Source organism: Antedon mediterranea, chromosome 1, assembly GCF_964355755.1.
Source record: "Antedon mediterranea chromosome 1, ecAntMedi1.1, whole genome shotgun sequence".
In the NCBI taxonomy this organism is placed as follows: domain Eukaryota; kingdom Metazoa; phylum Echinodermata; class Crinoidea; order Comatulida; family Antedonidae; genus Antedon; species Antedon mediterranea.
The window spans coordinates 33,774,400-33,835,347 of record NC_092670.1 but is presented as its reverse complement, the minus strand read 5'-3'; the positions used below and the strand labels follow the sequence as shown (position 1 = coordinate 33,835,347).

The window sequence follows — 60,948 nt, the reverse complement described above, 5'->3', positions numbered from 1 at the left end:
CGCTGAAATTATTATGTATTCGAGAACCATCTGTGGGCACGACCTAGATGGTACGCGAGCGAAGCGAGCGTACCATCTAGTAATGACAATTTCTCGTGTTCACAAAAATGAATGTCTGTAATTTAGATTCAACTTCATTTAGTTGTGTTTACACCTTGTTCAATTAATTTCTGTTTCCTGAGCTTTGTAATTGAATTTACAATCTGGTGATATAACAAGAAGTCTGGTTTAAAATTATATTTTTGGTTAAATTCGTCTAGTTCTAATATTTTCCCTTCTTTTTTCACGATATCTTTTACATAGTTTACATTTTTATCCAACCAATTTTTTTTCAACTTTAAATTCTCTTTTATCAAAACATGAGTTGTTCCATAAAGATTGACAGCGTCAGCATCTCATCGTCTTCACCTCGCGCTGTCAACAGACTACTACGCCAATTTTTGGCTAAGTAAAATAATTTTATAACCAGTACATGTGAAAAAGTAAACATACATCTTGTAAATCTTCATAAATGTTTATTAAAGAACGTACATATTAATCAAACTATCATTGATAATATTGTATTATTAGATAAGTTTTGATGGATTCTTAAAACAATAAACAAAGTAAGTTTTACTCTTATCTTATCAGAACGTTTTTGTAATGATGATTATACGCCTAAATGCTTATACAACATAAGATAATAATTATCAATAATATATTTTATGTTTATTGTTCCTATTAGTTTGGTTACTTAAAACAATAAACATCGTAAGTTTTACTCTTATCCTGTGTTCCCAAGCTTCGAACGCCAGGAGGTCCCTCTCCACATCCTACTCGTGGCATTGTGATTGGGTATCGAACGGTGCCATCTGACAACCACCCAAAGTTGCATTGGTCCATTCCAAAAGAATATGCTGCTTGTAACTGATTGACAGTGGCCATTTTTGCACCGTTGTCAATGCATTTTTGTTTCGCTTGTTCAAAATTCAGCGTATACCGTCCATCTGCCGCGTAGAACACCCTAAAGCGCTCTAAATGAATGAAAAAAAGAAAAAAAAACCATCATTATGAATCGAGGAACATGTCGTTATCCAATGAATAATAATAATTATACAGTTTGTAATTGATAGGTAATTGCTTTCTGTTTCTACTGACAAAAACGATCTTGGGAGCACATAGGATTTATACTATCGCCTCACATTTTGCTATCCGGCCTATTGCCACTCGGTATGCTCTCACCCGAACATATCGAAAAATATTTATCTTTTGATACTAAGATGTAAACTGTATTCATAGACTGTTCATTTGTGAAATACTTACTCGAGCAAGAGCATTGCTGGATGTCGTTAATCTTCTCGTCGATTTCATCTAATCTGCCAAGGATTTTGTCTTCATGGCCTTGAAGCTGTTGCCCCATCATGTCAAGCATGGTTTGGAGTACATCTTCTATGCCTTCAGCTAGATGGTCTACTGCATCTTTCAGTGAACTGTCTTTTATAATATCTAAACATGATTTTTAAATAAGAAAAACAACAATTTTGAACCATAACGTTTTTATTCGCGTGCAACGTGACTCCACAGCTCACTATGTTGGTCTGTCGGTCGGTCGGTCAGTCGGTCGGTAAAAACTAACTTCAACATGCAACTGCAGCCATCTATATGGCCTTGTTTAATTATAAATATATTTTCTCCAAAAAATTAAAAAATTAAGATAAATTAAATCCGACTTTGAATAGGTTATTTTGTAGTTTTAATCAAATTAATCACTTCCGTAAGAAAACAAACGTTTTCACTTATAAAATGACTAAATAAATGGTTAAATTCAACCAAAAATCTATTGGCTGGTCCATTTGAATATGTTTTGCTTTAGCCTAAATTACAGTTTTCTATGTGTTCAAGTAAATAATTTAAATAACTTTTCAATCCAATTTTTGGTTAAAAAGTGAATAAATATTATGTGATATTAAAATAGGATATTAAAAAAAATAATGATTTTTTTTTTCAGGGGGACAATACATCTTTAATTTTTAATCTTATTATATACCATTCCATTAAATATCATTATGTTGGAATTTTATCTCCCACGTTGCTTGTGCAATAAGAATTCATACTACATTTTAAGGAGTAATGTCATACTATCTTTCTTTTATCCTTAATTTTAAAAATAAGACCAAATCCTAATTTCTTTACAGCTTCTAACGTTACATTTCTTTCCACTTGGTTAAATGCTTTTGCGAAATCAGTGAAAAGCATCAGGTCTCTTTGTGATATTTATATTATAAGAATATAAATCTTCTACATAGCGAAGTTAACGTCAACGTTGGGCCCGAATGGAATTGGAGACCTTCTGGGAATATCTGGTGTCGTATACATGGAGATGGGGTTCAATTAGGAATTTGAAATCAGCATTGCTGACTCTTACGGTTGCCACTGCATCTAGTATCTGCCTCAGACATATTGGTGTATGCCTCTCTGGTAAGGTTGAGACTGGACGAGAGAAGCCCTTGGTCAATTATAGGACCAACCAATATGCTTAGTTTCATCATCATTTAGATGAATGTAAGACTAATTGACAGATTTATTTGGACTGACTTACTGTTATGTTCTTCTGATGATGAACTTCGGCTTCTTGAAAACGTCTTTGCTGCAATACAAAGTGATAAACATTATTTCAAAACATAAAAGTATACAGAGTTAAATATAATACAAATTATTATCATCCGATGAAGAGAAAGAAACATTTCATTAAGAAAATTCTGTCCAAATTTAGATTGACAGGTCCGAGTAGTATAAGAAATCCGTCTCTAGACATTACTGTTCATTGAGTCAATTCAATTATTCATTTTTTTTTTATATTTCCTTTCGACGTTCAGTTATCCAGAAGTAACGATTTTACATGAAAATGGGTAATCAGGCTTTATTGGATTAGTGAAATTGTAACGGTTCACGTAAAAAGGAGTAACAATTTTCGCTAAAAATCGTTTAACTAACCGCACATTAATTTTAAAATAGGCCTTGCCAGCCCATATTCAAAACTAAATATACCGTAGGCTAAAAAAAAAACTCACCATGTCCTAAGGCAAGAAGAACAAACAACAGACAGATGCATAAGACGGCTGAGTGTGCCATTTTTAGTGTCGATAAGTAACTGGTGAATTGAAGTGAATTTTAGTTGAATGAATGGTGAATTTATATTGTTGGCGAAGGGAAAGGACTTAAGTTATCACATTTAGAGGCCCGATAAGATAATTTTTATACAATACAGAAAGGATGTGATAAAATAAGTTCAAATGTTTTACAATAAAATGGAAATAATATATCAATAATTATGTCAATCAGAAAAAAAAAAAAATACAGTTGTGTATTATCTAAAAGGGTATACTTGTTACATTAGAGCCATTCGGATTGTTTGTAGATTTGTTCGGTTCATTTTGTCTAGTTAATGACGGGAAAGAAAATCTGAAAAAAAAACCACGTGTCATCTTCTTGTGGATGCCCAAAGTCATCATTTTCTCTTGGCCGGCGAGTTTAAAATTTGATAAAATATTTCTATACAAAAGGTAAGCTTAAACCTGTCCCTTGTAACAGCATGCATTAAAGATATATTGTCCCCATAAATTTATTTTTTCAAATGTTTTGTTGAATATTCCATTTAAATGTCACATATATAGTTATTCACTTTGACCAAAAACTTGATAATAATAATAATAATAATAATTATATACATGAACAATGTAATTTAAATACAAAAATACTTACATTTTTAGGCCTATAGTTGAAATAATTATTCATTTTTAGAGGTTTTTATTTTACAGAAGGCAATAACTTTATGAAAACTGCAAAATGGCCTATTTAAAATCTGATTTTATTAATCTTTTTTTTGTTTGTGAGGGACAATACATATTTAAGAAATCACTCTATATACACTGATACAAAGTAAGTTTGTATGCCACTGCGTAATAGTTTGATAACGTGTGTTTCGCGGCTACTTAGTAAGAAACACACGATGTTCATGGCGTGATTTATTAGCTTTATATCTTATCTATCTTTATCAAAAAAAAAATTTAGTTTACAATATGTTTTTGTTTTTATCTCTTGTTGTTCCGCATAGAATTTCAGTGTCATCTACATATCTGAAACACAAATATGGCACCACTTCCGTCAATTCATGAATACGTCAGTAAAGATTACTCACTTATTCCTAAGACTGGATTGTCTTTTATTTTTAGATTTAGATTTTTATACATCTTTAAAATGCATTGTAAATAAAAATCATTTCAGGAGTCCTGGCATGTTATGGTCCTTTCACACATTGACGACTATACATTATTGATTTGGCAAGTGAATCACTGGTTTGATTTGATTTGATGGTGGTATGAACGGGTGTCACAAAACCTAAGACCACGAAAGCTAAGACCCCCTAAGACCTAAGATCACGAAAGCTAAGACCCAAGACTACAATTTACAAATTCTAAGATATACTACAGCTTAAAAACAATACTTGTTTATCCATACATAATTTTAAACACAGTAGGTGTCATTTATTACCATAAATATAATTAAATACTACCGCAAAACATAGATAAACTCACATAATTTTCGCCCGTTGAGTAAATGTATATTTTTTTCTTTACAACAAACAAACTTGACGGGTTGTTTGTTAGTATATATTTACTCCATTGTGTTGGTTCAGAGGACGTTTTTCTTACGCACCTGCCTTTCCTGTATTTTGACTCCAAATTTGTTGACTAACTTTATCCTGAATACAACACTTTAAAATTAGGATTTATAAGTACTTTCAGAAGGAGAAACACATAAAAACAAATAAATAAATATTTTAAATTGATGAATTTACAGACATGTTTCTTTGTATACTCATAGAGATATTATAGTTCAGAGATATTATAGTGAACTATAATATCTCTACCTGTAACTCCTCGAGCTCCCCCCCCTCATGCTCAATGTTTTTGTTTCTATGATGCGCCAAAAGAGCAACAATAATAGTACAAGTATAAAAACAGAAAGAAAACGAAACAAAAAAACTTATTATCATGATTTTTTAATTAAAATTTATTTGCCAGTATTTATTTTTTTGTACTTGCATGATTATACTATTATCATTACAATTTTAATTTTACATTGTTCCATCCACACTGTAGATGGACTCCACAGAGTTTTCAGCCCTCTATATAATTTTTGCTCTTTTGACGTTCCATAGAAACAAAAACATTGAACATGGGGTAGGCCTACTGTACTGTAGGCTAGTCATGCGAAATTCGCAAACAGTTTGTGTGCGAGAAAAACGTCTGTAAAATCATCAATTTAAAATTGTATTTGCTACTTTTTATGTGATTCTTTTTCATTAAAGTGCCAATTCTAAGGTGTGGTATTCAGAATAAAAATTGGGAGTTAAAATACAAGGCAGGTGCGAAAGATAAATATTTGTAATCTTAGGTCTTGGGTCTTAGCTTTCGTGATCTTAGGTCTTAGGGGGGTCTTAGCTTTCGTGGTCTTAGGTTTCGTGACACCCTGGTATGAACGTAAGGAAAACATTTGTTCACATAAGTCAACAGATTTTTTTTTCTCATGTATTCAATAACAAGTGCCATCTTGAGATGAGAGCGCGTCGTATTAATAACTTGTTAGTCAGTTTATTTTCATAAAAATGTATTCGTACTTTTTAATTTTCGAAATAAAATATTGAATTGAATTACTCCGTCCCTAATCCCCATCTCCCCTGGTACTATAGAGTACAAATTAAAATTTCATAATCTATTTGCGTACAATTTGATAACTGGCAAATTCATTCGCCGCCACTCCTTTCGATGGAATTGTTGGATTTAACCATCTTTTATTTGGAAAAATGGAGATGTAGGATAAAAAAAAGAAAGAAAGAAAGTAAAGAGACCTGTTCGAAGACCAACAAAAAGCATGGACTATGTGAGTTTTTGTGTGTGTTTCTGAATGAGGTTTAAACAAAATAAATGTAGGTCACCTTTAACAGACTAGTTGTCAGATAAAGCATTGTATTTGTTGTTGAGCCGATTTTTCACTAGGCGAATTTGTTCGGGCGAATCGAAGGCGTAAAGAGGGATTTTGAAGATGGACACTTGATTACACATGCGTATAAGCTGGTGCTTTCAATTCACGCAAGTGGAAAATCGGCTTTGTGGCTACAAAGAGAGATGTCATTGCTTATCAAGCCTTTTCATTACATAGCACACAGAAACATTCGGCCCCTAAAGAACTTCAATTTTATGTCACATCTGGTATTCGATTTGCAGATGATGGCATGCGTTCCCGTTGGAACGCTTTCCTTCACAAAAATGCTTCACTCTATGAGATCCAAATTGGCAATTGCCGCAACATCCTCACTGAGTTTTAAGTTGATATTCACTCTAGAACTATGAAGTTGAACAGAGAACTTCCTGCATTTATTCAGGCTATTGAGGAGGATGTACAAAACTACGTCCCGAATCCAGAAACGTGACAATCTCTCAAAACAAGAGAGGCAGGCCATTGCCAAATTGCATCAGCGTAATGATATCACCATTAGACCCGCTGATAAAGGTTCTGTCACTGTTGCTATGGACATCAAATTTTATGAAGACAAGCTAAACAATCCTCTTCATTATCGTAAACTTACAACGAACACTCCATCGTTCCTAAGATTGGACCTCATTTTGCACAGGTTAATCATGTTGAAGGCAGATTTTCTTTCCTACCTAAAATCCATAAAGCAGGCAATCCTGGTAGACCCATTATTTCGGGCCATGGCACTGCTAAAGAGAAAATTTCTGAATATGTGGATGATTTACTTAGACCATGATGTGTCTGATCTCTCTTTACATTCAGGACTACACGGACTGTATCCACAAATTTAACCAAATTCAAAATTTACTTAATAATTCTGTTCTGGCTACATTAAATGTTTCATCGTTGTATACTAATATCCCTCAAGAATTTTAATTTACAAACAGATTCCAGGTAAAACGCCTACTAAAGCTTATTTACGAGAACTGGTCATGTTGATTTTAACCAACAACAATTTAATTTTTGTTTTTTTGGAAATGACCATTACCTTTAAATTCATGGAACAGCGATGGGCACAAAAATGGCGTCCTCTTTTGCATATTTGTTTATGGGACAAATTGAGTCCAATTTTCTGTCCCTCCAAACCCAATAAACCGCTAAAGTTGTCCCAATTTGCAAAAAGGGTGATCAAAATCTCTCGTGTAAATACAGACCAATTTTAGTTCTTCCCGTCTTTTCAAAACTATTAGAAAAAATTGTCCACACAAGACTATATAATTTTATTTCTTGTTTTAATTTATTACACAATTCCCAAATTTGGTTTTAGATCTAAACATTCCTCATACATGGCGATTCTTGAAGCCTATAATAAAATTGTGACTGAGTTAGACAAAAAATGCCATACTCTAGGAATTTACCTGGACCTCTCGAAGGCTTTCGACACGATAGACCACGAAATACTTTTACTAAAACTTAAAAATTCCGGGGTTCGTGGGATTGCTTTTGAGTGGTTGAGGAATTATATTACAAACAGAACACAATTTGTTATTTACAATGGTCAGAAATCGTGAAATCGGAATAATTGCATTAGGTGTGCCTCAAGGGTCGATTCTGGGTCCCTTGTTTATTTTATATTTAAATGATATTATACATTCTAGTAACTTCTTTTCATTTATCATTTACGCTGATGATACACATTTATTAGCATCACACTCTAACATTACACATCTCATTCGCACAGTAAATTTTGAAATGACAAAGGTATCAACCTGGCTATTCTGTCTCTCAACTTGGATAAAACCACATACATGCTATTTAAAAATAAACATTATAACCGCACTTATCTTAATGTTGATAATTATTGACAATAACATGTATGTCACCAATCTTGTTTCAAAATATACCGGTATCCTTTTCGAACTAAAATTGACACTAATAACTGAAACCCTATTTATGCTTTATCAAAATCTTGTTTTACCACATATTCAATTTTCCTATATTATATGGGCTGATTTTAATAACTCCCACCTGCATTCACTTCACATCCAAACAAAAGTATGCGTCTTTGTACACACTCGGATTATCTAGCTCCTTCATTTCCTTTATTCCATAAATTAAACAGTCTTAAAGTTTTTGATATCCACAAACTTCAAATTGCAATTTTCATGTATAAATTCCACAATAACTTACTTCTTGACATATTTTCAAATTATTTTATTAAATCATATTGTTTTCGTTCATATGAAAATAGATCATCTAATTTGTATAAAACTCACTTTTTAGTCGCGTGGAAGCGACTCTATAGTTCACTATGTCGGTCGGTTGGTCGGTCTGTCTGTCTGTCTGTCTGTCGGTCTGTCTGTCGGTCTGTCTGTCGGTCTGTCTGTCTGTCTGTCTGTCGGTCTGTCTGTCGGTCCGGTATCACTATGCGTTTTATCGCTTTCTGACCTTATCTTGATATCAGTTTAATCTAGCTAGGTAAATTTTTCACAGTATATTCCTTATGGCCAGGAATCAATGTGGTTATGTTTTCACGGTGCGCAATAACAAATTACGCAGTCTACGCACGATTTAACGAAATCACGTTTGTAATCATAACTTCACAACCATGAATCACAATTAAATACAATTTGGTACTCATAAATTTCAGGGCTTAAATCATCATATGGCAATACAATTACGAGCGTAGCGCATGTAACGCATGCGTACGCGCGCTTAACATTTTCAAAAATTTATTTTCGATGAAATAAGAGTACATTTCAGGCAATTTTAAGCGTTTACAAAATTGCCATGAGTGCGCATATTTTTGCGCGCGCACTGCGCGTTAAATGTTGTTTGCGCACTCTTTTTGCCCGATTTCTGTTTTCTTTACTTACTTTTCAACTCGAAATTACGTTATACGAGCACGTCGAAAGTGTAAATGTGTAAATGTGTAAATTAAAAAAATATAAACGTTTTTAAACATTTCAACATTTTTAAACATGTTCAGTAATTTCGGTCAGTATAGTTCACTATGTCGGTCGGTCGGTCTGTCTGTCTGTCGGTCTGTCGGTCTGTCGGTCTGTCTGTCTGTCTGTCGGTCTGTCTGTCGGTCCGGTATCACTATGCATTGTAGCACGCGACTTAATGGCTGTTGGCCTTGTTTGTTACTTACCTTGCTAGGTCTTCTATCAGAGGACAGGGTCCGAAAATATGGAATAACATTTAACCAAGATATTCGCAATTGTAATTCTTTATATTCTTTAACATTAAATTCAAAGAGTATCTTTTATCTGCATATCTAGTTTAAGCACATGTTTTTTAAATATGATTATTTTTTTACCTATAAGAGAAATACCATTTGATAGGCTATTATTAGTTGATTTTTTTTTCCATTTTTTGTTAGTTTGTTTTTTTCTCACTTTATTTATAAATATGTATACATATGTGATTCGTTTATTTGTTTTTATATGCATGTTTACTTTTATAAGAACCTTCAAGTGTATACTTTACTAATATGTATATGTATAATTGAATATATAGATGTGTGTGTGGTACGGTAACTGAAAATAACAGAAAGTATAATTCCTTGAAATTGATATTCAAATACAGTAGCCGCCTGCTTGATATGCAGATGTCCTAACCATTAGACCACTGGGGCTTTCATGGTATTGTTCAAACTCGATTGGATAGCGACTCTTTAACATTCTCGGCGTGGTACGGCGGAACAGCACTAGTTCTCAGTTGTACGCACGCGCACCAGAGATCAAATTGATACGCCCTCATCTTTCAGTATTTTTATTCACGAGGCGGGATCTCCAAAGAAATACTTTTATATATATAAACACATTAGGCAATGAACATTAATTTGAAACTGCCCGGTGATACACTGAAATTTAATTAATTAATTTGAAACGATATATATATATATACATGTAAGGATGTGGACGACAACACAAAAGGAAAAACACGCCTTTTCTCACTTTTACCACGGTCCGGTGGTGTATTTGGTTTTAATTTGTTTTTAGCATAACAATAGAGATCAGTATGGTCCTGAAAACCACAAAATAAATACAATGAGAAACAAAAGTAAATAATATTCTAAAATACAAGCCAATTCTTAGTAACGACCTCACTTAACAGGCGACTCTAATAAAAAGGATTCTCTCTGAGGACTGCGACTATTACGTCAAACGGCACGTCTACCTAAACAGCCTCTGTATACTTTGTTAGAGTATACAAATACCTAATTAATTACCTACACAATTGCATCATAAGTGCCTGAATATTACTATTATATTACTAGAATAAATGCATGTTGGAATTTACTCACACTATTTGAATACTAAACTTAGTCTATTCATTGAATCAAGGAGTTATAATCTTAGGTTTGTGTAAAATATATAAACAATAACAAATCCATGGGCGCAGCCATTTTGTATGATAAATAGAGGGCGCACTACATGACGATCTATCACGAGCATGGTAGCCTCGTGTGTACAAATTAATCAAGTGTGAACTGTAGGATGAACTATTTTATACAAACTGTTAACTAGAAACTATCTTCTATAAACTAAACATTACTAAATCTATCTAAACATATTTTGTTAATACAAAGAAGGTTTATCACAAAAGTATATATTATAACATTATATGGCATAAAATCCTAGTTCAAAGATTGTAACACAATACTATTCAATAGGCTTCCTAACTGCACATTCCATGAGTCAAGGTTAACCCAAAACAAATGTCTAGGCCTATGAATGCAATCATCTTAAAATACAACATTAATGTTTCTTAAACATAACAGAATCTTATAAATGTATAACAAAGTAATATATGTAAAAAGTAGAGTAATTACCTTTTAATCAGATCTTTAATTAAGTAAGAGACAAAACTATCTGCTTCCTTGACCGGTTCATGAATACAAAAGAAAGCAAATCATTTGAAAAAGACTGTTACAATTATAGGGGGCAGTAACACCTATAGGGGGCAGTATTTAATTATCACATGATTAGATTAATCCCCACACTCCCCTGTTTAAGCCGAGTTTGTCCTCAAACTTAATATTATGAAATAAAATGTAAGATTACACTAAATATGCAGAAACATTTTACATTTGGTACGCACACTTATCAAAATATCATTAATATTAACTAGACGTTGGTTGAGCATATCATTGGATCCATGTACTGATTGACATCTTTGATTAAACTTCTTCCTTAGTCGGATGCTGCGTCGAGGTGTATCGTCTGAACTAACGCCATCAGAATCGGACTGTGAGTTACCGAACACATAGGACATTGGTTATTGATTTTCTTGCTCTGGTTGTTGGTACACCAAAGGACATGGTTTTATTTCGCGACGATGAACAGTTCTCTCTCCACCAGTACCATCTGCACGTTTAACAGTGTAAGAAGTGTTACCTCCAGGTCTGGATATAATTTCAAAAATTGCTGGGTCCCATTCATCAGCAATCTTGTGTCTCCCTAGTGGATGCGACTTGGTAAAGACTTTTGTACCCGTTGCCAACGGTTTCTCTTTAGCTTTCTGGTCGTAGATCTTCTTCCGGTTCTCTGCTTCCTGTTTGAGACGCTCCCCTGCTTTCTCATACGTCATCTTCATGGTTTCCATACTCGAGGCTAACCAATCATTTATCTCTTCAGGTACCGCTACTATTTGTTCTGTGTGGTTATTTAACAGAAAATCGATAGGTAGTTTAGGTTGTCTTCCAAACATCAAGAAGAATGGAGAAAAGCCAGTTGATGAATGTTCAGCTACATTGTAGGCATAAAGTACTTCAGGCAAATGTTCGGACCATCTTCGTTTCTGATTGCTTGGTAGTGATTTCAATAGATCATGCAGAGTTCTGTTGAATCGTTCTTTTTGTCCGTTTCCCTCAGGATGGTACGGTGTTGTTCTTGTCTTGGTTACTCCATACATTGTACAAAGTGAACGAATAAGTGAAGATTCAAAATTCCGTCCCTGGTCGGAGTAGAGTCTTTGAGGAATACCAAACTTGGTGAACCATTCCCTTACCAGTATCTTTGCTGTTGTCTCTGCGGTTTGGTTTTTGGTTGCAACAGCTAATGTGTACTTGGAGAAGACATCGGTGATCACGAGCACGTTTTCTTTTCCGGTAGAGTCCTTCTCAAGTAAAGTAAAGTCAACAGCAACAACTTCATTTGGTTTTGAAGCGACGATACTTCTTAACGGTTCCCGGACTTTAGGACCAACTTTAGCCTTTGAACATCGGTCACACTGTTCACACCATGAAGTTATGTTCTCAAACATCTTCGGCCAGAAACAACGTTTGCGTATTAAACCTAAAGTTCGGTTTGCTCCTTGGTGACCTGTTTGATCATGACAGGCTTTCATGACATCTTCTCTTAATACGTCAGGTAGAATGAATTGCCACTGGTCGCCATCAGCACTCACTCGGTAAAGTAGATCATCTCTGACTTGTATACGATCTAACTGTCGTAGAAGTAGTCGAACTTCCTCGGTTTCATTGCTTCTCTCGTCAGGGTTAGGTTTACGGTTGAGACTAATGTAGTGCCAAAGTCTTGCAATGGATGAATCTTTCCGTTGAAATTCAGCCAGCTGTTGGTTGTCGTAGCCAGGAAATACGGGTACCGCCTTGAGTGCTTGTACATGTGTTTGGATGTTTATAGAACTGGAATTGTGATTAGCTAAACATTCAGGGAGACTGGTCATTCCAGCTGTCTGTCGGAAGTCTTCGGAAGTTATAACGGGGTCTTCTCTGTGAGCTCTTCGAGATAGAGCGTCTGCTGCTTGATTGTTTTTCCCCGGCTTGTAATGAACTTCAAAATTAAAAGATGACAACTCGCTAATCCATCGCTGACTAACTGCATCTAACTTGGCAGAGTTAAGGTGAGCCAACGGATTATTGTCTGTAAACACAATAAATTTGGTTCCTAAAAGATAATCACGAAACTTGTCTGAAATTGCCCACTTCATTCCCAGCATCTCCAGCTTCATACTAGAATACTTTTTCATATTTCGTTCTGCACCTCGTAACGTTCGGCTTGCATATGCGATTACACGTCTTTTCCCATCCTGTACTTGTGACAACACCGCTCCCAACCCAATAAATGATGCATCTATTTCTACTTCGAAAGGCAAGGTAAAATCTGCATAAGCAAGTACTGGTTCTGAACAGAGCTTGGTCTTCAACACCTCAAATGCACTTTGGTGTTTGGGCCTCCATTTAAAATTAACAAATTTCTTCTCCTTAATCTCTTTCAAAGACTCTGCAACTAGGTTGTGTAGAGGTCCAGCTATCTGCGAGAAACCAGGTACAAATCGTCGGTAAAACGAACAAAAACCTAAAAATGAACGCAACTCTTTCACAGTGGAAGGTACAGGCCAATCTTTTACTGCAGTCAGCTTTTCTGGATCTGCTGCAACTCCATCTCTGGTTACAATATGTCCTAGATATTTAACTTTTGGACAAAATAAGTCACATTTACTTGGTTTTATCTTCAGTCCAAATTCTCGTAGTCGATTGAAAACAACATCAAGGTGTTCTAGATGATCCTCAAAACTACTAGAATAAATCAGTATGTCATCTAAATAACACAAAACGGATTTGAAAAATTTATCACGAAGACAGGCTTGCATAAGTCGTTGAAAAGTGCCAGGAGCGTTGCACAGTCCAAATGGCATACGGTTATATTCAAATAATCCAAAAGGAGTAGTGAAACTGGTTTTTATTCTGTCTTTGTCTTCCATTTCTATCTGATGATAACCGGAAATTAAGTCAATTGAAGTGAACCATTTAGCGCCATGAAGAGCATCCAAAGACTCATCAATACGTGGAATGGGATAACTATCTTTGATTGTCTTCTTATTTAACTGGCGATAATCAACGCACAATCTTAATGAACCATCTGGTTTACGAACAAGAACAATTGGCGAGGCAAACGGACTGGTACTCTCTCGAATAACATTTTTCTTCAGCAACTTCCTAATATGCTCTCGTACTTCTTCCAATTGTGATGGTGGTATGCGCCGATATGGCTGTTTGATTGGAGTTTCATCGGAAAGTTGAATGGGGTGCTTTACTTTATCTGTATGGCCAAGGTCTTCATCATTTTCAGCAAATATATCTGCATGCTTTAACAGAAAGGCTTTAGCTGATTTTTCTTCTTCATTGCTTAGTCCATTCCAAAGCTGTTTAAAAACTTGTTCTTTACAGGATGTTTCCAGAGATAGAGAATATACATCATTACTATCCACGCTGATTCTGTCCATACACACACTTCCATCGTCGACCATAACAACAGTTTGAACTTTACCAACAGGTGTTCTCGGTTTCAGCCATATCACCTCATCAGTTACATTTACTACTTGTACATTAAGGCGTCCATTCTTTATACTTGCCAGGGAACAACTGGTGACAAGTCCTTTCGGAGTATTTTCGATTGGTTCTATGAGCACTTCACTCTCGGAGCACATAGGACCAGTTACTGGAACGTAAATAGCGCTTGTAGGTGGAACGACTAGGCTTTTTGGTATATCAACTCGTAATAAGCCTTGAATGGCTTGCGACAGATTGATTGGTGGTTTGGTAAAATTAAGTTGCTTCTCTATGTCAGATGTGAAGTGTTTGATGACATTCATCCCCAATAACATTGGAAACCTAGTTGACGTCTTTACTACTAGTATACCACAGTTCGAAATAACCGCTCCGTTCAACTCGATGTCGGATATGAAATAACCTGCATAGGGTATAGATGACCCATTTGCAGCCCGAATTGTAAGCCAATTTAGCTTTTCCAATGAGATATGGTTGAAATGTTCATGGAAGTAGTCTTCAGACAATGTGGTAACTTGAGAACCGGTGTCTAGTATCGCTTCCACTTGTCTCCCAAATAGTTTGATATTTACAGTTGGACAGGTTCCAATTAAATTAGATACGTTGGGCTCCACTGAGCCATTTTCACTCTCACACTCACCCAGGACACGGCTCTTGTAGCTGGGTGATGTTAGTTTTCCGAACTCGATACTACACATGGACTAGGGCATTCGCTAGCATAATGTCCCATCTGTTTACATCGGTGACACTGAACAGTGGATTTGTCTCGCCTTGTAGATTTTCTCTGTGTTCTTTCTTTGGATTGGTTCTCTAACTTTTCTAGCCGGTTAGTGAATTCTTCCTGTTTATTACGAATGTCTTCTGTAATCTCCGTTTGCATCTTTACTGCCAGCGAGAGATTTTCTAATGTTTTCAAAATCTGATCATCTGCTTCGGTGACGTAAGAATAAGCTTTTACAGGTTTTCGATGAAGGCCATCTTCCTCCTCCATATCCATCGCCCAATCCCTTAACCTAAAGAAAGTAACACCTGGATCGTCCTTTAACATCTTTTTCAGCTCTCTTCGTAACACGCTATCGGCTAAACCCTCACAAAACTGGTCTCGAATTGTTCGTTCAGGATCTGGAGCATTTGGAATTCTACCCAACTTCTCTGAAAATCCTAGCAAAACGAATGCATAATCCGAAATGGATTGTCCTCTCTTCTGAATGGCATTATATATCTGCCTCATAATGGTATTTAGTGACATCCGCTCGCCAAAGGTATCTTGTAAGGTCCTAAGTATTAGCTCCGAGTCATCTGCTACCCGTGGACGATGCCTAATTTCTCTTCGTGCGGCGCCTTCTAGGTGAGAAACAACAAAATCAGCTGCATTCTGTCCTCGCAGTTTTCTGACTTTTATAGCTGCCTTGATGTCTTCAACAAAGGACTCTACACATTCCCCTTCGGCTCCCACAAAGTGTCTCATCTTCTTCTCTGGGAGAACATATACTGTGTTTCCATTCCCATGGGCAGCACGCCTAGTTGCTTCTAGTTCGGCTCTTAGCTCATCAACCGTCCTCTGCACATCTCGCAACGATGCCTTGCTTGCCATCACTGATCTCTAATGTTAAAGCCAAATACGATCCACGATCCCACTTCTGACACCAAATTGTAAGGATGTGGACGACAACACAAAAGGAAAAACACGCCTTTTCTCACTTTTACCACGGTCCGGTGGTGTATTTGGTTTTAATTTGTTTTAGCATAATAGAGATCAGTATGGTCCTGAAAACCACAAAATAAATACAATGAGAAACAAAAGTAAATAATATTCTAAAATACAAGCCAATTCTTAGTAACGACCTCACTTAACAGGCGACTCTAATAAAAAGGATTCTCTCTGAGGACTGCGACTATTACGTCAAACGGCACGTCTACCTAAACAGCCTCTGTATACTTTGTTAGAGTATACAAATACCTAATTAATTACCTACACAATTGCATCATAAGTGCCTGAATATTACTATTATATTACTAGAATAAATGCATGTTGGAATTTACTCACACTATTTGAATACTAAACTTAGTCTATTCATTGAATCAAGGAGTTATAATCTTAGGTTTGTGTAAAATATATAAACAATAACAAATCCATGGGCGCAGCCATTTTGTATGATAAATAGAGGGCGCACTACATGACGATCTATCACGAGCATGGTAGCCTCGTGTGTACAAATTAATCAAGTGTGAACTGTAGGATGAACTATTTTATACAAACTGTTAACTAGAAACTATCTTCTATAAACTAAACATTACTAAATCTATCTAAACATATTTTGTTAATACAAAGAAGGTTTATCACAAAAGTATATATTATAACATTATATGGCATAAAATCCTAGTTCAAAGATTGTAACACAATACTATTCAATAGGCTTCCTAACTGCACATTCCATGAGTCAAGGTTAACCCAAAACAAATGTCTAGGCCTATGAATGCAATCATCTTAAAATACAACATTAATGTTTCTTAAACATAACAGAATCTTATAAATGTATAACAAAGTAATATATGTAAAAAGTAGAGTAATTACCTTTTAATCAGATCTTTAATTAAGTAAGAGACAAAACTATCTGCTTCCTTGACCGGTTCATGAATACAAAAGAAAGCAAATCATTTGAAAAAGACTGTTACAATTATAGGGGGCAGTATTTAATTATCACATGATTAGATTAATCCCCACATACATATATTAGCTTTTAACCAACAACAATTTTTATTTATTACCTCCAAATTCATGGCTCAGCAATGGGCACAAAAATGGCGACATCTTTTGCAAATTTGTTTATGGCACAAAACGTTGATAGCCATATGACACGTAACTACACTTTTACATACTAGATTTATGTTGCTAATGTACTGGAATTTATAGTTTAATTTCCATTTGTTTTCACTTTTTTGGTGATATAGGTTGACGTCTTTTAAAACGTTTGCACCCCGCGCTGTCAACAGATCAGTACGCCAGTTTTTGGCTTAGTAAAATAATTGTATAACTAATAACCAGTACATGTGTCAAATAGTAAACATACATCTTGTAAATCTTTCATAACTGTTTATTAAAGAACGTATATTCATCAAATTAGGCCTATCATTTTTATATTGTGTTTTTAGAGTTTTATTATTATTATTAAAGTTTTGATGGATTCTTAAAAATATAAACATTAAACATTTTAGTCTTAGGTGATATCCCCAGCTTCGAACGCCAGGAAGTCCTTCTTCACATCCCCATTGTGGCATTTTGATCGGGTATCGGACACTGCCGTCTGACAACCACCCGGCGTTGCATTGGTCATAACCAAAGTTTGCGCTGCTTGTAACTGATTAGGAGTGGCGATTACAGCACCGTTTTCAACACATTTTTGTTTGGCTTGTTCGAAATTCAAAAATTCTAAAAGAATGAAAAAAATGTCAATCAATATGAAGAACTTGTTCTTTTCCAATGACTATTAATAATTATAGAGTATCACGGTGTTGACGTCACGACGGTAGGTGGTGCTGCGTGGTTGCTAGCCAACCAAAAAATACGTTCAACCTTGGTTCAACCTGCCTGAGTCACGAATGGTTTGGAATAGGCTTATTGAAGTAGTCATTTTAAAACTTAATAATTTTTAATAAAAACAAATTAAAATTTCAAAACATCACTAATTATTTGTTTTTAAAGATGTATTGTCCCCCTGAAAAAAAACAATATTTTTGTTGAATAGGCCATTTTAATTGCACATAAAAGTTATTCACTTTGACCTCAATTTGGATTGAAAAAAATAATTTGTTACACGGGAAAATCGCAATTTAATGCAAAAATTAACCAACCGGAAGATATTTGTCTGGAAGACAAATGTGTTCTGGTTTAATTTAACCCTTGACCTGAGTTAGCTCATAAATATTCATATTGTATGGATACATCATGTGGATGATGATGCTTTCCAAATCAACAGCCAACAACGATAGCAATGCATGCGTGCGAGAGAGTCGAGTAGTGATGCGAGACGAATCTTGAAGAAGAAAACACGAAGACTATAGCTAGCAGAATGCTAAGTTAGAATTACAGTTGGTAACTTTGATGTTGAATCTTATTCATTTAGGTGAGTTTTTGTTTCGCTAACAGGAGAGACCTAGCTAGGCCCGAATTTGCTGCTACTGTACTACTAGTCTACTACTACAGTACTACTAGCACTACTGACAGTCTCGAGTAGCCTAACTGCTGCCTACTTCTGTCTCTAGAAGTAGAGTGTAGTAGGCCTAGGCAGTACACTGCTAGCTAGGGCTACAGTAGACCACCACCAGAAGGGATGTATTTTTGTTTCTATCATGATGAATTGGTTTAATTTTTAAAGATTTCAACTATCTATTCGGCAGTGAAAATAAAAAAAAAGAAAATCTAAATATTGTTTTGAATGTTTTACTGATGCAATATTTTAAAAATATTTTCTTTATCAAAACAAATGCAATTGGTTCAAATTAACATTCCGCAAATAAACATTTTATGCAGATATTTTGACACAAATTTCTTTTTTTTTAGGTTGATTGATTGAACAATAAGAGCAAGTAGTGAGAAACATAAAATGTATCGTACAGTGGCAACATTCACAATTTATTGAAACGTTTCTTACTATTAAAATGACACTTTGTAATGGATGTGAGCGATCTTAGAAGACTATAGCTGTCGTAATTACTGCCACAATCAACACATTGATAATTAGTAGACAAATTGACACAAAAAACAATACAGGAATTCAATAAGATATACTGTATATATATATTTTATTAATTAAATCCTTTTGCACTGTAATATTTACAGTAAAATTATGAAGTGTAAGTAAATTTAAAGAATTTATCCTGTGTACTGTTGTAGTAGTTTTTTTTATTTATTGAATGTTATGTTTACAAAATAATATACTCTACATATAAAACAAAAAAAATTATACAATATTTTACAAGTTGGACAAGAACATATTGGCCGAATGCAGCAGGAGAGTCAGAAATATTTTTCCTGCAATATCCAATCATATTCCAATACCGAGTCTATCATTGTTGTCTTTGGGTGACCTCTGTTCCAGTCTTCATCAACGTCTTTAAAAAAAGTAAAAGCAAAGTATGAAAATCTGGAAAAAATAGATCATGCATATTTAGTGCAAAATTGGGCTAGTGAAATTGCTTACTTTGACATATTATAGTCAAATAAGTATACTACCTTTCTATGGTAATTAAAACACATTACTTATAATGTTATAACTTATAAAAAGAGAAAATAAATATTTGACTTACTACAGTACAGAGAACATTTGTTTGTGTTGTAAAATGGCTAAGCTGGCTTTTCCCCTCTGTCTACTTGTACAGTGCTGCTGGAAGGTTCTCAATTTCAGGCTTGTATTGCAACCATTTTCCCTGAAAAATGTTTGTTTTATTTTTATCATAAAAATTAGTTAAACAAGCTTCAACTGTAAATATATATGGTACAGCAAGCTGGCTGTATTTTAGGAATGTAGCTAAGATTGATGGCATATAGCCTAGGCCAGTCTATGAAGAGTACAATGTATAGGGCCTAGCTGGGCATCTTCTGCAGGGACCCGATTGTCACAGTCTGCTTGCCACTAGCCTAGTAATAATATGCAGCAGCATGTATTAATTATTCTAGCCCTGAACTGAAAAAATCCCAGGCTAAGTTAATTAATTTACCTTCCTGTTATTATTGCGTTATATATATTATTATATTTAAAATAACCGTCTAGGCCTAGGCCTACTTACCGACAAATTAACAGCTCAGCTTTACATATTATACGATCAGGCCAGGGAAACCCACACACAGTCGAGTCGCGTCAATCTCTGGTGGTGTTGTTGTACATACAACGTGCATCGTCCATTGTTAGATCAGATCTCTGCTGTGTGGATGCTCATTAACATATCATGCATATGTATGAGTTAGCTCTACCGGCCTAATTTCTGAGCCGACGAGTTCGAAAAAATGGTAAACTTATTTTGATTTTTTTATAAGCGAAATCAATATTTTTTTCGGATTTTTTTTCGGTGGAAGTGAATAACTTTATGTTAACTACAAAACGGTCTATTCAAAATTTGATCTTTTTCATCTTTATTTTTCATTTTTTGGGGGACAATACATCTTTAACAATCTATTTTTTCTATAACTATATTTTAAGTAAAAAAAAATCAAGCTAAAGATACATAATTTGATAGAAATACAGATCTATACAGTTTATCAACATAGTAGCGTTAAACCCATTTTTTGGTTGGCTAGCAACCATGAAGCGCCCTTTATCGTTGTGACGTCAAACCGTGATACTCTATACAGCTTATAATTTATAGTAGTGCGGTGGCAGGAGGGGGTGGGGGAGGGGGGGGGGGGGGTTGGAATCACCACCCGAAAGGGGACAAATTTTCATCCAACTTTTCTAGACCCGAATTTTCCGTAGATTACGAATATGGAAGGAAGCATTTTCGAGTTATAAGGGGTCGAAGTTCAAAATTGACCAATTACAACAATGTATTATGTATATGTATATAATTTATTTAAGCACAATTTGGTCTTTTATTACATTTTATGATTATAGGTGTCTATTCAATCACCTTATGAAAAAAATTCCCTTGTGATTAATGGTCAAATGTCAATATTGATCAATCATAGAATGTACCTATAAAACCAAATAAAAACTAATATTTAATAAAAATTGAATGTTTTCTCATCCTGTTAATCAATCATATCAATGTAAAAGATCGAATAAAATATCAATTCATCAGTTGACATAAGGTCAATTTCATCAGTTGACATAAGGTCATCAACATTTTAATATGCGTATTAGTTACCAAATACTGTAAATGCAAATTTGTTCAAACTATGATCGATGGTTTTACAAGTAATCACATTATTTAATCGGTAAAGTTATGTAATTTCGAATAATTATCAATAATATATTTTAAGGTTTTTGTTCCTATTAGTTTAGTTTCTTAAAACAATAAACATCGTAAGTGTGATGCCAGGAAGTCCGTCTCAACATCCCCATCATGGCATTGTGATCAGGTCAGATCAAAAACTGCCGTCTGACAACTAACCAGCTTGGCATCGGTCATAACCATTACATGGGCTTGTGCTGCTTTTAACTGATTGGGAGTGGCGGTTTTTGCACCGTTGTCAATGCATTTTTGTTTCGTTTGTTCAAAATTCAGCGTATAACGTCCAACTGCAACGCGGAACACCCAAAAGCGCTCTAACAATTAATACAATATAATATAAAGGTCTGATTCCATGGTTTCATGAGATACCATTTATTTGTTTTATAAATTGTATTTTTGGTGCTTAACAGATGAAATATAAACAAATTGGGCTCCCGAACAACCATGACAAAATCACCATTCTATCTGTAACTTAGACCTTTCCCGCTTTATACAGATACTTAATTTGAGAAGAATTTACTTACTTGAGCATGTGCATTTTTTAATGTCGTTCACATTCTCTTTGACTTCTTCTATTTCAGACAAAAAGGGAAAAAATCAAGTATCAATTGGGCTTAGAGTGATCAGAACTGATTAATTAGGATATTCTGGCTATGTTGACTGCCTCTAAAATTTCACTCACCCTAATTTGATTTCTAAGCATCTTTTCAGATTTTTCTCCTTGACTAATACTGTGGAATACAATTGACAATATTTAAAAAGTTACACAACAGCAATAGTTCGTTCAGAAAACTCCTGTTAGTATGTAGAAAATCAATTGTAGGCCTATTCAATTGCCGTCTACTTCATATACAACCATGCTATAGACCTATATCGATTTTTTAAAAGATAAAGTTACTTTTTAATTTAATTTTCGGCCATTTTTCCAAATCTGTATTCAACTTAAAAGTAGATAAAGGCACATGAGAAACATTTTTTTTTTACAAATTAGTTTTTTTTTTTTAATTAGTTAGTTTCCATTTTTCGACATTTTTTGGAGAATTAAAAATACGTTTAAAAAGTTTCCCCAAACTGGATTTTGATCGATTTTGGATATGTTATTCTCCATAAAATTTGCGCTTTCATTGTTTTGTAAAGTAGATCCCATGTTCTTGGTTCAACTACCCGAATACCTTATGTCCTCTATGCTAATTATAAATTTATTTTCGTGAATACAGCATAACGCATTGTATACTGTTAAAAAAATATTCATTTTAATATTTAAAATAAGTAATTATTAGTAACACACGAGGACAAATAAAAAGTACCTCATAGAAAACCAACTAATATATTCGTTTTAAATTAACAATATAAATTACAGATGTGCGTGTGAAGATAATTTAATTTGAATAATCAATTTAATCTTTATTTCTAACAAATGAACTTTCATGCCATTTTAGACAATTTCTGGAGAATCAAAAATACGTCTAAAATTTTTCCCTAAACTGGATTTGGTAGATTTTGGATACGGTATGTTATTCTCCATAAAATTGCACTTTCAAAGTTTTTTTTTCTTTTTTTCCCGGGCAGGGCTTATATTTTTGGTTCCAGCAGATTAATACCTTATGTGGTAATTATCAATTTATTTTCGTGAATACTATTCATGTTTTATATATAAAATAAGTAATTATTCGTAGCACACTTGGACAAATAAAAAAGTACCTTATAGAAAACCAATTAATATATTTGTTTTAAATTAGCAATATAAGTACAGATGTCCGTGAGATTTAATTTAAAATAATTCATTTAATTTTTATTTATTGAATTTTTTATTTGTTTTTGTTTTCGTTTTTCGATTATCGCATGATGTAAAACGAAATCCAGTATCAATAATAATCGATCACGTGTGGAATAATGTCATGATAGAAAGAACAACGAATGATTGTCTTTATGTTTGTATAATATAAAAAAATGTTTTTAATACTTGGAATTTGTCTGATGCTTTTGTATTATTTTGTCGAATTGTTTGTATCTTTATATGTTTTTTTTATGTTATAAAAGATTTTTGTATTTTATTCTACATAGATGATGATACTGAGAGCATTGTGTTTACATTTTTCGAATTTTACTGATGCTTTTGTATTATTAGGTCATATTGTCTGTATCTTTAATCTAAGATGTTTTAATTTTATTCTACACAGATGATGATACTGAGAGCATTGTGTTTTAAGTTTTTGAATTGTGCTGATGCTTTTGTTTTCGTTTGTATTGTTTGTATTTTCTATAGTGTTATGCTGAAATAAAAGATTATTGATTGATATTTATACATATAACCTTATACGATCGGTAATAACAAGATGTCACAACAATCCTAGCGATGTTCTGCATTTCGAGATATTTAATGTGTCCGCGTTACCGTTGTCCATGTTGTTGAATTCTGGTAGGAAGTGTTGATGTCCTTCAGATGTCAAGATTTCACCAAATTTGATCGCGAGTGAAGCTCTTCTAGCTTTTAAATTAAGACTAAACTAAGGGTATTACACACGCTGTCGTAGGATGCGCATGCCCGCTTTTTAGTCCTGTGCAAACGCGACTCTACAGCTCACTATGTCGGTCGGTTGGTCGGGAAACACTAACTAAAGTTTGGGCACGCAACTGCAACCATGTACATGACCTTGTTTTCTTTTTATATTAAAAATGCATTGTCCTCTAAAAAAAAATCAATAAAAAGACTAATAAATTGTTATGTCGCAGTTTTAATAAAGTTAAGGGAAAAAAAAGTTTTCACTTATAAAAAGACAAAATAAATGATTAAATTCAACTAAAACCCCATTGAATTCCAGTCAATTTAACTATGTTTTGCTTTAATTACAGTTTTTTAGAACAACTCATGGAATACCTTGGCTTGTTTTACCATGCATATTGGCTGAAAAATTTCGTTGAACAATTGTTATTGTTTAGCTTAAGTAAAAACATAAATTATTATTTAAATTTATCATGTGTTTTCTTAAACATTTTGCAGAAATGTAATGATTCTTCCATGTTTCGATACCCTTTGGTTATTTTTCATTGACGCTATTTTCAGAAATAAGGTTCTCGACGTACGTAAAGTTTTTCGTATTGCTTGCGCACGCGCAGATCGATCTGTTTACAAAATGAGCGGAGATAGTGTTACAGTTAACGTTTACGTTCATGCGAAAACCCCCTATTAACAACCGAAATGTCGTGCAGGGTACCCTTGCAATCATCTTTTGATAGCGTGAGCGTCTCATCTTTTTCACCTCGCGCTGTCAACAGACTACTACGCTAAGGCTAATAACTAAGTAAAATAATTTTATAACCAGTACATATGTCAAAAAGTAAACATACATCTTGTAAATCTTTCATAAATGTTTATTAAAGAACGTATATATTAATCAAAATATCATTGATAATATTGTATTACTAGATAAGTTTTGATGGATTCTTAAAACAATAAACAAAGTAAGTTTTACTCTTATCTTATCAGAACGTTTTTGTAATGATGATTATACGCCTAAATGCTAATACAACATAAGATAATAATTATCAATAATATGTTTATGTTTATTGTTCCTATTAGTTTGGTTACTTAAAACAATAAACATCGTAAGTTTTACTCTTATCCTGTGTTCCCAAGCTTCGAACGCCAGGAGGTCCCTCTCCACATCCTACTCGTGGCATTGTGATTGGGTATCGAACGGTGCCATCTGACAACCACCCAAAGTTGCAATGGTCAAATCCAAAAGAATATGCTGCTTGTAACTGATTGGGAGTGGCAATTACTGCACCGTTCTCAACACATTTTTGTTTCGCTTGTTCAAAATTCAGCGTATACCGTCCATCTGCCGCGTAGAACACCCTAAAGCGCTCTAAATGAATGAAAAAAGAAAAAAAAAACCATCATTATGAATTGAGGAACATGTCGTTATCCAATGAATAGTAATAATTATACAGTTTATAATTGATAGGTAATTGCTTTCTGTTTCTACTGACAAAAACGATCTTGGGAGCACATAGGATTTATACTATCGCCTCACATTTTGCTATCCGGCCTATTGCCACTCGGTATGCTCTCACCCGAACATATCGAAAAATCTTTATCTTTTGATACTAAGATGTAAACTGTATTCATAGACGGTTCATTTGTGAAATACTTACTCGAGCAAGAGCATTGCTGGATGTCGTTAATCTTCTCGTCGATTTCATCTAATCTGCCAAGGATTTTGTCTTCATGGCCTTGAAGCTGTTGCCCCATCATGTCAAGCATGGTTTGGAGTACATCTTCTATGCCTTCAGCTAGATGGTCTACTGCATCTTTCAGTGAACTGTCTTTTATAATATCTAAACATGATTTTTAAATAAGAAAAACAACAATTTTGAACCATAACGTTTTTATTCGCGTGCAACGTGACTCCACAGCTCACTATGTCGGTCTGTCGGTTGGTCGGTCAGTCGGTCGGTAAAAACTAACTTCGGCATGCGACTGCAGCCATCTATATGGCCTTGTTTAATTATAAATATATTTTCCCCAAAGAATTAAAAAATTAAGATAAATTAAATCCGACTTTGAATAGGTTATTTTGTAGTTTTAATCAAATTAATCACTTCCGTAAGAAAACAAATGTTTTCACTTATAAAATGACAAAATAAATTGTGAAATTCAACCATAAATCTATTGTCTGGTCGACAGCCAATTTGGATATGTTTTGCTTTAGCCTAAATTACAGTTTTCTATGTGTTCAAGTAAATAATTTAAATAACTTTTCAATCCAATTTTTGGTTAAAGTGAATAAATATTATGTGATATTAAAATAGGATATTAAAAAAAAATAACAATTTTTTTTCAGGGGGACAATACATCTTTAATTTTTAATCTTATTATATACCATTCCATTAAATATCATTATGTTGGAATTTTATCTCCCACGTTGCTTGTGCTATAAGAATCCATACTACATTTTCAGGAGTAATGTCATACTATCTTTCTTTTATCCTTAATTTTAAAAATAAGACCAAATCCTAATTTCTTTACAGCTTCTAACGTTACATTTCTTTCCACTTGGTTAAATGCTTTTGCGAAATCAGTGAAAAGCATCAGGTCTCTTTGTGATATTTATATTATAAGAATATAAATCTTCTACAAAGCGAAGTTAACGTCAACGTTGGGCCCGAATGAAATTGGAGACCTTCTGGGAATATCTGGTGTCGTATACATGGAGATGGGGTTCAACTAGGCATTTGAAATCAGCATTGCTGACTCTTACGGTTGCCACTGCATCTAGTATCTGCCTCAGACATATTGGTGTATGCCTCTCTGGTAAGGTGGAGACTGGACGAGAGAAGCCCTTGGTCAATTATAGGACCAATCAATATGCTTACGCCCGTATTCTTAAACCGGACTTTAGTCGTAGTTCGAGCTAAAACTAAAAAAATGACGTCATTTTAATTCATAAACCGAACTTCAACTAAATCACCGACTAAATCAGGCCAACCTCGACTAAATCGAGACGGATTTTGATCAATTTTTTTAGTCCTGGAGGGGGCAGACTAAATGGTCGACTAAATGGTTTTTAAACCATGTTTATAAAAAACGTAACAGTCATTGAGTTGTTATATTGGCCAGATATTGAAGAATGAAATATCTATTTTTATATTAGCTTAATTAAATATACATGGTATAAATTATAATAATGAAAATCATCTTTATTTACAACTGTATACAAATTACATTATTTTCTTCGCGCAAGTCCGACTTGAGCTACGTCACGCCATAGCGACAATGGGAGATGCGGCAATTCACCACGCGATGGAATGTTTAGGGGGCCTAGCGCTTTCTTGTCACGCTATGAAGTGCGTGGTTCGTGGCGATCATACTTTGTTGGGGGTCTAGAAAATATAAAAGTTACCGTACCGCCATGGTTCCTAAATATATTTTTAAGATTTTATTTGTTGTTAATCAAATATACTTCACTGTTAAATTAATACTGATATTTTTCTAATAATTAACGATTAAAATTATTTTTCATGTATATAGTCCTGATGCGTAAAAAGTGTTGTAAGAAATGAAAAGTGACATCAATGCGCAACATTTCGTCTGCTCTTCAAATACTCTCTTGTCATTGGCCAATGTATAGCCTTTGTTACCCAGACGTGTGCAACTCGACTAAAAGCTCGACTTCATTAAGTCGAACTGCAAACTTCGACTACTTCGTTTTTGAATCGAATTTTGAAGTAATAGCTCGAACTACGACTTTTCCAAGTCGAACTTCGAACTACGACTAAAGTCCGGTTTAAGAATACGGGCGATAGTTTCATCATCATTTAGATGAATGTAAGACTAATTGACAGATTTATTTGGACTGACTTACTGTTATGTTCTTGTGATGATAAACTTCGGCTTCTTGAAAACGTCTTTGCTGCAATACAAAGTGATAAACATTATTTCAAAATAATACAAACAATATTATAACATAAAAGTATACAGAGTTAAATTTAATGCAAATTATTATCATCCGATGAAGAAAAAGAAACATTGCACTAAGAAAATTCTGTCCAAATTTAGATTGACAGGTCCGAGTAGTATAGGAAATCCGTCTCTAGACATTGATGTTCATTGAGTCAATTCAATTATTCATTTTTTTTCAACGTTCAGTTATCCAGAAGTAACGATTTTACATGAAAATGGGTAATCAGGCTTTAGTGGATTAGTGAAATTGTAACGGTTCACATGAAAAGGAGTAACAATTTTCGCTAAAAATCGTTTAATTAACCGCACATTAATTTGAAAATAGGCCAGCCCATATTCAAAACTAAATATAACGTAGGCTAAAAAAAAACTCACCATGTCCAAAGGCAAGAAGAACAAACAACAGACAGATGCATAAGACGGCTGAGTGTGCCATTTTTAGTGTCGATAAGTAACTGGTGAATTGAAGTGAATTTTAGTTGAACGAATGGTGAATTTATATTGTTGGCGAAGGGGAAGGACTTAAGTTATCACATTTAGAGGCCCGATAAGATAATTTTTATACAATACAAAAAGGATGTGATAAAATAAGTTCAAATGTTTTACAATAAAAGGGAAATATTATATCAATAATTATGTCAATCAGAAAAAAAATACAGTTGTGTATTATCTAAAAGGGTATACTTGTTACATTAGAGCCATTCGGATTGTTTGTAGATTTGTTCGGTTCATTTTGTCTAGTTAATAACGGGAAAGAAAATCTGAAAAAAAAAAAACACGTGTCATCTTCTTGTGGATGCTTAAAGTCATCATTTTCTCTAGGCTGGCGAGTTTAAAATTTGATTATTTCTATACAAAAGTTAAGCTTAAACCTGTCCCTTGTAACAGCATGCATTAAAGATATATTGTCCCCCTAAATTTGTTTTTTCAAATGTTTTGTTGAATATTCCATTTAAATGTCACATAATAGTTATTCACTTTGACCAAAAACTGGATAATAATAATAATAATTATATACATGAAAAATGTAATTTAAATACAAAAATACTTACATTTTTAGGCCTATAGTTGAAATAATTATTCATTTTTAGAGGTTTTTATTTTACAGAAGGGAATAACTTTATGAAAACTGCAAAATGGCCTATTTAAAATCTGATTTATTAATCTTTTTTTATGTTTGTGAGGGACAATACATATTTAAGAAATCACTCTATATACACTGATACAAAGTAAGTTTGTATGCCACTGCGTAATAGTTTGATAACGTGTGTTTCGCGGCTACTTAGTAAGCAACACACGATGTTCATGGCGTGATTTATTAGCTTTATAACTTATCTATCTTTATCAAAATAAAAATTTAGTTTACAATATGTTTTTGTTTTTATCTCTTGTTGTTCCGCATATAATTTCAGTGTCATCTACATATCTGAAACACAAATATGGTACCACTTCCGTCAATTCATGAACACGTCAGTAAAGATTACTCACTTATTCCGAAGACTGGATTGTCTTTTATTTTTAGACTGAAATTCATATCCAATTTATACATCTTTAAAATGCATTGTAAATCAAAATCATTGCAGGAGACCTGGCATGTTATGGTCCTTTCACACATTGACGACTATACATTATTGATTTGGCAAGTGAATCACTGATTTGATTTGATTTGATTTGATGGTGGTATGAACGGGTGTCACGAAACCTAAGACCACGAAAGCTAAGACCCCCTAAGACCTAAGATCACGAAAGCTAAGACCCAAGACTACAATTTACAAATTCTAAGATATACTACAGCTTAAAAACAATACTTGTTTATCCATACATAATTTTAAACACAGTAGGTGTCATTTATTACCATAAATATAATTAAATACTACCGCAAAACATAGATAAACTCACATAATTTTCGCCCGTTGAGTAAATGTATATTTTTTTCTTTACAACAAACAAACTTGACGGGTTGTTTGTTAGTATATATTTACTCCATTGTGCTGGTTCAGAGGACTTTTTTCTTACGCACCTGCCTTTCCTGTATTTTGACTCCCAATTTGTTGACTAACTTTATCCTGAATACCACACTTTAAAATTAGGATTTATAAGTACTTTCAGAAGGAGAAACACATAAAAACAAATAAATAAATCCTTTAAATTGATGAATTTACAGACATGTTTCTTTGTATACTCATAGAGATATTATAGTGAACTATAATATCTCTACCTGTAACTCCTCGAGTTCCTCCCCCCCCCCCTCCCATGCTCAATGTTTTTGTTTCTTTGATGCGCCAAAAGAGCAACAATAATAGTACAAGTATAAAAACAGAAAGAAAACGAAACAAAAAAACTTATTATCATGATTTTTAAATTAAAATTTATTTGCCAGTATTTATTTCTTCGTACTTGCATGATTATACTATTATCATTACAATTTTAATTTTACATTGTTCCATCCACACTGTAGATGGACTCCACATAGAGTTGCCCCAAGTCTGTATTATCTTTTTTTTTAATTTTTTTGTTTTTATTTCGACCGCGATTTTTGTCTGAAAATACAGACTTGTGAAACACGTATAGAAATCGATTTGCAGACCGCAAACATCCGATAAGAATGACGTAGGTTATCATACCGTATTTGGCTATATGGGGCGGGCGGTATGTAAATATGGATTTCGAATCAACCAATGATCATTTTGTTTCAAAATGAAAAAGATCGAGTACGGACAGTGCTGAATGTACGATCGAGACTGTTGAAACATGGAGTTGGTTGAAATATACTAAATCGTAATGCCAAGTTGTTTTGTTTATTAATTGTTTAGTCCTTGGCCTAGGCCTCTTTCGTAGGTCCTACTCAACTCGCACGTATGACCTGCCAAATAAAACGCCAATAAAGTAGGCCTACATACCACCGGCACACAACAGGGCTACACACCACACAGAACAGGACAGGGTCTGGGTGGGAAATCAAAATTATCTCCGCGTAATAAATGATCCATTCAATGTTTGATTTGCGGAGAAGCTAGCCTATCATATCAAGACGAGTTTTCATGTTCTTGGGAAAAATACCATCAAATGTTTACCAGACTACTAGGCATATAAAATAATTTCTAGCCTTCAGAAACTTTCATAAATGTACCCAAAGTCCAAGAACACATTGTCTAAACGTAACATAGCGCATGCGCATCATCTTAGTTGTTGAGTCTTTGAAATTCTGAAATATGAATATTAAAACGGTGTACGAGTGAGTAGCCAATCGCATGCAGCAGAAACTAGTCAACCGGATAATCGTATGCACCAAGAATTCTTGGTGTCAAACCACGTGACTTGTGCGTGTTTCCCCAGACGGAGTATCCAAAATCAAGTAGTATACGTATGAAACGCCATATGTGCCAAAATATTTATCTTTTTACTAATATTAAGACAAAACTCCGTCTGGAACCCAGACTAGACTCCACAGAGTTTTCAGCCCTCTATATAATGTTTGCTCTTTTGAAACAAAAAACATTGAACACGGGGTAGGCCTACTGTACTGTAGGCTAGTCATGCGAAATTCGCAAACAGTTTGTGTGCGAGAAAAACGTCTGTAAAATCATCAATTTAAAATTGTATTTGTTACTTTTTATGTTATTCTTTTTCATAAAAGTGCCAATTCTAAGGTGTGGTATTCAGAATAAATGTTGGGACTTAAAATACAAGGCAGGTGCGAAAGATAAATATTTGTAATCTTAGGTCTTGGGTCTTAGCTTTCGATATCTTAGGTCTTAGGGGGTCTAAGCTTTCGTGGTCTTAGGTTTCGTGACACCCTGGTATGAACGTAAGGAAAACATTTGTTCACATAAGTCAACCGATTTTTTTTTCTCATGTATTCAATAACAAGTGCCATCCTGAGATGAGAGCGCGTCGTATTAGTAACTTGTTAGTCAGTTTATTTTTATAAAAATGTATTCGTACTTTTAATTTTTGAAATAAAACATTGAATTGAATTACTCCGTCTCTAATTCCCATCTCCCCTGGTACTATAGAGTACAAATTGAAATTTCATAATCTATTTCCGTACAATTTGACAACCGGCAAATTCATTCGCGCCGCCACTCCTGTCGATGGAATTGTTGGATTTAACCATCTTTTATTTGGAAAAATGGAGATGTAGGATAAAAAAAAGAAAGAAAGAAAGTAAAGAGACCTGTTTGAAGACCAACAAAAAGTATGGACTATGTGAGTTTTTGTGTGTGTTTCTGAATGAGGTTTAAACAAAATAAATGTAGGCCACCTTTAACAGACTATTTGTCAGATAAAGCATTGTATTTGTTGTTAAGCCGATTTTTTACTAGGCGAATTTGTTCGGGCGAATCGAAGGCGTAAAGAGGGATTTTGAAGATGGACACTTGATTACACATGCGTATAAGCTGATGCTTTCAATCCACGCAAGTGGAAAATCGGCTTTGGGGCTACAAAGAGAGATATCATTGCTTATCAAGCCTTTCCATTACATAGCACACAGATACATTCGGCCCCGAAAGAACTTCAATTTTATGTCACATCTGGTATTCGATTTGCAGATGATGGCATGCGTTCCCGTTGGAACGCTTTCCTTCACAAAAATGCTTCACTCTATGAGATCCAAATTGGCAATTGCCGCAACATCCTCACTGAGTTTTAAGTTGATATTCACTCTAGAACTATGAAGTTGAACAGAGAAATTCCTGCATTTATTCAGGCTATTGAGGAGGATGTACAAAACTACGTCCCGAATCCAGAAACGTGACAATCTCTCAAAACAAGAGAGGCAGGCCATTGCCAAATTGCATCAGCGTAATGATATCACCATTAAACCCGCTGATAAAGGTTCTGCCACTGTTGCTATGGACATCAAATTTTATGAAGGCAAGCTAAACAATCCTCTTCATTATCGTAAAATTGCAACGGATCCCACCAATGCAATTGCGGATAAAAGGTGTTTCTGTGATGGTAAAAAAACACTCCATCGTTCCTAAGATTGGACCTCATTTTGTACAGGTTAATCATGTTGAAGGCAGATTTTATTTCCTACCTAAAATCCATACAGCAGGCAATCCTGGTAGACCCATTATTTCGGGCAATGGCACTGCTAAAGAGCTTGGACCATGATTTGACTGATCTCCCTTTACATTCAGGACTACACGGACTTTATCCTGCCACAAAATTAACCAAATTCAAAATTTACTTAATAATTCTGTTCTGGCTACATTAAATGTTTCATCGTTGTATACTAATATCCCTCAAGAATTTTAATTTACAAACAGATTCCAGGTAAAACGCCTACTAAAGCTCATTTACGAGAACTGGTCATGTTGATTTTAACCAACAACAATTAATTTTTTTTTTTTTGGAAATGACCATTACCTTTAAATTCATGGAAGAGCGATGGGCACAAAAATGGCGTCCTCTTTTGCATATTTGTTTATGGGACAAATTGAGTCCAATTTCTGTCCCTCCAAACCCAATAAACCGCTAAAGTTGTCCCAATTTACAAAAAGAGTGATCAAAATCTCTCGTGTAATTACAGACTCAATTTTAGTTCTTCCCGTCTTTTCAAAACTATTAGAAAAAATTGTCCACACAAGACTAGGCCTATATAATTTTATTTCTTGTTTTAATTTATTACACAATTCCCAAATTTGGTTTTAGATCTAAACATTCCTCATACATGGCGATACTTGAAGCCTATAATAAAATTGTGACTGAGTTAGACCAAAAATGCCATACTCTAGGAATTTTCCTGGACCTCTCCAAGGCTTTCGAAACGATAGACCACGAAATACTTTTACTAAAACTAAAAAATTCCGGGGTTCGTGGGATTGCCTTTGAGTGGTTGAGGAATTATATTACAAACAGAACACAATTTGTTATTTACAATGGTCAGAAATCGTGAAATCGGAATAATTGCATACGGTGTGCCTCAAGGGTCGATTCTGGGTCCCTTGTTGTTTATTTTATATTTAAATGATAATAATTATACATTCTAGTAACTTCTTTTCATTTATCATTTACGCTGATGATACACATTTATTAGCATCACACTCTAACATTACACATCTCATTCGCACAGTAAATTTTGAAATGACAAAGGTATCAACCTGGCTAAAAGCTAATATTCTGTCTCTCAACTTGTATAAAACCACATACATGCTATTTAAAAATAAACATTATAACCGCACTTATCTTAATGTTGATAATTATTGACAATAACATGTATGTCACCAATCTTGTTTCACTTTGTTCTTGTGAACAAAGTGTCTAAGAACCTTGGGATCATTTCTAGGCTTTCTTCCTTCCTCCCAACTAATATTCTCAGGACCCTTTATTGCACACTCATCCTTCCTTATTTGAGCTATGGTAACATTGTCTGGGCCAACACTTACCCTTCAAACATCATTAAACTCTCTATCCTACAAAAAAAAGCTATCAGGACTATATCTGGCGCTCATCCACTGTCACATTCCTCCCACTTATTCTCCAAACTCAAACTTCTCAAACTCTCGGATATTAACCTATCCCAGCAAGGTGTCTTTGTTTTTTTGGCCACTCACTCACTTCTCCCTTGCCATCTTAACGACCTTTTCGCTCCTAATAATACCGTTCATAAATATTATACTAGAACAAGAAATAACATATATATCCCTAACCATAACACCAATTATTTTCAACATAGCATTAGATATTCTGGACCTCTATTGTTTAACAATTTACCCCCCTCAATTTCCTGTGCTGCTAACCGCTATTCATTCAATAATAACATAAAAAATTACCTTTTGTCTCATTACTGATCGATCTGTTTGATATGGTCGTTGTTTCCATGTTCCGTGACTTGCTATCTTTATTATTCATTTGTCATCATATTCGCTATATGCCATGCAGCTGTACTTTTTTCTGTTCTTTTTTTATTTTTTATTCCAACTTTTATCTACTGGTTTTATATATATTTTGTATTTCTTTATTGTTTAATTAATTTATTTTCTTTATTTATATTTTTTTTTTCTTCTCTTAATTTAAATATTTTGTAAAGGCAATCCCGTCACAAGATTGTAATCTTTTTGAGATTTGCCTTCGTCCATTTTCTTGTTTTATCTCTTGCCATTTTGTTTTTGTTACTTTTGTCTTTTGGACGTGAATAAATGTTCCTTGAATTGAATTGAAAAATATACCGGTATCCTTTTCGAACTAAAATTGACACTAATAACTGAAACCCTATTTATGCTTTATCAAAATCTTGTTTTACCACATATTCATTTTTCCTATATTATATGGGCTGATTTTAATAACTGCCACCTGCATTCACTTCACATACAAAAAAAAAGTATGCGTCTTTGTACACACTCGCATTACCTAGCTCCTTCATTTCCTTTATTCCATAAATTAAACAGTCTTAAAGTTTTTGATATCCACAAACTTCAAATTGCAATTTTCATGTATAAATTCCACAATAACTTACTTCTTGACATATTTTCTAATTATTTTATTAAATCATATTGTTTTCATTCATATGAAAATAGATCATCTAATTTGTATAGAACCCACTTTTTTGTTACTGACCTTGCTAGGTCTTCTATCAGAGGACAGGGTCAGAAAATATGGAATAAAATTTAACCAAGATATTCGCAATTGCAATTCTTTATATTCTTTAAAATTAAATTCAAAGAGTATCTTTTATCTGCAAATTTAGTTTACGCACATGTTTTTTACATTTGATTATTTTTTACCTATAAGAGAAATACCATTTGATAGGCTATTATTAGTTGATTTTTGCCATGTTTGTTAGTTTGTTTTTTTCTCACTTTATTTATAAATATGTATACATATGTGATTCGTTTATTTGTTTTTATATGCATGTTTACTTTTATAAGAACCTTCAAGTGTATACTTTACTAATATGTATATGTATAATTGAATATATAGATGTGTGTGTGGTACGGTAACTGAAAATAACAGAAAGTATAATTCCTTGAAATTGATATTCAAATATAGTAGCCGCCTGCTTGATATGCAGATGTCCTAACCATTAGACCACTGGGGCTTTCATGGTATTGTTCAAACTCGATTGGATAGCGACTCTTTAACATTCTCGGCGTGGTACGGCGGAACAGCACTAGTCCTCAGTTGTACGCACGCGCACCAGAGATCAAATTGATACGCCCTCATCTTTCAGTATTTTTATTCACGAGGCGGGATCTCCAAAGAAATACTTTTATATATATAAACACATTAGGCAATGAACATTAATTTGAAACTGCCCGGTGATACACTGAAATTTAATTAATTAATTTGAAACGATATATATATATATATTAGCTTTTAACCAACAACAATTTTTATTTATTACCTCCAAATTCATGGCTCAGCAATGGGCACAAAAATGGCGACATCTTTTGCAAATTTGTTTATGGCACAAAACGTTGATAGCCATATGACACGTAACTACAGTTTTACATACTAGATTTATGTTGCTAATGTACTGGAATTTATAGTTTAATTTCCATTTGTTTTCACTTTTTTGGTGATAGGTTGACGTCTTTTAAAACGTTTGCACCCCGTGCTGTCAACAGATCAGTACGCCAGTTTTTGGCTTAGTGAAATAATTGTATAACCAATAACCAGTACATGTGTCAAAAAGTAAACATACATCTTGTAAATCTTTCATAACTGTTTATTAAAGAACGTATATATTCATCAAATTAGGCCTATCATTTTTATATTGTGTTTTTAGAGTTTTATTATTATTATTAAAGTTTTGATGGATTCTTAAAAATATAAACATCAAACATTTTAGTCTTAGGTGATATCCCCAGCTTCGAACGCCAGGAGGTCCTTCTTCACATCCCCATCGTGGCATTTTGATCAGGTATCGGACACTGCCGTCTGACAACCACCCGGCGTTGCATTGGTCATAACCAAAGTTTGCGCTGCTTGTAACTGATTAGGAGTGGCGATTACAGCACCGTTTTCAACACATTTTTGTTTGGCTTGTTCGAAATTCAAAAATTCGGGGGGGGCGTTGGTTGGAATCACCACCCGAAAGGAGACAAATTTCCATCCAACTTTTCTAGACCCGAATTTTCCGTAGATTACGAATATGGAAGGAAGCATTTTCGAGTTATAAGGGGTCGAAGTTCAAAATTGACCAATTACAACAATGTATTATGTATATGTATATAATTTATTTAAGCACAATTTGGTCTTTTATTACATTTTATGATTATAGGTGTCTATTCAATCACCTTATGAAAAAAATTCCCTTGTGATTAATGGTCAAATGTCAATATTGACCAATCATAGAATGTACCTATAAAACCAAATAAAAACTAATATTTAATAAAAATTGAATGTTTTCTCATCCCTAAACTGGATTTGGTAGATTTTGGATACGGTATGTTATTCTCCATAAAATTGTACTTTCAATGTTTTTTTTTTTCCTTTTTTTCCCGGGCAGGGCTTATATTTTTGGTTCCAGCAGATTAATACCTTATGTGGTAATTATCAATTTATTTTCGTGAATACTATTCATGTTTTATATAAAAAATAAGTAATTATTCTTAGTACACTTGGACAAATAAAAAAGTACCTTATAAAAAACCAATTAATATATTTGTTTTAAATTAGCAATATAAGTACATATGTCCGTGAGATTTAATTTAAAATAATTCATTTAATTTTTATTTATTGAATTTTTTATTTGTTTTTGTTTTCGTTTTTCGATTATCGCATGATGTAAAACGAAATCCAGTATCAATAATAATCGATCACGTGTGGAATAATGTCATGATAGAAAGAACAACGAATGATTGTCTTTATGTTCGTATAATATAAAAAAATGTTTTTAATACTTGGAATTTGTCTGATGCTTTTGTATTATTTTGTCGAATTGTTTGTATCTTTATATGTTTTTTTTTATGTTATAAAAGATTTTTGTATTTTATTCTACATAGATGATGATAGGTGGGGGAGGGGGTGGGGGGGGGGGGGGGAAGGGGGGTTGGAATCACCACCCGAAAGGGGACAAATTTCCATCCAACTTTTCTAGACCCGAATTTTCCGTAGATTACGAATATGGAAGGAAGCATTTTCGAGTTATAAGGGGTCGAAGTTCAAAATTGACCAATTACAACAATGTATTATGTATATGTATATAACAAATTTATTGAAGCACAATTTGGTCTTTTATTACATTTTATGATTATAGGTGTCTATTCAATCACCTTATGAAAAAAATTCCCTTGTGATTAATGGTCAAATGTCAATATTGACCAATCATAGAATGTACCTATAAAACCAAATAAAAACCAATATTTAATAAAAATTGAATGTTTTCTCATCCTGTTAATCAATCATATCAATGTAAAAGATCGAATAAAATATCAATTCATCAGTTGACATAAGGTCAATTTCATCAGTTGACATAAGGTCATCAACATTTTAATATGCGTATTAGTTACCAAATACTGTAAATGCAAATTTGTTCAAACTATGATCGATGGTTTTACAAGTAATCACATTATTTAATCGGTAAAGTTATGTAATTTCGAATAATTATCAATAATATATTTTAAGGTTTTTGTTCCTATTAGTTTGGTTTCTTAAAACAATAAACATCGTAAGTGTGATGCCAGGAAGTCCGTCTCCACATCCCCATCATGGCATTGTGATCAGGTCAGATCAAAAACTGCCGTCTGACAACTAACCAGCTTGGCATCGGTCATAACCATTACATGGGCTTGTGCTGCTTTTAACTGATTGGGAGTGGCGGTTTTTGCACCGTTGTCAATGCATTTTTGTTTCGTTTGTTCAAAATTCAGCGTATACCGTCCAACTGCAACGCAGAACACCCAAAAGCGCTCTAACAATTAATACAATACAATATAAAGGTCTGATTCCATGGTTTCATGAGATACCATTTATTTGTTTTATAAATTGTATTTTTGGTGCTTAACAGATGAAATATAAACAAATTGGGCTCCCGAACAACCATGACAAAATCACCATTCTATCTGTAACTTAGACCCTTTCCCGCTTTATACAGATACTTAATTTGAGAAGAATTTACTTACTTGAGCATGTGCATTTTTTAATGTCGTTCACATTCTCGTTGACTTCTTCTATTTCAGACAAAAAGGGAAAAAATCAAGTATCAATTGGGCTTAAAGTGATCAGAACGGATTAATTAGGATATTCTGGCTATGTTGACTGCCTCTAAAATTCCACTCACCCTAACTTGATTTCTAAGCATCTTTTCAGATTTTTCTCCTTGACTAATACTGTGGAATACAATTGACAATATTTAAAAAGTTACACAACAGCAATAGTTCGTTCAGAAAACTCCTGTTAGTATGTAGAAAATCAATTGTAGGCCTATTCAATTGCCGTCTACTTCATATACAACCATGCTATAGACCTATATCGATTTTTTAAAAGATAAAGTTACTTTTTAATTTGATTTTCGGCCATTTTTCCAAATCTGTATTCAACTTAAAAGTAGATAAAGGCACATGAGAAACATTTTTTTTTAACAAATTAGTTTTTTTTTTAAAATTAGTTAGTTTCCATTTTTCGACATTTTTTGGAGAATTAAAAATACGTCTAAAAAGTTTCCCCAAACTGGATTTTAATCGATTTTGGATATGTTATTCTCCATAAAATTTGCGCTTTCATTTTTTTGTAAAGTAGGTCCCATGTTCTTGGTTCAACTACCCGAATACCTTATGTCCACTATGCTAATTATAAATTTATTTTCGTGAATACAGCATAACGCATTGTATACTGTTAAAAAAATATTCATTTTAATATTTAAAATAAGTAATTATTAGTAACACACGAGGACAAATAAAAAGTACCTCATAGAAAACCAACTAATATATTCGTTTTAAATTAACAATATAAATTACAGATGTGCGTGTGAAGATAATTTAATTTGAATAATCAATTTAATCTTTATTTCTAACAAATGAATTTTCATGCCATTTTAGACAATTTCTGGAGAATCAAAAATACGTCTAAAAATTTTCCCTAAACTGGATTTGGTAGATTTTGGATACGGTATGTTATTCTCCATAAAATTGCACTTTCAATGTTTTTTTTTCTTTTTTTCCCGGGCAGGGCTTATATTTTTGGTTCCAGCAGATTAATACCTTATGTGGTAATTATCAATTTATTTTCGTGAATACTATTCATGTTTTATATATAAAATAAGTAATTATTCGTAGCACACTTGGACAAATAAAAAAGTACCTTATAGAAAACCAATTAATATATTTGTTTTAAATTAGCAATATAAGTACAGATGTCCCTGAGATTTAATTTAAAATAATTCATTTAATTTTTATTTATTGAATTTTTTATTTGTTTTTGTTTTCGTTTTTCGATTATCGCATGATGTAAAACGAAATCCAGTATCAATAATAATCGATCACGTGTGGAATAATGTCATGATAGAAAGAACAACGAATGATTGTCTTTATGTTCGTATAATATAAAAAAATGTTTTTAATACTTGGAATTTGTCTGATGCTTTTGTATTATTTTGTCGAATTGTTTGTATCTTTATATGTTTTTTTTTATGTTATAAAAGATTGTTGTATTTTATTCTACATAGATGATGATACTGAGAGCATTGTGTTTACATTTTTCGAATTTTACTGATGCTTTTGTATTATTAGGTCATATTGTCTGTATCTTTAATCTAAGATGTTTTAATTTTATTCTACACAGATGATGATACTGAGAGCAGTGTGTTTTAAGTTTTTGAATTGTGCTGATGCTTTTGTTTTCGTTTGTATTGTTTGTATTTTCTATAGTGTTATGCTGAAATAAAAGATTATTGATTGATATTTATACATATAACCTTATACGATCGATAATAACAAGATGTCACAACAATCCTAGCGATGTTCTGCATTTCGAGATATTTAATGTGTCCGCGTTACGGTGGTCCATGTTGTTGAATTCTGGTAGGAAGTGTTGATGTCCTTCAGATGTCAAGATTTCACCAAATTTGATCGCGGGTGAAGCTCTTCTAGCTTTTAAATTAAGACTAAACTAAAGGTATTACACACGCTGTCGTAGGATGCGCATGCCCGCTTCTTAGTCCTGTGCAAACGCGACTCTACAGCTCACTATGTCGGTCGGTTGGTCGGGAAACACTAACTAAAGTTTGGGCACGCAACTGCAACCATGTACATTGCCTTGTTTTCTTTTTATATTAAAAATACATTGTCCTCTAAAAAAATCAATAAAAAGACTAATAAATTGTTATGTCGCAGTTTTAATAAATTTAATAACTTTCGTAGGAAAAAAAAAAGTTTTCACTTATAAAAAGACAAAATAGATGATTAAATTCAACTAAAACCACATTGAATTCCAGTCAATTTAACTATTTTTTGCTTTAATTACAGTTTTTTAGAACAACTCATGGAATACCTAGGCTTGTTTTACCATGCATATTGGCTGAAAAATTTCGTTGAACAATTTTTATTGTTTAGCTTAAGTAAAAACATAAATTATTAATTAAATTTATCATGTGTTTTCTTAAACATTTTGCAGAAATGTAATGATTCTTCCATGTTTCGATACCCTTTGGTTATTTTTCATTGACGCTATTTTCAGAGATAAGGTTCTCGAGGTACGTAAAGTTTTTTGTATTGCTTGCGCACGCGCAGATCGATCTGTTTACAATATGAGCGGAGACAGTGTTACACTTAACGTTTACGTTCATGCGAAAACCCCCTATTAACAACCGAAATGTCGTGCAAGGTACCCTTGCAATCATCTTTTGATAGCGTGAGCGTCTCATCTTCTTCACCTCGCGCTGTCAACAGACTACTACGCTAAGGCTAATAACTAAGTAAAATCATTTTATAACCAGTACATGTGTCAAAAAGTAAAGATACATTTTGTAAATCTTTCATAAATGTTTATTAAAGAACGTATATTAATCAAAATATCATTGATAATATTGTATTATTAGATAAGTTTTGATGGATTCTTAAAACAATAAACAAAGTAAGTTTTACTCTTATCTTATCAGAAAGTTTTTGTAATGATGATTATACGCCTAAATGCTAATACAACATAAGATAATAATTATCAATAATATATTTTATGATTATTGTTCCTATTAGTTTGGTTACTTAAAACAATAAACATCGTAAGTTTTACTCTTATCCTGTGTTCCCAAGCTTCGAACGCCAGGAGGTCCCTCTCCACATCCTACTCGTGGCATTGTGATTGGGTATCGAACGGTGCCATCTGACAACCACCCAAAGTTGCATTGGTCCATTCCAAAAGAATATGCTGCTTGTAACTGATTGACAGTGGCGATTTTTGCACCGTTGTCAATGCATTTTTGTTTCGCTTGTTCAAAATTCAGCGTATACCGTCCATCTGCCGCGTAGAACACCCTAAAGCGCTCTAAATGAATGAAAAAAAGAAAAAAAAAACATCATTATGAATTGAGGAACATGTCGTTTTCCAATGAATAGTAATAATTATACAGTTTATAATTCATAGGTAATTGCTTTCTGTTTCTACTGACAAAAACAATCTTGGGAGCACATAGGATTTATACTATCGCCTCACATTTTGCTATCCGGCCTATTGCCACTCGGTATGTTCTCACCCGAACATATCGAACAATCTTTATCTTTTGATACTAAGATGTAAACTGTATTCATAGACGGTTCATTTGTGAAATACTTACTCGAGCAAGAGCATTGCTGGATGTGGTTAATCTTCTCGTCGATTTCATCTAATCTGCCAAGGATATTGTCTTCATGGCCTTGAAGCTGTTGCTCCATCATGTTAAGCATGGTTTGGATTACATCTTCTATGCCTTCAGCTAGATGGTCTACTGCATCTTTCAGTGAACTGTCTTTTATAATATCTAAACATGATTTTTAAATAAGAAAAACAACAATTTTTAACCATAACGTTTTTATTCGCATGCAACGTGACTCCACAGCTCACTATGTCGGTCTGTCGGTCGGTCGGTCAGTCGGTCGGTAAAAACTAACTTCGACATGCAACTGCAGCCATCTATATGGCCTTGTTTAATTATAAATATATTTTCCCTAAAGAATTAAAAAATTAAGATAAATTAAATCCGACTTTGAATAGGTTATTTTGTAGTTTTAATCAAATTAATCACTTCCGTAAGAAAACAAACGTTTTCACTTATAAAATGACTAAATAAATGGTTAATTTCAACCAAAAATCTATTGGCTGGTCCATTTGGATATGTTTTGCTTTAGCCTAAATTACAGTTTTCTATGTGTGCAAGTAAATAATTTAAATAACTTTTCAATCCAATTTTTGGTTAAAAAGTGAATAAATATTATGTGATATTAAAATAGGATATTAAAAAAAAATAATGATTTTTTTTTTCAGGGGGACAATACATCTTTAATTTTTAATCTTATTATATACCATTCCATTAAATATCATTATGTTGGAATTTTATCTCCCACGTTGCTTGTGCAATAAGAATTCATACTACATTTTAAGGAGTAATGTCATACTATCTTTCTTTTATCCTTAATTTTAAAAATAAGAACAAATCCTAATTTCTTTACAGCTTCTAACGTTACATTTCTTTCCACTTGGTTAAATGCTTTTGCGAAATCAGTGAAAAGCATCAGGTCTCTTTGTGATATTTATATTATAAGAATATAAATCTTCTACATAGCGAAGTTAACGTCAACGTTGGGCCCGAATGGAATTGGAGACCTTCTGGGAATATCTGGTGTCGTATACATGGAGATGGGGTTCAATTAGGCATTTGAAATCAGCATTGCTGACTCTTACGGTTGCCACTGCATCTAGTATCTGCCTCAGACATATTGGTGTATGCCTCTCTGGTAAGGTGGAGACTGGACGAGAGAAGCCCTTGGTCAATTATAGGACCAACCAATATGCTTAGTTTCATCATCATTTAGATGAATGTAAGACTAATTGACAGATTTATTTGGACTGACTTACTGTTATGTTCTTCTGATGATGAACTTCGGCTTCTTGAAAACGTCTTTGCTGCAATACAAAGTGATAAACATTATTTCAAAATAATACAAACAATATTATAACATAAAAGTATACAGAGTTAAATATAATGCAAATTATTATCATCCGATGAAGAGAAAGAAACATTTCATTAAGAAAATTCTGTCCAAATTTAGATTGACAGGTCCGAGTAGTATAAGAAATCCGTCTCTAGATATTGATGTTCATTGAGTCAATTCAATTATTCATTTTTTTTTATATTTCCTTTCGACGTTCAGTTATCCAGAAGTAACGATTTTTCATGAAAATGGGTAATCAGGCTTTATTGGATTAGTGAAATTGTAACGGTTCACGTAAAAAGGAGTAACAATTTTCGCTAAAAATCGTTTAACTAACCGCACATTAATTTTAAAATAGGCCTTGCCAGCCCATATTCAAAACTAAATATACCGTAGGCTAAAAAAAACTCACCATGTCCAAAGGCAAGAAGAACAAACAACAGACAGATGCATAAGACGGCTGAGTGTGCCATTTTTAGTGTCGATAAGTAACAGGTGAATTGAAGTGAATTTTAGTTGAATGAATGGTGAATTTATATTGTTGGCGAAGGGGAAGGACTTAAGTTATCACATTTAGAGGCCCGATAAGATAATTTTTATACAATACAGAAAGGATGTGATAAAATAAGTTCAAATGTTTTACAATAAAATGGAAATAATATATCAATAATTATGTCAATCAGAAAAAAAAAAATACAGTTGTGTATTATCTAAAAGGGTATACTTGTTACATTAGAGCCATTCGGATTGTTTGTAGATTTGTTCGGTTCATTTTGTCTAGTTACTGACGGGAAAGAAAATCTGAAAAAAAACACCACGTGTCATCTTCTTGTGGATGCCCAAAGTCATCATTTTCTCTTGGCCGGCGAGTTTAAAATTAGATTATTTCTATACAAAAGGTAAGCTTAAACCTGTCCCTTGTAACAGCATGCATTAAAGATATATTGTCCCCATAAATTTGTTTTTTCAAATGTTTTGTTGAATATTCCATTTAAATGTCACATATATAGTTATTCACTTTGACCAAAAACTTGATAATAATAATAATAATTATATACATGAACAATGTAATTTAAATACAAAAATACTTACATTTGTAGGCCTATAGTTGAAATAATTATTCATTTTTAGAGGTTTTTATTTTACAGAAGGCAATAACTTTATGAAAACTGCAAAATGGCCTATTTAAAATCTGATTTTATTAATCTTTTTTTTGTTTGTGAGGGACAATACATATTTAAGAAATCACTCTATATACACTGATACAAAGTAAGTTTGTATGCCACTGCGTAATAGTTTGATAACGTGTGTTTCGCGGCTACTTAGTAAGAAACACACGATGTTCATGGCGTGATTTATTAGCTTTATATCTTATCTATCTTTATCAAAATAAAAATTTAGTTTACAATATGTTTTTGTTTTTATCTCTTGTTGTTCCGCATAGAATTTCAGTGTCATCTACATATCTGAAACACAAATATGGCACCACTTCCGTCAATTCATGAATACGTCAGTAAAGATTACTCACTTATTCCTAAGACTGGATTGTCTTTTATTTTTAGATTTAGATTTTTATACATCTTTAAAATGCATTGTAAATCAAAATCATTTCAGGAGACCTGGCATGTTATGGTCCTTTCACACATTGACGACTATATATTATTGATTTGGCAAGTGAATCACTGGTTTGATTTGATTTGATGGTGGTATGAACGGGTGTCACGAAACCTAAGACCATGAAAGCTAAGACCCCCTAAGACCTAAGATCACGAAAGCTAAGACCCAAGACTACAATTTACAAATTCTAAGATATACTACAGCTTAAAAACAATACTTGTTTATCCATACATAATTTTAAACACAGTAGGTGTCATTTATTACCATAAATATTATTAAATACTACCGCAAAACATAGATAAACTCACATAATTTTCGCCCGTTGAGTAAATGTATATTTTTTTCTTTACAACAAACAAACTTGACGGGTTGTTTGTTAGTATATATTTACTCCATTGTGTTGGTTCAGAGGACGTTTTTCTTACGCACCTGCCTTTCCTGTATTTTGACTCCAAATTTGTTGACTAACTTTATCCTGAATACAACACTTTAAAATTAGGATTTATAAGTACTTTCAGAAGGAGAAACACATAAAAACAAATAAATAAATCTTTTAAATTGATGAATTTACAGACATGTTTCTTTGTATACTCATAGAGATATTATAGTGAACTATAATATCTCTACCTGTAACTCCTCGAGCTCCTCCCCGCCCCCCATGCTCAATGGTTTTGTTTCTATGATGCGCCAAAAGAGCAACAATAATAGTACAAGTATAAAAACAGAAAGAAAACGAAACAAAAAAACTTATTATCATGATATTTAAATTAAAATTTATTTGCCAGTATTTATTTCTTCGTACTTGCATGATTATACTATTATCATTACAATTTTAATTTTACATTGTTCCATCCACACTGTAAATGGACTCCACGGAGTTTTCAGCCCTCTATATAATTTTTGCTCTTTTGACGTTCCATAGAAACAAAAACATTGAACATAGGGTAGGCCTACTGTACTGTAGGCTAGCTAGTCATGCGAAATTCGCAAAAAGTTTGTGTGCGAGAAAAACGTCTGTAAAATCATCAATTTAAAATTGTATTTGTTACTTTTTATGTGATTCTTTTTCATTAAAGTGCCAATTCTAAGGTGTGGTATTTAGAAAAATTGGGAGTTAAAATACAAGGCAGGTGCGAAAGATAAATATTTGTAATCTTAGGTCTTGGGTCTCAGCTTTCGTGATCTTAGGTCTTAGGGGGGTCTTAGCTTTCGTGGTCTTAGGTTTCGTGACACCCTGGTATGAACGTAAGGAAAACATTTGTTCACATAAGTCAACAGATTTTTTTTTCTCATGTATTCAATAATAATAATCTTGAGATGAGAGCGCGTCGTATTAATAACTTGTTAGTCAGTTTATTTTCATAAAAATGTATTCGTACTTTTAATTTTCGAAATAAAATATTGAATTGAATTACTCCGTCCCTAATCCCCATCTCCCCTGGTATTATAGAGTACAAATTAAAATTTCATAATCTATTTGCGTACAATTTGATAACTGGCAAATTCATTCGCCGCCACTCCTTTCGATGGAATTGTTGGATTTAACCATCTTTTATTTGGAAAAATGGAGATGTAGGATAAAAAAAAGAAAGAAAGAAAGTAAAGAGACCTGTTCGAAGACCAACAAAAAGTATGGACTATGTGAGTTTTTGTGTGTGTTTCTGAATGAGGTTTAAACAAAATAAATGTAGGTCACCTTTAACAGACTATTTGTCAGATAAAGCATTGTATTTGTTGTTAAGCCGATTTTTCACTAGGCGAATTTGTTCGGGCGAATCGAAGGCGTAAAGAGGGATTTTGAAGATGGACACTTGATTACACATGCGTATAAGCTGGTGCTTTCAATTCACACAAGTGGAAAATCGGCTTTGTGGCTACAAAGAGAGATGTCATTGCTTATCAAGCCTTTCCATTACATAGCACACAGAAACATTCGGCCCCTAAAGAACTTCAATTTTATGTCACATCTGGTATTCGATTTGCAGATGATGGCATGCGTTCCCGTTGGAACGCTTTCCTTCACAAAAATGCTTCACTCTATGAGATCCAAATTGGCAATTGCCGCAACATCCTCACTGAGTTTTAAGTTGATATTCACTCTAGAACTATGAAGTTGAACAGAGAACTTCCTGCATTTATTGAGGCTATTGAGGAGGATGTACAAAACTACGTCCCGAATCCAGAAACGTGACAATCTCTCAAAACAAGAGAGGCAGGCCATTGCCAAATTGCATCAGCGTAATGATATCACCATTAGACCCGCTGATAAAGGTTCTGTCACTGTTGTTATGGACATCAAATTTTATGAAGACAAGCTAAACAATCCTCTTCATTATCGTAAACTTACAACGGATCCCACCCATGCAATTGCGGATAAAAGGTGACTAAATCTGTTTCTGTGATGGTAAAAAAACACTCAATCGTTCCTAAGTTTGGACCTCATTTTGCACAGGTTAATGATGTTGAAGGCAGATTTTATTTCCTACCTAAAATCCATAAAGCAGGCAATCCTGGTAGACCCATTATTTCGGGCAATGGCACTGCTAAAGAGAAAATTTCTGAATATGTGGATGATTTACTTAGACCATGATATGTCTGATCTCCTTTTACATTCAGGACTACACGGACTTTATCCACAAATTTAACCAAATTCAAAATTTACTTAATAATTCTGTTCTGGCTACATTAAATGTTTCATCGTTGTATACTAATATCCCTCAAGAATTTTAATTTACAAACAGATTCCAGGTAAAACGCCCACTAAAGCTTATTTACGAGAACTGGTCATGTTGATTTTAACCAACAACAATTTAATTTTTTTTTTTTGGAAATGACCATTACCTTTAAATTCATGGAACAGCGATGGGCACAAAAATGGCGTCCTCTTTTGCATATTTGTTTATGGGACAAATTGAGTCCAATTTTCTGTCCCTCCAAACCCAATAAACCGCTAAAGTTGTCCCAATTTACAAAAAGGGTGATCAAAATCTCTCGTGTAATTACAGACCAATTTTAGTTCTTCCCGTCTTTTCAAAACTATTAGAAAAAATTGTCCACACAAGACTATATAATTTTATTTCTTGTTTTAATTTATTACACAATTCCCAAATTTGGTTTTAGATCTAAACATTCCTCATACATGGCGATACTTGAAGCCTATAATAAAATTGTGACTGAGTTAGACAAAAAATGCCATACTCTAGGAATTTAGCTGGATCTCTCGAAGGCTTTCGACACGATAGACCACGAAATACTTTTACTAAAACTTAAAAATTCCGGGGTTCGTGGGATTGCTTTTGAGTGGTTGAGGAATTATATTACAAACAGAACACAATTTGTTATTTACAATGGTCAGAAATCGTGAAATCGGAATAATTGCATAAGGTGTGCCTCAAGGGTCGATTCTGGGTCCCTTGTTTATTTTATATTTAAATGATAATAATTATACATTCTAGTAACTTCTTTTCATTTATCATTTACGCTGATGATACACATTTATTAGCATCACACTCTAACATTACACATCTCATTCGCACAGTAAATTTTGAAATGACAAAGGTATCAACCTGGCTAAAAGCTAATATTCTGTCTCTCAACTTGGATAAAACCACATACATGCTATTTAAAAATAAACATTATAACCGCACTTATCTTAATGTTGATAATTATTGACAATAACATGTATGTCACCAATCTTGTTTCAAAATATACCGGTATCCACTAATAACTGAAACCCTATTTATGCTTTATCAAAATCTTGTTTTACCACATATTCAATTTTCCTATATTATATGGGCTGATTTTAATAACTGCCACCTGCATTCACTTCACATCCAAAAAAAAGTACGGGTCTTTGTACACACTCGGATTACCTAGCTCCTTCATTTCCTTTATTCCATAAATTAAACAGTCTTAAAGTTTTTGATATCCACAAACTTCAAATTGCAATTTTCATGTATAAATTCCACAATAACTTACTTCTTGACATATTTTCAAATTATTTTATTAAATCATATTGTTTTCATTCATATGAAAATAGATCATCTAATTTGTATAAAACCCACATAGTTCACTATGTCGGTCGGTTGGTCGGTCTGTCTGTCTGTCGGTCTGTCTGTCGGTCTGTCTGTCTGTCTGTCTGTCGGTCTGTCTGTCTGTCTGTCGGTCCGGTATCACTATGCGTTTTATCGCTTTCTGACCTTATCTTAATATCAGTTTAATCTAGCTAGGTAAATTTTTCACAGTATATTCCTTATGGCCAGGAATCAATGTGGTTATGTTTTCACGGTGTGCAATAAAAAATTACGCAGTCTACGCACGATTTAACGAAATCACGTTTGTAATCATAACTTCACAACCATGAATCACAATTAAATAAAATTTGGTACTCATAAATTTCAGGGCATAAATCATCATATGGCAATACAATTACGTGCGTAGCGCATGTAACGCATGCGTACGCGCGCTTAACATTTTCAAAATTTATTTTCGATGAAATAAGAGTACATTTCAGGCAATTTTAAGCGTTTACAAAATTGCCATGAGTGCGCATATTTTTGCGCGCGCACTGCGCGTTAAATGTTATTGCGCGCGCACTGCGCGTTAAACGTTATTGCGCACTCTTTTTGCCCGATTTCTGTTTTCTTTACTTACTTTTCAACTCGAAATTACGTTATACGAGCACGTCGAAAGTGTAAATGTGTAAATGTGTAAATTAAAAAAATATAAATGTTTTTAAACATTTCAACATTTTTAAACATGTTCAGTAATTTCGGTCAGTATAGTTCACTATGTCGGTCGGTCGGTCTGTCTGTCTGTCGGTCTGTCGGTCTGTCTGTCGGTTTGTCGGTCTGTCTGTCGGTCCGGTATCACTATGCATTGTAGCACGCGACTTAATGGCTGTTGGCCTTGTTTGTTACTTACCTTGCTAGGTCTTCTATCCGAGGACAGGGTCCGAAAATATGGAATAACATTTAACCAAGATATTCGCAATTGTAATTCTTTATATTCTTTAACATTAAATTCAAAGAGTATCTTTTATCTGCATATTTAGTTTAAGCACATGTGTTTTACATATGATTATTTTTTTACCTATAAGAGAAATACCATTTGATAGGCTATTATTAGTTGATTTTTGCCATTTTTTGTTAGTTTGTTTTTTTCTCACTTTATTTATAAATATGTATACATATGTGATTCGTTTATTTGTTTTTATATGCATGTATACCTTTATAAGAACCTTCAAGTGTATACTTTACTAATATGTATATGTATAATTGAATATATAGATGTGTGTGTGGTACGGTAACTGAAAATAACAGAAAGTATAATTTCTTGAAATTGATATTCAAATACAGTAGCCGCCTGCTTGATATGCAGATGTCCTAACCATTAGACCACTGGGGCTTTCATGGTATTGTTCAAAATCGATTGGATTGCGACTCTTTAACATTCTCGGCGTGGTACGGCGGAACAGCACTAGTCCTCAGTTGTACGTACGCGCACCAGAGATCAAATTGATACGCCCTCATCTTTCAGTATTTTTATTCACGAGGCGGGATCTCCAAAGAAATACTTTTATATATATAAACACATTAGGCAATGAACATTAATTTGAAACTGCCCGATGATACACTGAAATTTAATTAATTAATTTGAAACGATATATATATATATATATATATATATATATATATATATATATATTAGCTTTTAACCAACAACAATTTTTATTTATTACCTCCAAATTCATGGCTCAGCAATGGGCACAAAAATGGCGACATTTTTGCAAATTTGTTTATGGCACAAAACGTTGATAGCCATATGACACGTAACTACACTTTTACATACTAGATTTATGTTCCTAATGTACTGGAATTTATAGTTTAATTTCCATTTGTTTTCACTTTTTTGGTGATAGGTTGACGTCTTTTAAAACGTTTGCACCCCGCGCTGTCAACAGATCAGTACGCCAGTTTTTGGCCTATTAAAATAATTGTATAACCAATAACCAGTACATGTGTCAAAAAGTAAACATACATCTTGTAAATCTTTCATAACTGTTTATGAAAGAACGTATATATTCATCAAATTAGGCCTATCATTTTTATATTGTGTTTTTAGAGTTTTATTATTATTATTAAAGTTTTTAAATATAAACATCAAACATTTTAGTCTTAGGTAATATCCCCAGCTTCGAACGCCAGGAGGTCCTTCTTCACATCCCCATCGTGGCATTTTGATCGAGTATCGGACACTGCCGTCTGACAACCACCCGGCGTTGCATTGGTCATAACCAAAGTTTGCGCTGCTTGTAACTGATTAGGAATGGCGATTACAGCACCGTTTTCAACACATTTTTGTTTGGCTTGTTCGAAATTCAAAAATTCTAAAAGAATGAAAAAAATACCCATCAATATGAAGAACTTGTTCTTTTCCAATGAATATTAATAATTATAGAGTATCACGGTGTTGACGTCACGACGGTAGGTGGTGCTGCGTGGTTGCTAGTCAACCAAAAAATATGTTCAACCTTGGTACAACCTGCCTGAGTCACGAATGGTTTGGAATAGGCTTATTGAAGTAGTCATTTTAAAACTTAATAATTTTCAATAAAAACAAATTAAAATTTCAAAACATCACTAATTATTTGTTTTTAACAATCTATTTATTCTATAACTATAGTTTAAGTAAAAAAAAATCAAGCTAAAGATACATAATTTGATAGAAATACAGATCTATACAGTTTATCAACATAGTAGCGTTAAACGCATTTTTTAGTTGGCTAGCAACCATGAAGCGCCCTTTATCGTTGTGACGTCAAACCGTGATACTCTATACAGCTTATAATTTATAGTAGTGCGGTGGCAGGAGGGGGTGGGGGAGGGGGGGGGGGGTGGGGTTGGAATCACCACCCGAAAGGGGACAAATGTCCATCCAACTTTTCTAGACCCGAATTTTCCGTAGGTTACGAATATGGAAGGAAGCATTTTCGAGTTATAAGGGGTCGAAGTTCAAAATTGACCAATTACAACAATGTATTATGTATATGTATATAACAAATTTATTTAAGCACAATTTGGTCTTTTATTACATTTTATGATTATAGGTGTCTATTCAATCACCTTATGAAAAAAATTCCCTTGTGATTAATGGTCAAATGTCAATATTGACCAATCATAGAATGTACCTATAAAACCAAATAAAAACTAATATTTAATAAAAATTGAATGTTTTCTCATCCTGTTAATCAATCATATCAATGTAAAAGATCGAATAAAACATCAATTCATCAGTTGACATAAGGTCAATTTCATCAGTTGACATAAGGTCATCAACATTTTAATATGCGTATTAGTTACCAAATACTGTAAATGCAAATTTGTTAAAACTATGATCGATGGTTTTACAAGTAATCACATTATTTAATCGGTAAAGTTATGTAATTTCGAAAAATTATCAATAATATATTTTAAGGTTTTTGTTCCTATTAGTTTGGTTTCTTAAAACAATAAACATCGTAAGTGTGATGCCAGGAAGTCCGTCTCCACATCCCCATCATGGCATTGTGATCAGGTCAGATCAAAAACTGCCGTCTGACAACTAACCAGCTTGGCATCGGTCATAACCATTACATGGGCTTGTGCTGCTTTTAACTGATTGGGAGTGGCGGTTTTTGCACCGTTGTCAATGCATTTTTGTTTCGTTTGTTCAAAATTCAGCGTATACCGTCCAACTGCAACGCGGAACACCCAAAAGCGCTCTAACAATTAATACAATACAATATAAAGGTCTGATTCCATGGTTTCATGAGATACCATTTATTTGTTTTATAAATTGTATTTTTCGTGCTTAACAGATGAAATATAAACAAATTGGGCTCCCGAACAACCATGACAAAATCACCATTCTATCTGTAACTTAGACCCTTTCCCGCTTTATACAGATACTTAATTTGAGAAGAATTTACTTACTTGAGCATGTGCATTTTTTAATGTCGTTCACATTCTCGTTGAATTCTTCTATTTCAGACAAAAAGGGAAAAAATCAAGTATCAATTGGGCTTAGAGTGATCAGAACGGATTAATTAGGATATTCTGGCTATGTTGACTGCCTCTAAAATTCCACTCACCCTAACTTGATTTCTAAGCATCTTTTCAGATTTTTCTCCTTGACTAATACTGTGGAATACAATTGACAATATTTAAAAAGTTACACAACAGCAATAGTTCGTTCAGAAAACTCCTGTTAGTATGTAGAAAATCAATTGTAGGCCTATTCAATTGCCGTCTACTTCATATACAACCATGCTATAGACCTATATCGATTTTTTAAAAGATAAAGTTACTTTTTAATTTGATTTTCGGCCATTTTTCCAAATCTGTATTCAACTTAAAAGTAGATAAAGGCACATGAGAAACATTTTTTCTTTACAAATTAGTTTTTTTTTAAATTAGTTAGTTTCCATTTTTCGACATTTTTTAGAGAATTAAAAATACGTCTAAAAAGTTTCCCCAAACTGGATTTTGATCGATTTTGGATATGTTATTCTCCATAAAATTTGCGCTTTCATTTTTTTTGTAAAGTAGGTCCCATGTTCTTGGTTCAACTACCCGAATACCTTATGTCCACTATGCTAATTATAAATTTATTTTCGTGAATACAGCATAACGCATTGTATACTGTTAAAAAAATATTCATTTTAATATTTAAAATAAGTAATTATTAGTAACACACGAGGACAAATAAAAAGTACCTCATAGAAAACCAACTAATATATTCGTTTTGAATTAACAATATAAATTACAGATGTGCGTGTGAAGATAATTTAATTTGAATAATCAATTTAATCTTTATTTCTAACAAATGAACTTTCATGCCATTTTAGACAATTTCTGGAGAATCAAAAATACGTCTAAAAATTTTCCCTAAACTGGATTTGGTAGATTTTGGATACGGTATGTTATTCTCCATAAAATTGCACTTTCAATGTTTTTTGTTTCCTTTTTTTCCCGGGCAGGGCTTATATTTTTGGTTCCAGCAGATTAATACCTTATGTGGTAATTATCAATTTATTTTCGTGAATACTATTCATGTTTTATATATAAAATAAGTAATTATTCGTAGCACACTTGGACAAATAAAAAAGTACCTTATAGAAAACCAATTAATATATTTGTTTTAAATTAGCAATATAAGTACAGATGTCCGTGAGATTTAATTTATAATAATTCATTTAATTTTTATTTATTGAATTTTTTATTTGTTTTTGTTTTCGTTTTTCGATTATCGCATGATGTAAAACGAAATCCAGTATCAATAATAATCGATCACGTGTGGAATAATGTCATGATAGAAAGAACAACGAATGATTGTCTTTATGTTCGTATAATATAAAAAAATGTTTTTAATACTTGGAATTTGTCTGATGCTTTTGTATTATTTTGTCGAATTGTTTGTATCTTTATATGTTTTTTTTTATGTTATAAAAGATTTTTGTATTTTATTCTACATAGATGATGATACTGAGAGCATTGTGTTTACATTTTTTTCGAATTTTACTGATGCTTTTGTATTATTAGGTCATATTGTCTGTATCTTTAATCTAAGATGTTTTAATTTTATTCTACACAGATGATGATACTGAGAGCATTGTGTTTTAAGTTTTTGAATTGTGCTGATGCTTTTGTTTTCGTTTGTATTGTTTGTATTTTCTATAGTGTTATGCTGAAATAAAAGATTATTGATTGATAGTTATACATATAACCTTATACGATCGATAATAACATGTCACAACAATCCTAGCGATGTTCTGCATTTCGAGATATTTAATGTGTCCGCGTTACGGTGGTCCATGTTGTTGAATTCTGGTAGGAAGTGTTGATGTCCTTCAGATGTCAAGATTTCACCAAATTTGATCGCGAGTGAAGCTCTTCTAGCTTTTAAATTAAAACTAAACTAAAGGTATTACACACGCTGTCGTAGGATGCGCATGCCCGCTTCTTAGTCCTGTGCAAACGCGACTATACAGCTCACTATGTCGGTCGGTTGGTCGGGAAACACTAACTAAAGTTTGGGCACGCAACTGCAACCATGTACATTGCCTTGTTTTCTTTTTATATTAAAAATACATTGTCCTCTAAAAAAAAATCAGTAAAAAGACTAATAAATTGTTATGTCGCAGTTTTAATAAATTTAATAACTTTCGTAGGAAAAAAAAAAGTTTTCACTTATAAAAAGACAAAATAAATGATTAAATTCAACTAAAACCACATTGAATTCCAGTCAATTTAACTATTTTTTGCTTTAATTACAGTTTTTTAGAACAACTCATGGAATACCTAGGCTTGTTTTACCATGCATATTGGCTGAAAAATTTTGTTGAACAATTGTTATTGTTTAGCTTAAGTAAAAACATAAATTATTAATTAAATTTATCATGTGTTTTCTTAAACATTTTGCAGAAATGTAATGATTCTTCCATGTTTCGATACCCTTTGGTTATTTTTCATTGACGCTATTTTCAGAAATAAGGTTCTCGAGGTACGTAAAGTTTTTCGTATTGCTTGCGCACGCGCAGATCGATCTGTTTACAATATGATTTGAGATAGTGTTACACTTAACGTTTACGTTCATGCGAAAACCCCCTATTAACAACCGAAATGTCGTGCAGGGTACCCTTGCAATCATCTTTTGATAGCGTGAGCGTCTCATCTTCTTCACCTCGCGCTGTCAACAGACTACTACGCTAAGTCTAATAACTAAGTAAAATCATTTTATAACCAGTACATGTGTCAAAAAGTAAAGATACATTTTGTAAATCTTTCATAAATGTTTATTAAAGAACGTATATATTAATCAAAATATCATTGATAATATTGTATTATTAGATAAGTTTTGATGGATTCTTAAAACAATAAACAAAGTTTTACTCTTATCTTATCAGAACGTTTTTGTAATGATGATTATACGCCTAAATGCTAATACAACATAAGATAATAATTATCAATAATATATTTTATGATTATTGTTCCTATTAGTTTGGTTACTTAAAACAATAAACATCGTAAGTTTTACTCTTATCCTGTGTTCCCAAGCTTCGAACGCCAGGAGGTCCCTCTCCACATCCTACTCGTGGCATTGTGATTGGGTATCGAACGGTGCCATCTGACAACCACCCAAAGTTGCAATGGTCAAATCCAAAAGAATATGCTGCTTGTAACTGATTGGGAGTGGCGATTACTGCACCGTTATCAACACATTTTTGTTTCGCTTGTTCAAAATTCAGCGTATACCGTCCATCTGCCGCGTAGAACACCCTAAAGCGCTCTAAATGAATGAAAAAAAGAAAAAAAAAACATCATTATGAATTGAGGAACATTTCGTTTTCCAATGAATAGTAATAATTATACAGTTTATAATTGATAGGTAATTGCTTTCTGTTTCTACTGACAAAAACAATCTTGGGAGCACATAGGATTTATACTATCGCCTCACATTTTGCTATCCGGCCTATTGCCACTCGGTATGCTCTCACCCGAACATATCGAACAATCTTTATCTTTTGATACTAAGATGTAAACTGTATTCATAAGACGGTTCAATTGTGAAATACTTACTCGAGCAAGAGCATTGCTGGATGTGGTTAATCTTCTCGTCGATTTCATCTAATCTGCCAAGGATATTGTCTTCATGGCCTTGAAGCTGTTGCTCCATAATGTTAAGCATGGTTTGGATTACATCTTCTATGCCTTCAGCTAGATGATCTACTGCATCTTTCAGTGAACTGTCTTTTATAATATCTAAACATGATTTTTAAATAAGAAAAACAACAATTTTGAACCATAACGTTTTTATTCGCATGCAACGTGACTCCACAGCTCACTATGTCGGTCTGTCGGTCGGTCGGTCAGTCGGTCGGTAAAAACTAACTTCGACATGCAACTGCAGCCATCTATATATGGCCTTGTTTAATTATAAATATATTTTCCCTAAAGAATTAAAAAATTAAGATAAATTAAATCCGACTTTGAATAGGTTATTTTGTAGTTTTAATCAAATTAATCACTTCCGTAAGAAAACAAACGTTTTCACTTATAAAATGACTAAATAAATGGTTAATTTCAACCAAAAATCTATTGGCTGGTCCATTTGGATATGTTTTGCTTTAGCCTAAATTACAGTTTTCTATGTGTGCAAGTAAATAATTTAAATAACTTTTCAATCCAATTTTTGGTTAAAAAGTGAATAAATATTATGTGATATTAAAATAGGATATTAAAAAAAATAATGATTTTTTTTTTCAGGGGGACAATACATCTTTAATTTTTAATCTTATTATATACCATTCCATTAAATATCATTATGTTGGAATTTTATCTCCCACGTTGCTTGTGCAATAAGAATTCATACTACATTTTAAGGAGTAATGTCATACTATCTTTCTTTTATCCTTAATTTTAAAAATAAGACCAAATCCTAATTTCTTTACAGCTTCTAACGTTACATTTCTTTCCACTTGATTAAATGCTTTTGCGAAATCAGTGAAAAGCATCAGGTCTCTTTGTGATATTTATATTATAAGAATATAAATCTTCTACATAGCGAAGTTAACGTCAACGTTGGGCCCGAATGGAATTGGAGACCTTCTGGGAACATCTGGTGTCGTATACATGGAGATGGGGTTCAATTAGGCATTTGAAATCAGCATTGCTGACTCTTACGGTTGCCACTGCATCTAGTATCTGCCTCAGACATATTGGTGTATGCCTCTCTGGTAAGGTGGAGACTGGACGAGAGAAGCCCTTGGTCAATTATAGGACCAACCAATATGCTTAGTTTCATCATCATTTAGATGAATGTAAGACTAATTGACAGATTTATTTGGACTGACTTACTGTTATGTTCTTCTGATGATGAACTTCGGCTTCTTGAAAACGTCTTTGCTGCAATACAAAGTGATAAACATTATTTCAAAATAATACAAACAATATTATAACATAAAAGTATACAGAGTTAAATATAATGCAAATTATTATCATCCGATGAAGAGAAAGAAACATTTCATTAAGAAAATTCTGTCCAAATTTAGATTGACAGGTCCGAGTAGTATAAGAAATCCGTCTCTAGACATTGATGTTCATTGAGTCAATTCAATTATTCATTTTTTTTTATATTTCCTTTCGACGTTCAGTTATCCAGAAGTAACGATTTTACATGAAAATGGGTAATCAGGCTTTATTGGATTAGTGAAATTGTAACGGTTCACGTAAAAAGGAGTAACAATTTTCGCTAAAAATCGTTTAACTAACCGCACATTAATTTTAAAATAGGCCTTGCCAGCCCATATTCAAAACTAAATATACCGTAGGCTAAAAAAAACTCACCATGTCCAAAAGCAAGAAGAACAAACAACAGACAGATGCATAAGACGGCTGAGTGTGCCATTTTTAGTGTCGATAAGTAACTGGTGAATTGAAGTGAATTTTAGTTGAATGAATGGTGAATTTATATTGTTGGCGAAGGGGAAGGACTTAAGTTATCACATTTAGAGGCCCGATAAGATAATTTTTATACAATACAGAAAGGATGTGATAAAATAAGTTCAAATGTTTTAACAATAAAATGAAAATAATATATCAATAATTATGTCAATCAGAAAAAAAAAAAATACAGTTGTGTATTATCTAAAAGGGTATACTTGTTACATTAGAGCCATTCGGATTGTTTGTAGATTTGTTCGGTTCATTTTGTCTAGTTAATGACGGGAAAGAAAATCTGAAAAAAAAAACACGTGTCATCTTCTTGTGGATGCCCAAAGTCATCATTTTCTCTTGGCCGGCGAGTTTAAAATTTGATTATTTCTATACAAAAGGTAAGCTTAAACCTGTCCCTTGTAACAGCATGCATTAAAGATATATTGTCCCCATAAAATTGTTTTTTTCAAATGTTTTGTTGAATATTCCATTTAAATGTCACATATATAGTTATTCACTTTGACCAAAAACTTGATAATAATAATAATAATTATATACATGAACAATGTAATTTAAATACAAAAATACTTACATTTGTAGGCCTATAGTTGAAATAATTATTCATTTTTAGAGGTTTTTATTTTACAGAAGGCAATAACTTTATGAAAACTGCAAAATGGCCTATTTAAAATCTGATTTATTAATCTTTTTTTTGTTTGTGAGGGACAATACATATTTAAGAAATCACTCTATATACACTGATACAAAGTAAGTTTGTATGCCACTGCGTAATAGTTTGATAACGTGTGTTTCGCGGCTACTTAGTAAGAAACACACGATGTTCATGGCGTGATTTATTAGCTTTATATCTTATCTATCTTTATCAAAATAAAAATTTAGTTTACAATATGTTTTTGTTTTTATCTCTTGTTGTTCCGCATAGAATTTCAGTGTCATCTACATATCTGAAACACAAATATGGCACCACTTCCGTCAATTCATGAATACGTCAGTAAAGATTACTCACTTATTCCTAAGACTGGATTGTCTTATATTTTTAGATTTAGATTTTTATACATCTTTAAAATGCATTGTAAATCAAAATCATTTCAGGAGACCTGGCATGTTATGGTCCTTTGACACATTGACGACTATACATTATTGATTTGGCAAGTGAATCACTGGTTTGATTTGATTTGATGGTGGTATGAACGGGTGTCACGAAACCTAAGACCACGAAAGCTAAGACCCCCTATGACCTAAGTTCACGAAAGCTAAGACAATTTACAAATTCTAAGATATACTACAGCTTAAAAACAATACTTGTTTATCCATACATAATTTTAAACACAGTAGGTGTCATTTATTACCATAAATATAATTAAATACTACCGCAAAACATAGATAAACTCACATAATTTTCGCCCGTTGAGTAAATGTATATTTTTTTCTTTACAACAAACAAACTTGACGGGTTGTTTGTTAGTATATATTTACTCCATTGTGTTGGTTCAGAGGACGTTTTTCTTACGCACCTGCCTTTCCTGTATTTTGACTCCAAATTTGTTGACTAACTTTATCCTGAATACAACACTTTAAAATTAGGATTTATAAGTACTTTCAGAAGGAGAAACACATAAAAACAAATAAATAAATCTTTTAAATTGATGAATTTACAGACATGTTTCTTTGTATACTCATAGAGATATTATAGTTCAGAGATATTATAGTGAACTATAATATCTCTACCTGTAACTCCTCGAGCTCCCCCCCCCCCATGCTCAATGTTTTTGTTTCTATGATGCACCAAAAGAGCAACAATAATAGTACAAGTATAACAACAGAAAGAAAACGAAACAAAAAAACTTATTATCATGATTTTTAAATTAAAATTTATTTGCCAGTATTTATTTCTTCGTACTTGCATGATTATACTATTATCATTACAATTTTAATTTTACATTGTTCCATCCACACTGTAGATGGACTCCACGGAGTTTTCAGCCCTCTATATAATTTTTGCTCTTTTGACGT

At 33.2% G+C, this 60,948-nt stretch overlaps 3 protein-coding genes and 1 long non-coding RNA gene across 4 annotated transcripts; all 4 read right to left on the bottom strand.

The window, feature by feature from the left end:
• Window positions 1–352: 352 nt before the first annotated feature.
• On the bottom strand, window positions 353–3,210 carry LOC140044419 (uncharacterized). Its single transcript, XM_072088921.1, has 5 exons — window positions 3,051–3,210; window positions 2,579–2,626; window positions 1,303–1,485; window positions 762–1,013; window positions 353–444 (listed from the first exon to the last, which is right to left on the bottom strand). Exons 1-5 carry the CDS (start codon window positions 3,109–3,111, stop codon window positions 353–355), a joined length of 636 nt encoding a protein of 211 aa, XP_071945022.1. The 5' UTR covers window positions 3,112–3,210.
• Window positions 3,211–19,322: 16,112 nt separating this feature from the next.
• Window positions 19,323–20,169, bottom strand: LOC140049448 (uncharacterized). Its single transcript, XR_011845256.1, has 3 exons — window positions 20,123–20,169; window positions 19,643–19,762; window positions 19,323–19,479 (listed from the first exon to the last, which is right to left on the bottom strand). It is a non-coding gene; the product is annotated as an uncharacterized lncRNA (long non-coding RNA).
• Window positions 20,170–24,806: 4,637 nt separating this feature from the next.
• Window positions 24,807–25,693, bottom strand: LOC140049438 (hyaluronan and proteoglycan link protein 1-like). Its single transcript, XM_072094323.1, has 2 exons — window positions 25,442–25,693; window positions 24,807–25,152 (listed from the first exon to the last, which is right to left on the bottom strand). The coding sequence occupies exons 1-2, from the start codon at window positions 25,548–25,550 to the stop codon at window positions 24,869–24,871; spliced, it is 393 nt and encodes a 130-aa protein (XP_071950424.1). The 5' UTR covers window positions 25,551–25,693; the 3' UTR covers window positions 24,807–24,868.
• A 16,136-nt stretch (window positions 25,694–41,829) lies between these two features.
• On the bottom strand, window positions 41,830–44,305 carry LOC140049429 (hyaluronan and proteoglycan link protein 2-like). Its single transcript, XM_072094311.1, has 4 exons — window positions 44,235–44,305; window positions 43,746–43,793; window positions 42,469–42,651; window positions 41,830–42,179 (listed from the first exon to the last, which is right to left on the bottom strand). The coding sequence occupies exons 1-4, from the start codon at window positions 44,293–44,295 to the stop codon at window positions 41,896–41,898; spliced, it is 576 nt and encodes a 191-aa protein (XP_071950412.1). The 5' UTR covers window positions 44,296–44,305; the 3' UTR covers window positions 41,830–41,895.
• Between the last annotated feature and the right edge of the window lie 16,643 nt (window positions 44,306–60,948).

Bases quoted from the DNA above. Each gene is read 5' to 3' on its own strand.
- LOC140044419 (XM_072088921.1), bottom strand. From the start codon at position 3,111: ATGGCACACTCAGCCGTCTTATGCATCTGTCTGTTGTTTGTTCTTCTT. The intron at 2,627-3,050 runs GTGAGTTTTTTT...TTTGTATTGCAG, and splicing joins TCTTCTTGCCTTAGGACATG to CAAAGACGTTTTCAAGAAGC. The intron at 1,486-2,578 runs GTAAGTCAGTCC...AATCATGTTTAG, and splicing joins ATCATCAGAAGAACATAACA to ATATTATAAAAGACAGTTCA.
- LOC140049438 (XM_072094323.1), bottom strand. From the start codon at position 25,550: ATGCTTGACATGATGGGGCAACAGCTTCAAGGCCATGAAGACAAAATC. The intron at 25,153-25,441 runs GTAAGTATTTCA...TCATTCATTTAG, and splicing joins CCAGCAATGCTCTTGCTCGA to AGCGCTTTAGGGTGTTCTAC.
- LOC140049429 (XM_072094311.1), bottom strand. From the start codon at position 44,295: ATGGCACACTCAGCCGTCTTATGCATCTGTCTGTTGTTTGTTCTTCTT. The intron at 43,794-44,234 runs GTGAGTTTTTTT...TTTGTATTGCAG, and splicing joins TCTTCTTGCCTTTGGACATG to CAAAGACGTTTTCAAGAAGC. The intron at 42,180-42,468 runs GTAAGTATTTCA...TCATTCATTTAG, and splicing joins CCAGCAATGCTCTTGCTCGA to AGCGCTTTAGGGTGTTCTAC.